Source organism: Miscanthus floridulus, chromosome 1 (genome assembly GCF_019320115.1).
Source record: "Miscanthus floridulus cultivar M001 chromosome 1, ASM1932011v1, whole genome shotgun sequence".
Taxonomy (NCBI): Eukaryota; Viridiplantae; Streptophyta; class Magnoliopsida; order Poales; family Poaceae; genus Miscanthus; species Miscanthus floridulus.
Window position 1 is genome coordinate 134,957,579 of NC_089580.1, and position 72,089 is coordinate 135,029,667.

The 72,089-nt window shown below is 43.8% G+C and overlaps 1 protein-coding gene and 3 pseudogenes across 1 annotated transcript; 3 read left to right on the plus strand and 1 right to left on the minus strand.

Moving 5' to 3' along the window:
• Positions 1 to 15,272: 15,272 nt before the first annotated feature.
• On the minus strand, positions 15,273 to 21,591 carry LOC136494316 (uncharacterized; annotated as a pseudogene).
• LOC136494306 (putative receptor protein kinase ZmPK1) lies at positions 16,191 to 20,094 on the plus strand (annotated as a pseudogene).
• A 1,640-nt stretch (positions 21,592 to 23,231) lies between the features above and the next one.
• Positions 23,232 to 26,919, plus strand: LOC136494327 (pentatricopeptide repeat-containing protein At4g31850, chloroplastic-like). Its single transcript, XM_066490494.1, has one exon. The coding sequence runs from the start codon at positions 23,405 to 23,407 to the stop codon at positions 26,690 to 26,692; it is 3,288 nt and encodes a 1,095-aa protein (XP_066346591.1). The 5' UTR covers positions 23,232 to 23,404; the 3' UTR covers positions 26,693 to 26,919.
• Positions 26,920 to 27,543: 624 nt separating this feature from the next.
• Positions 27,544 to 28,626, plus strand: LOC136463737 (pentatricopeptide repeat-containing protein At4g31850, chloroplastic-like; annotated as a pseudogene).
• Positions 28,627 to 72,089: the final 43,463 nt, after the last annotated feature.

Below are 72,089 nucleotides of genomic sequence, written 5' to 3' on the forward strand. Positions count from 1 at the left end.
CCTAAGGGGCAGTATGTTCCTGCAATGTTATTTTTTGCTCAAGTGAAGCTCCATCGCTGATATATTGTTGCTTTTTCATACACTCTCTGTTTTATGCTTCTAGTTTAGTTGCCTTTGTGCCACACGCATGAAACAACTAGTGGTGGTATGAACACATGACGATAGGGAACTAATACATTGCTACAAAATTATGAATTATTCAGACCTTCCGTGACCCTCCCCCACTCTCGTAGCACATAATCCTACAAAACAAATGTCCTACCCACACGACGTACAAAATAAACATGCGTAGTATGTCTTAGCATCCGAATTCTTAAAACCCGTGCGGATCCAAATGTTGCCTTAAAATCCTTATAGATCCAAACACCATCTAAATTGTTTGAATAGACTTGACGTCTCGACAACTTAGGATGGGAGTGTCCTATGGACAATGTCTAAATTATTTGAATAGTTAGACTTGATGTCTTAGGATGGGAGTGCGACAAGACTTGATGTGATGCAATAGACCAGAGTGGAGCCTGTTGCATCACATCAAGTCTTGTCACACTCTGATTCAAGTCATAAATCTAGCTATTCAAACAATATATATAGTGTTCATAGGGCACCCCCATTCCAAGTCATCAAGACATCAAGTCTAGCCATTCAAACAAAATTTTTTGAGAAAGACACTCAAGAGAGTATCTCATATAGTCATATTTGATATATATATTAAGAAAAATAATAGCTTGTACAAAACATCATGACACAAAATAACCTCTAAAAAATAGGAGTACATTGAAGATCAAAATGGTCATCTTTTTTCCTTTGATTGTATATTGCGAGTCGAAGATTAAAGAACGCACTGAAAAGATAGCAAACGAAAGGGACACTTGCAAACACCCTCGCCATACAAGGCTTTGAAGACCGCAAAATCCACTCGCCATCGACAACATGATCTAGAACCCACTGAAAGAACATCGGTTGGAGGAACCCTCCAAAACACACAGGCTTACAATCATTTGCCATCAGGTCAGAATATTAGAGATGCCAGATTTTGCAATAGAATAGCCTAAAAGAAGAGGTTGAAATTGATGTAAAGAAAACCATCTGACTACTTTCCTTGATAAACATATGAACTGCCACCAAGATCTGAAGAGAACCAACAGATCTGACAGACCAAACTCTCACTAGTCCTTCACCAACACCAAATCAAACGTCGATGAGGTAGGGAAAGGCCGGAGAGACCTTATTCTAGTGCGTCATCGTCCACACCACCTCGTCGATGATGCCAAAAACCAAACCTAAAAGAGCAAGGATCAACGAAAACTAAAACCTACTGAAGGATCCATAGGGATTTTAAGAATCTAGATAGAAGAAATCTCAAGACCCTATAATCCTATCCAAACACCCTAAGGGTCCATTTGGACGTAGATATTGAGGGGTTGGAATTGAATTGGGTTCAATACCAAAGCAGCCATGGTATTGAAATGGCCACAATTCGAATATCATTGTTTGGATGACCATTGAATTATTTTTTGGAATCCTAGCAAGTAGCTCAAATCCAATATCTGTTTGGATGCAAAACCATAGAATTGAAACTCTCTCACACCCTGCAGTTAGGACAACACCCGTTGTCGGCGTTCATGGTGGGTGGAGCATGACCTCGTTGGGAGATCGACCATGGGGGAGACCGACGGCGGCATCCATGGCGTGCGCGCCAATAGTAGGGGGAGTGAGGCTGCCATGGGGGAGCTTGACCCGGGCATGGAGAGCAAGAGGAAGGGGTCACGAGCAGGAACCTCCGGCTGTGCCATGGGGGAGGCCCCAAGGAACCTCCATGGTCGAGCGGGCGTATTGCTCCCAACACCGGTGCCGGATCTAGGGCCCGCATTACCGGTAGGGGCACATGGCGAGCAAGAGGGAGGGGTCACACGTGAGGCTGCCATGGGGGAGCGAGCGAGAAGGGAGCAAGTGAGGCCACCATGGGGGAGTGAGCTCGCGAGAGAGGGAGCTCGACCCGGCTCTTTTTTCAGGGCACAGAGGAAGGTTGTGTCATGTGGGGAAGAAAGGGGAGCGCCGATTCAAATGAATACGGAGGGGGTGGGCTCGGTATTGTGGGTGAGGCTGCGTAGGTGGACCGAATGACTCATGGTATTGGAGCCTATTTCCACGGGCGAATACCAAAGCCATCCAAACAATAGAATTAGGGGCTACTAATGAAAAATATGGGAATAATTGATTGTATTCCATCTCAAGTGAACGTCATACATATATAGACCGGGGTGACATCCATGCCAACCACACGGGCGTACATCAAGGAGACTACTATAATTACACATACTATAATTACAATAGTCTAACACTCCCCCGCAGTCTAATCAGGAGCATCGCTAACGGTAAGGCTGGACCGAAACTCCTGGAACAATGAGGTGGGAAGACCCTTGGTGAAGACGTCGGCATACTACGATGTCGTAGGAAAATGAAGTACTCGAACATGACCGAGGGCGACCTTCTCTCGAACAAAATGGAGATCGATCTCAACATGCTTCGTCCGCTGATGCTGCACTGGATTGCTGGAGAGATATACGGCACTGATGTTGTCACAATATACTAGGGTGGCATGGCGAGGTGGGTGGCGAAGCTCAAGGAGTAACTGACGTAACCAAGTAGCCTCGGCAACACTGTTTGCCACAGCACGGTATTCGGCCTCGACGCTGGACCGGGATACCGTGTGCTGGCGCTTGGAAGATCATGACACCAGGTTGTCTCCGAGGAACACTGCATAGCCAGAGGTCGATCGGCGAGTATCGGGACATCCATCCCAGTCGGCATCCGTGTAGACAACAAGCTTCGTAGGGGAAGACCTACGCATGGTCAGTCCAAGTGACATAGTGCCCTGTAGGTACCGCAAGATGCGCTTGAGAGCTGCAAGGTGTGGCTCTCGAGGATCATGCATATAGAGACAAATCTGCTGAACAGCGAAGGCAATGTCTGGACGAGTGAAAGTCAGATACTATAGAGCACCTGCCAGGCTACGGTACTGAGTAGCGTCACCAACAGGAGGTCCATCTGCAGATAATTTGGAGTGGAGATCAACAGGCGTGCTGCATGGTTTGCACGCACTCATCCCGGCGCGCTCCAAAATATCCTGAGTGTACTGCCGTTGGGAGAGAAACAGACCATCTGCAGAGCGTGTCACAGAAATACCCAAAAAATGATTTAGCTAACCCATGTCCATCATAGCAAACTCACGCTGAAGAGCCCCAATAATATGGTGAAGGAACTCAGCAGACGAGGCAGTGAGGACGATATCATCAACATAAAGCAACAAATAGGCAGTGTCTGACCCTCGGCGATAAATAAATAGTGAACTATCCGACTTGGTTTCAACAAATCCAATGGAAGAGAGATATGAAGCGAACCTGTGATGCCAAGCATGAGGAGCCTGCTTCAGTCCATACAGAGACTTGTTGAGACGACAAACCATGTCCGGACGGGAGGAATCCACAAAACCAGAGGGCTGAACGCAGTACACTGTCTCGGTGAGAGTCCCATGTAAGAATGCATTCTTCACATCTAACTGATGGATGGGCCAATTCTGAGAGAGAGCTAGAGAGAGAATAACTTGAACTGTCGCTGGCTTGACAACTGGACTGAAAGTCTCATCATAATCCAGACCAGGGCGTTGGGTGAAACCTCGAAGGACCCAGCGTGCCTTGTAGCGATCAAGAGACCCATCTGCGTGCAGTTTGTGCCAAAAAATCCACTTGCCAGTAACAAGATTGACACCGGGAGGGCGTGGTACCAGGCTCCAGGTATCATTGGCGATCAGCGCATTAAACTCAGCTTGCGTAGCGGAGCGCCAATTAGGATCGGATAGGGCATCACGAACGGAACGGGGCAGAGGCGACATGGGCACAGCGTGGAGGTTGAGCCAATCCACGGGCTGTGCTATGCCGGCCTTGCCACGGGTGCACATGGAGTGCATGTTGTCGACGGGGGTGATGGAGATCGGCCTGGTGGCGAGCGTCCGTCCAGTGGCCACGGCGCTACTGGCAGCAGCCTGTGTACGAGACACAGGGGCAGCAGCGCCGGCCTAGGACGTGGTTGGCGAGGTGGCGCTGCCACCAGCAGCACCGGTGGTCGTCGCGGGAGAGCTGGGTGTCCCTGGCCTAGCGCTGGGTGCACTGGCGGAGGAGGGGCAGGGCGCCCCTTGTCCAGCACGCGGCGCTGGAGACCGCGGCCCGGCGCTCAACGGCGCAGGAGGTGGCGTGGGCGGCTCAGGTGCCCCACGAGCGTTGGTAGGAGTACCTACATGCACAATCCTTGCTCCAGGAATAGGAGCGGTGAGGTCACTGTCATCAAGAAGAAAGTCCAAGGCTGAGGACGCCATTGGTGAGGTAGACATGTCGGCGAAAGGAAAGAAAGATTCATCAAAAACGACATGTCTGGAGGTGATGATGCGATTCGACCCGAGCTCGATACACCGATAGCCTTTGTGTTCTGAGGAGTAGCCAAGAAAGACACATAGGGATGAGCGGGGCGCAAGTTTGTGGGGTGCTGTGGAAGACATGTTGGGGTAACAGGCACAACCAAAAACCTTGAGATGCTCATAGGATGGCTGGGTCGAATGCAAGTGGTAGTAGGGAGTGGAGGAGGCGAGGGTTTTGGTGGGGAGCCGGTTGACGAGGTATGTGGCGGTGTGAAGTGCCTCAACCCAGTAGACCGGAGGGAGACTCGCCTGAAACAAGAGAGAGCACAAAATGTTATTAAGAGTGCGAATGGAACGTTCGGCTTTGCCATTTTGCTGGGATGTGTAGGGGCACGACATGCGAAGGGTGACACCGTGGGAGAGAAAAAACGTGCGGGCTGGGGAATTGTCGAACTCCTGGCCATTGTCGCACTGGACGCTCTTGATGGTGAAGTCAAATTGCGTGCGAGCATAGGCAAAAAAATTGGCAAGGGTAGAAAAAGTGTCGGATTTTAGGTGAAGCGGAAAAGTCCAAATGTAGTGTGAGCAATCATCTAAAATAACAAGATAATATTTGTAGCCTGACACACTAACAATAGGAGATGTCCAGAGATCACAGTGTATTAAATCAAAATTATTTGTAGCTCGAGAACTGGATAAACCGAAAGGAAGACGAGTGTGATGTCCGAGCTGACAAGCATGACACAAATGATGAAGATCATCTTTATTACACGAGATGACACTGGAGCTAATAAGTTTGGACAAAGCTTCACGCCCAAGATGACCAAGACGACGATGCCAAATCGAAGTGGGGGCAGCGAGGAGTGCAGAGGTGCTGGTAGCTGGTGGAAAGAATAGGTAGAGGTCGCCAGAGCTATTGCACCTGGCGATCACGTTCCTGGTTTGCAAATCCTTCACAGAAAGACCAAACGGATCAAACTCAATGGAACAGCTATTGTCGGTGGTAAAGTGACGAATGGAAATTAGGTTCTTAATAATATGAGGGGAGACCAAAACATTATTAAGAACTAAATTCCGATGCGGAAAAGAAAAAGTATGTGATCCGATGGCAGTGACAGGAAGTAAGGCACCATTACCCACAATGATAGATGAAGGTGTAGATGAATTTGGAAGGGAAATGGTGGAAATTTTACCAGCATCTGCAGTCATGTGCGAGCCGGCACCAGAGTCGGCGTACCACTCTGATGGTGCCGATGGAGTGAGCGTCATGGTGTTGAAGTTCTGCACTAGGGAATCTTGGTTCCATGCGCCTCCATGTGCGGGGTTCCAGGGTGCCGGCTGTGACACCTGGTAGGCCAGCGAGGGCCCCTGGAACGCTGGCGCTGCTCCCCCATAGGCGTACGGTGAAGGCGGAGTGGTGTAGCCGGAGCCATAGGCGCCACCGCTCGGGACGCCGCTGAAGGAGACGCCGTAGCCGTACTGAGGGACGGCGGTGAACGCTGGTGGCGCTGGTGGAGGACGCCCGTAGGGCCACATCTGGAGGGTGCCGGCCCAGGGGTGTGCAAATGACGGGTGCACACCCGGGGATGCGTGGCTAAAGCCGGGAGGGGCGCCAGCAGCAGGGTGCTGCTGCTGCTGCTGACTGCCACGTCCGCCGCGGCCGCGACGTCGGCCGGAACGCTGGCCACCAGTGGGTGCTCCCTGCTGTCCACTAGAGGGTGCACCATGGGGGCGCGCAGGAGGAGTGGGCGCCCCATAGCGCGGCGCGACAGGGCCACCGGTGTTTGCCGCCGGGCGTGGTGCGATGACAAGTGCGGCGGGAGGTGAGGGCGGCCTCGCATCGATCTCCATCTCCTCTAGGAGGAGGTGCGTTCGAGCCTCTGTGAAGGTCGGGAATGGGTGATGCATCTTGAGAATGGACACCATGTGGCGGAACTTGCCGCTCAAGCCACGGAGGAGGGTGAGCACCATTTGACGATCACCAATGGGGTCGCCGAACTCTGCAAGTGACGCAGCCATGGACTCAAGACGACGACAATAATCTGTGATCGGCAAGGAGTCTTGGCGGAAGTTGCGGAATTGCGTCTCGAGGAGGAGGGCGCGGGATTCCCTCTGACCGAGGAACTCATCCTCGAGGTAGCACCAAGCTTCGCATGCAGGTCGCTGCCGCATCATGAGCGACTGTTGTAGATCGCCGGAGACTGTGCCGTATATCCATGTCAACACGACACAGTCGGCCTGCACCCACGCCGGGCGCGTGGGGAATGCCTCATCCTCAAGGACGTGGCGAGTCAGCGCGTACTTGCCGAGGACGGTGAGGAACATGCCACGCCACTTGGTGTAGGTGTTGGTGGCCTGATCGAGAATGACAGGGATGAGGGCCTTGACGTTGACGACGGCAGTGGCCTGCGCCCAGATAGCTTCGTGGGCGGCCTCGTACTCGTCCAGTGCGACGGAACGGGGGCGCTCTTCCTCGGCGCGACGTGCTTTCTCAGCTCGGGCCTCTTCGGCGGCTTTGGCCGCAGCAGCCGCGGCCGCAGCATCATCGTCGTCCGCCATGAGGGGCAGGACCGGCGGCCGCACCCGGTGGCGCGATCAACAGCACACCCGGCGATGTGTGCAGCTCCAAGCACGTACAGGATGTACAGTACACGTTGACGACGACGGCGGCCGGCGGGAGACGTACAGCACGTAGTGAAGGCAGGATCGGATCGGCGGCCACACCCGGTGACGAGGGGAAACTACGGGGCGGGCGATCAGATCGGCAGCGCGGGCGATGAGACCGGCGACACACCCGGCGACATGTAGTCAGCGACGTGGGTGGCGATCGGATCGGCGGCGGCGCTGGTTTGGGTTGCGGAAGAGTAGCGGATCGGAACCGCGATTGATACCATAAAAAATATGGGAATAATTGATTGTATTCCATCTCAAGTGAACGTCATACATATATAGACCGGGGTGACATCCATGCCAACCACACGGGCGTACATCAAGGAGACTACTATAATTACACATACTATAATTACAATAGTCTAACAACTAATGCCAATTCCAAATTCTAGGCTTGAATACCAACATCCAAACGGGCTGTAAGATTCTATGTCATAAATCAAACTTGGACAAGACTGGCCTGACAACGAGGTACCTTGTTTGTAGCAGCAATGATTGGAACAACAGTAAACATGATACAATTCAACACAACAGACAATAGTGGAATGAAAGTAAAGGAAAAAGATAAACTAACAGCTCTAATCAGATTACGACTCCACATTGAAATTAATAGGTTCCGAAAACTCGCATGAATCTCTATATCTCAGTCCCCGTAGGTTCACAGGTGCAAAAGAAGAGAAGAGAAGACAGCACTGGATCTTCGTCTCATCCTCTGATCCATACAAACAGCATCACTCTTGGTGGAATCCAGCCTGTACAGAAGTAGACAACTCAACACGTAGTGTTTATTGTTGAACTTGTAGCTGTCCGGATTTGACCAGGAACAGCAGCTAAGCCCTGGAAATTTCTCCTTTCAAAATCTACCTCCTGTTCGAACTTCAAAGTAGTACAGTTTTAATTAACAACTGATAGACAACTTAAGCAGCAATATGATGCTCAAGAGACCAAATAATGCATAAATCAGATATTAGCAGAAAGGCAGTGCATCATTGACTCCACCTAACCATGTTAAACATATGAGGAGTAAATGGATCTGCAGTGATCCTGAATAGATTAGTGTCCTTGGTCACATAAGGACACAACCATAGAGTAGAACGAAGAGTCCTTGGTCAAATATGTTAAACAGACGTGTCCTTCATGCCTAATGACCCAAATTTTTTACTATTTGGCCCTTTTTTTGAAAGTTTCTCACAAATAGACCCCTGGCGGAAAGAATTCCGGAAATAGACCTTGGCTCGGCGCCTTGGCGCCGAGCTCGGCGCCACGGTCACTAGCGCCGAGCTCCTGGGCACGGGGAAATGGCCGGCCGGGGGCTCGGCGCCAGCGTGACTAGCGCCGAGCTCGGAAATATCTACCGGCCCGCGCCTCTTCCTCTTCCTTTCTCGCCCAAGCCTCCCCTGCTCGCGCCGTCGCCGTCGCCCTTGCCCGCTCCACCGCCGCGCCCGCGCCCGCGCCAAGTTTATATTTACCTCCACAAAAGCCACGAGAACGCCTGGCCCCTACCCTCTTGACTCGTGAAGCCGAAACGCTGCTTCGTTGGACAGCCTTGACAATTGTGTCGCCTGGGTATAGAAACGTGGTTAGATAGTTTTAGTACACATAATTAATACCAAAAGGATAACAAATTATACCATTCAAGTATCTTACCACGTATCTTTGAAGCGGGGCTCTCTGTAGCTATGTGTCCTCCCTAGTGGTAACGTCGTACACATCTTCGATGACATCTTCCTTTAAGTCCTCGTCAATCGCCTCCTCAGTGTACGGGGGCTTGATATGTGTCCTCGTAGACCTGTGAAGCCACCGCAGGTACTCGTCGAAGGTGTGCTGGTCGTGTGGAGGACCCGCATGGACCGGATGTCGTACCCTGCTTTGCCACAAATGGATGTGCGCGCTGTGTGTCACGCGCCAATCCTTAGTCTTGTACCTCTTCCTGCGGTCATACCTACAACAAAACGATGTTAGTTGTACCACACACACCTCTGAATTGTAGCTTTGTTATTAATCGATAACACACTCGTGCAATTCTTGGTTGGTGGAGTAAAGCGGTGGTGGGCAGCCTGTCATTCTTCTAAACTGTCTGTAGACCCTGATGGGCAAGTGAATCTCGACCACATGGAAGAAAATAAGAGGGACGTCGCAGCGATACTCTTCTGACTCATCCCTAGTGACAGGACTGAGATAGTACTGTAGCTCCGGAGCATCCCAAGGACACCAATGCACCTGAAATTTCGTAATTGAGTTAAGTTGTGATATAGTGTACATCGAATAAGACACAGGTATGATAGTAAAGAGAGCATAAGCTGGTGCTATGTCAGGATGTCGAGACCGTCCATGTACTCCCTGTACTTGCGCCTCGCATTCCCTCTAACTAACTCTGCTTCCGTCCAGATATATAGAGCTGTAGGGAGTGTATCCTGCCCGTTCCATCGTTGCATTGGACACGATAATGAATTAGCCATTAATAATCTCATCATATGTAACTGCCTCGAAGAATATAGTGAACCAAAGTACTTACCGGTAAACCATTATTAAGGGGCCTCCCAACGGGCCATCGTTCCCAACACCAAACCTGGAGTAGGTAGGAGCAACCCCCAAGGTTCTCATATCCTGAGGTGCAACGGCAGGCAACACATAGTCATCGATACGTCCATGCCAGGACTGCGCTGCCCCAGCTATATGCCGCTATGTTCTCCCACGACTGGTGTAGTATGTCAATGAAGATCCAGTTGATGGTGTTGCCTGAGGCGTCTGGGAAGAGGAAAGCACCAAGAAAGTGCTAGAGCCACACTCAAGTGAACCTGTCGATCTGAGCCTCCTCAGCCTGTGGGTCCAAGTAATCAAAGTGCTCCGTGATCCAGGACGACAAAACACCGAAAGTTTTCCTAAAATTGACCAAAGAAAATGAGACACGATGGCTGCAGGAAAGCAATGCAAGTATTAAATAGGCTTGAATTACTCACTTATTTTTCTTGGAAGCCAGGTCGTCCGATGGAAGAAAGCCAGTAAACTGAGCCACCAGCTCCCTCCAGTGATCGTTATCAACTATCCCTATCATTGGAAGTTCCCCCAACCGAAGGCCTAAAATAGCCTTCACATCCTGCATGGTCAATGTCATCTCACCATAAGGTAGGTGGAACGTGTGGGTCTCAGGCCTCCACCTGTTATAAGAATAGAACGACTGTTAGTTGTCTCAAATTTGTTACAAAAAAGTTTACGTACAAAGAATTCACTCACACCTGCCTATAGCTACGGTAAGTAGTGCTGTGTCAAGGGGCGGAAGACCGTGGTTGACAACACGGACAAGCTCGAGGAAGCCGGCACGCCGTATGTATGGCGCATAACGCTGGTCCCACTAGTACGCCCTGGTGTGCGTGCAGGGCCTCAAAGTAGGCAAGGCCACATCTGCATCGTTGTCACTCAAGATGTGTACTCGGTGCTGGTCGTCATACTCCACCTCAAGAATGGGGTACAACAGGTGCTGCGTGGGAGGGGCCATCCTGTTACAAATTGATAAACAAAGTGTTAGAGTATTCAAATTAACAAAACTCAAATTAACATTATATAGCATTGCAAAATTTGAACTACTTGTTATGCAATATGAAAGCACATGTATATATTTAAAGTAAAATTAATAGACATATCACGCACTAGTAACATAAACAACTTCACTAGGAATATAAGCATTTGACGAAACTTCATGAGGTCATCAAAATCGACGTATCACGTACTAGTAAGTACCGACATTTGTAAACTAATATCTATACCCAAAATCCCTAACTAAATAACTAACTATAAACTAAATAATAAATACCTAATCAATCCCTAAACCCAAAATCCTAACCTCAAACCTAAAAACTACCTACGTAAATCACAAACAAATTCACTAACCTAACTATCCTAAATCACTAACTATCCTAAATCACTAACTATCATAAATCAATAACAATCATAAAACTCTAACTATCCTATATTATTAATTATCCTAAATCACTAATTATCCTAAAACAATAATAATCAAAATAGCATGAAATCGAGAGGGAGATACCTTAGGAGCGGGCGGTCTTGACGCGCCGGCGTTCGTGGCGCAGTCGGCCACGGCCGCGTGCGGGCACTGCGCGGCGGTGGGGCGTGTGCGGCTGGCGGGGGGCGGGCGGGCAGGGGTGCATGTGGGCAGGGGGCTTGCTCGCGATATTTATTTGGCCCAGCCACGCCATGCTCCGTGGCACGGCACTGCCGCGCCAAGATCGATGACGCAGCAGGCCCTGCCCCGTCAGCGGTCAGCGATTCCAGTCACCGCCACGTCAGCCCTCTGCCGCGCCACCATGCATGGCGCGGCGCAGGCATTTGACCGCACCAGGGCAATAGGCACGGCCAAAAGTGTTAGTTTAAAAAAACCGACCGTGTTAAATTTAAAATTAGTTTTCAAAAAGTGTTAAAATTAAAAAAAAACTCTCCCCCGCCGCGTCGCCATCCCACGACGTGCCGCCAGCATCGAGAAGAAGGGGAAGGGCGGCACTCACCTGCGCCTCTGGTTCAGATGTCCAATCGATGCTGAGAGAAGGTGGTGAGACCAAGGTGAAGCAGTGGAAGGTGAGGAGGGAGTGAGGTGCAACATCCTATCTACTTTTGAAACATCCAGATGCAACACTTGCAACATACGTCTCAAGATAGATGAAACACTTAAAATATGCATCTGAAGCACCCAGACAACACCTCAAAACCATTATAAAATATATGCAACATCCAGATAAAACATTACATATATTTGATACATATGCAATATCCAAATAAACACACTTGTAACATATGTCTGAAAAAGCAGATGAAACATTGGGAACAGATGTGTACAACCATTTTAACATATGCAATATCCTGATCTACTTTTGCAACATCCTTATGAAACATTTCATCTAAAACACTTGAAATATAGGCTTGCAACATGCGTTTTTCGCCCTTCTTCCGTACGACGCAGTGCAAGCGTGGGATGGGCACGCGGAGGCAGCGCCATCGCGGCCCCTTCTGGAGGTGAGCGGAGGGGGCGGCAGGGACAGGCCGCCGGCGAGCTTTGGCCGGGATGCAAGTTGTCGCTGTCACAGGCGGGCGAAGAGGAAGGCGGGTACAGGCCAGCAATGGCGTAGGCCGCCGCTTGGCTCTGGTCGGGTGAGGGCTGGGAGGAAGGGGCTGGCCACTTTGTAGGCGGCTGCCTGCGAGCTCTAGCCAGGCGGGCAGGAAGAAGGGGTCGGCAAGGAGCTTTGACTGGGTGGGGGACAGGAAGAAGGGTCGGCGGGGAGCTCTGATCAAGCGGGGGACGAGAAGAAGGAGCCGGCGGAGAGCTCTGACCGGATGGGAGACGGGAAGAAGGGGTCAGCGGCAGGCGCAGCAACCGGCAGCGGGCGGAGGCGTCGCCGGGGATGCGTTGGATGGAGGCGCCGGAGGAGTGGAACGAGCTGGCAGATTTTTTTCTTTTTTCTTTTCTTTTCTGCGGGAGCGCAGAGTCACGGAACGACGTCCTCATCCTATCATTATGGTTTCTCAGGACATCCTGTAACTACTAAGGAACGTCTACGCTCTGGAATCTGGATTGCTGAACTTGAGCTGGTGTGTACGTGTACATATATAGTGCCTTCCCTGCGATGGAATAGTTGGGCGATGATATGTGAAGCCGATTTATCGGCAGTGATCGAGATGCTGTACAAATTTTGGCATGTATATTTTCCATTTTTCTGTCAAACATTAGCTGTCGATGGGGAAGGCGTAGGGATGGCAGAACCTGAATATGACTAAAAGATAAATACCTAAGGGACAGTATGTTCCTGCAATGTTATTTTTTGCTCGAGTGAAGCTCCATCGCTGATATATTGTTGCTTTTTCATACACTATCTGTTTTATGCTTCTTGCCTTTGTGCCATACGCATGAAACAACTAGTCGTGGTATGGACACATGACGACAGGGAACTAATACATTGCTACGAAATTACGAATTATTCGGACCTTCCGTGACCCTCCCCCACTCTCGTAGCACATAATCCTGCAAAACAAATGTCCTACCCACACGACGCACAAAATAAACATGCGTAGTATGTCTTAGCATCCGAATTCTTAAAACCCGTGCGGATCCAAATGTTGCCTTAAAATCCCTATAGATCCAAACACTATCTAAATTGTTTGAATAGACTTGACATCTCGACGACTTAGGATGGGAGTGTCCTATGGACACTGTCTAAATTATTTAAATAGTTAGACTTGATGTCTTAGGATGGGAGCGCGACAAGACTTGATGTGATGCAACAGACCAGAGTGGAGCCTGTTGCATCACATCAAGTCTTGTCACGCTCCGATTCAAGTCATAAGTCTAGCTATTCAAACAATATATATAGTGTTCATAGGGCACTCCCATTCCAATTCATCAAGACATCAAGTCTAGCCATTCAAACAATTTTTTTTGAGAAAGACACTCAAGAGAGTGTCTCATATCTGATATATATTAACAAAAATAATAGCTTGTACAAAACATCATGACACAAAATAACCTCTAAAAAATAGGAGTACATTGAAGATCAAAATGGTCATCTTTTTTCCTTTGATTGTATATTGCCAGTCGAAGATTGAAGAACGCACTGAAAAGATAGCAAACGAAAGGGACACTTGCAAACACCCTCGCCATACAAGGCTTTGAAGACCGCAAAATCCACTCGCCGCCGACAACGTGATCTAGAAACCACTGAAAGAACATCGGTTGGAGGAACCCTCCAAAACACACAAGCTTACAATCCTTCGCCATCAGGTCAGAGTATTAGAGCTGCCAGGTCTTGCAATAGAATAGACCAAAAGAAGAGGTCGAAATTGACGTAAAGAAAACCATCTGACTACTTTCCTTGATAAACATATGAACTGCCACTAAGATATGAAGAGAACCAACAGATCTGACAGACCAAACTCTCACTGGTCCTTCACCAACACCAGATCGAACGTCGACGAGGTAGGAAAAGGCCGGAGAGACCTTATCCCAGTGCGTCATCGTCGGACCACCTCGTCGATGATGCCAGAAACCAAACCTAAAAGAGCAAGGATCAACGAAAACTAAAACCTACTGAAGGATCCGTAGGGATTTTAAGAATCCGGATAGAAGAAATCTCAAGACTATAATCCTATCCAAACACCCTAAGGTCCGTTTGGATGTAGATATTAAGGGGGTTGGAATTAAATTGGGTTTAATACCAAAGCAACCATGGTATTGAAATGGCCACAATTCGAATATCATTGTTTGGATGACCATTGAATTGTTTTTTGGAATCCTAGCAAGTAGCTCAAGTCCAATACCTAGATGTAAAACCATAGAATTGAAACTCTCTCACACCCTGCAGTTAGGACAAGACCCGTCGTCAGCGTTCATGGCGGGCGGAGCGCGACCTCGGTGGGAGATCGACCGCGGGGGAGACCGACGGCGGCATCCATGGCGTGCGCGCCAATAGTAGGGGGAGCGAGGCCACCATGGGGGGGCTCGACCCCGGCGGCTCGCCAACAGCAAGAGGAGCGAGCGAGGCCGCCATGGGGGAGCTCGACCCGGGCATGGAGAGCAAGAGGAAGGGGTCGCGAGCAGAAACCTCAGGCCCCGAGGAACCTCCGTGGTCGAGCGGGCGTATTGCTCCCGGCACCGGTGACGAATCTAGGGCCCGCATCGCCGGCAGGGCGCATGGCAAGCAAGACGGAGGGGTCACGCGCAAGGCTGCCATGGGGGAGCGAGCGAGAAGGGAGCAAGTGAGGCCGCCATGGGGGAGCGAGCTCGCGAGAGAGGGAGCTCGACCCGGCTCTTTTTTCACGGGCGCAGAGGAAGGTCACGTCGCATGGGGAAGAAAGGGGAGCACCGCTTCAGATGAATACGGAGGGGGTGGGCTCGGTATTGTGGGCGAGGCTGCGCAGGTGGACCAAATGCCTCGTGGTATTGGAGCCCATTTCCACATGCCAATACCAAAGCCATCCAAACAATAGAATTATCGGCTACCAATGCCAATTCTAAATTCTAGGCCTGAATACCAACATGGCTCTAAGATTCTATGTCATAAATTAAACTTGGACAAGACTGGCCTGACAATGAGGTACCTTGTTTGAAGCAGCAATGATTGGAACAACAGTAAACATGATACAGATTCAACACAACAGACAATAGTGGAATGAAAGTAAAGGGAAAAAAATAAATTAACAGCTCTAATCAGAGCACATTCAGCAAAAGATCCATTCAACAATGTGAATGCCAGGAACAAAATTTTCAATCCAAGACAATGTTCCCACGAACTCTGTTTAATAAGAAAAAAAAAAGAAGGAAAAAAAACAGTCATCTCTTAATGTCCCCAGATTACGACTCCACATTGAGATTAATAGGTTCCGAAAACTCGCATGAATCTCTATATCAGAGTCCCCGTAGGTTGACAGGTGCAAAAGAAGAGAAGAGAAGACAGCACTGGATCTTCGTCTCATCGTCTGATCCATACAAACAGCATCACTCTCGGTGGCAGGGACGAAGCCAGAAAAAAATTTAGGAGGAGCTAAACAAAAGAATAGAGGTTTTTTTATCTTCTCTTAACCTTAGCCCCTCCTACCTAATACATATATGCATAAAAATTCAAGGAAGGATTTTGGGGGGCTCTACGTGCCCAGGATCGGTAGGGGGGGCTAGAGCCCCCCTAGCCCCACCGCTGCCTCCGTCGCTGCTTGATGGAATCCAGCCTGTACAGAAGTAGACAACTCAACATGTAGTGTTTATTGTTGAACTTGTAGCTGTCCGGATTTGACCAGGAACAGCAGCTAAGCCCTGGAAATTTCTCCTTTCAAAACCTGCCTCCTGTTCGAACTTCAAAGTAGTACAGTTTTAATTAACAACTGATAGACCAATTAAGCAGCAATATGATGTTCAAGAGACCAAATAATGCATAAATCAGATATTAGCAGAAAGGCAGTGCATCATTGACTCCACCTAACCATGTTAAACATATGAGGAGTAACTGGATATGCAATGATCCTGAATAGATTAGTGTCCTTGGTCACATAAGGACACAACCATAGAGTAGAACGAAGAGTCCTTGGTCAAGTATGTTAAACAGACGTGTCCTTCATGCCTAAGGACACATCCATAGAGGAGAATGGAGAAGTGCAACTTGATCTCATAAGACCTCAAGAAGCAGTCCCCTCATCAGGCCAACCATCTGTTCAGACTCAGCCATGGCAACCTTCTTCATGATCCTGCTATTACTATCACTGCTTCCCCTCCACTCGAGTGCCGCGCCTCACGACACTCTACTCCTGGGATCCTCGCTCTCTGTCGAGGAGCACCAGACCGACGTTCTGCAATCGCCAGAAGGCACTTTTGTCTGCGGCTTCCACAGCATCTATGACAGCGCCTTCACCTTCTCGATATGGTACGCCAACTCGGCGAACAAGACGGTCGTCTGGACCGCAAACCGTGGCCGCCCCGTGCATGCCAGGGGGTCGGTGGTCACCCTGCGGAAGGACGGTGCCATGGTTCTCACGGACTACGACGGCACAGTGGTGTGGCAAGCAGAAGGAGACCTGGTGGGCGTGCAGTACGCCAAGCTCCTGGACACTGGAAACCTAGTCATGGCGAACTCCAGCGGCATGGTTGTGTGGCAGAGCTTCGATTCACCAACAGACACCCTCCTGCCGACCCAACACATCACTTCAACAACGACGCTGATTTCCACCACTCATCTGCATGTTTCAGGTCCCTACATGTTCCATTTCACGGATTCATCGATACTGTCCCTCATTTATGATGATGCTGGTGTCCATGAAATATATTGGCCAAACCCTGACAACGGAGAGTATCAGAATGACAGGAATCGGTATAACAGTACAAGGCTTGGGTTTATAGATGATACTGGCAGATTTTTTTCAAGTGATTTCGCCAACCAGCAGCCACTTGTTGCCTCTGATGAAGGTGTTGGGATCAAAAGAAGGCTTACTCTGGACCCCGATGGTAATCTCCGACTCTACAGCTTGAATGATTCAGATGGCAGATGGTCGGTTTCCTGGATTGCAGTGTCTCAGCCTTGCAATATTCATGGCTTGTGTGGTCCGAATGGGATCTGCCACTACTTTCCTACACCTACATGCTCTTGCCCACCAGGTTACGTGCTGAGCCAACCTGGTAATTGGAGCCAAGGCTGTAGACCTGTAGTAGACATTGTCTGTACTGCTAAGAAAGCGCAACCTGTCAAGTTCTTGCGACTTCCAGGCACCGACTTTTGGGGATCCGATCAGCGGCATGTTGAGCATGTATCCTTGCAGGCTTGCAAGAACATATGTAGGACGGACTGCACCTGCAAAGGCTTTCAGTACCAGCAAGGAACAGGGACATGCTATCCAAAGGCTTTCCTTTATAATGGGAAGGCATACACGGCACCTACAATATCGACGCCCATGATGTATCTCAAGCTACCAGCGGGCGTGAATATTTCAGGTATTTCAGTTCCCCAAACCAATGTGCTTATTTCACCAAGAAAGCAACATCCTGACTGTGGCCAGATGAGCGCATCAACGATGGAACTATTTCCGGAGATTCACAAGTCCAGCCAGGGGGAAGCAAAATGGTTTTACTTCTATGGGTTTGCAGGTTCAATTTTTGTTCTTGAAGCCTTCTTCATTGCATCCGCATGGTGCTTTGTTTTGAGATGGGAGGTAGGAGCGTCTGAAATACAAGCAGTTGAGGAAGGCTACAAGGCCTTGACCAGTAATTTCAGAAGATACAGTTATAAAGAGTTGGTTAAAGCAACAAGAAAGTTCAAAGATGAGCTTGGAAAAGGAGGCTCAGGGATTGTCTACAAGGGAGTCTTGGATGACAATCGAGCAGTTGCTGTTAAGATGCTGGAAAACGTAAGGCAATGCGAGGAGGAGTTTCAAGCAGAACTGCGCATAATTGGGAGGATTAATCATATGAATCTAGTAAGGATATGGGGGGTTTGCTCTGAAAGCTCACACAGGATGTTGGTCACCGAGTATATTGAGAATGGATCATTAGCTAATGTCCTATTCAAAGACCACATTCTGCTAGAGTGGAGGCAGAGGTTTAATATTGCGTTAGGCGTGGCAAAGGGTTTGGCTTATCTTCACCATGAATGTCTTGAGTGGGTAATACACTGTGATGTGAAGCCAGAGAACATACTGTTGGATCGGAATCTAGAACCTAAGATTGCTGACTTTGGGTTGGCGAAGCTGCTGAACAGAGGTTCCTCTAACCAGAATGTGTCAAGAGTTCGAGGAACCATAGGTTACATGGCTCCAGAGTGGATCAGCAGCCTCCAGATCACGGCCAAGGTTGACGTGTATAGCTATGGGGTTGTGCTTCTTGAGCTAGTCTTGGGAAGACGAGTTCTCGACATGGCTCTAGCTGCTAATGAGGAGGTGCATAAGGTGCTTAGGAAGTATGTAGCCATGCTAGCTCTTATGTTGGATAAAGAGGAACCCTCTTCAATTGCCGAGGTTGTGGATTGCAGGCTGAGTGGCCAATTCAACTACATGCAGGTAAGAACACTAATCAAATTGGCTGTCTCATGCGTGGATGAAGACAGAAGCAAAAGGCCAACGATGGAATCTATAGTGCAAATGCTCCTTTTAGCTGATGAATCGTGTAGCATGTGCTAGGATGACGTTCTACATAATGGAAATGCCCAATAGGTGGAAACATTAAGCAGAATGAGAGCTATTGAAGTATAGTTTTGTAGCCTTCATTGTGTGGCTGTTTATGTGTATGCTTAAGTACTTTTCTCAAATAATATACGCTTATGTACTGCTATTGACTAAAATTTCTCCAGTCATCTTCTTTGTTTTTTCCTACTATTGATTGCTTTCTGCTAGCACATTTCTTATATAGGTATTGTGCCTGCACTGTTTTTGGTATTTTACTTGAATATGTGCAACCTCTTTTATGAAGCACAAAGCACATCTCTAGGTGAATTGACAAAAAAGAAGGAAAACAGTTGCAGGCATTATAAAAGTAGTTTGAAACTATTCCAGCTATATTCATTTTCATTTTGACACCCAAAAAGAGAAGAAAATTCACAATCCAAGCAAATGAAATAATACAATACAAGTACATAATCTGTTATGAGCGAGTTTGCACTCCTTCAGTAGAAAAAAAATAGCTACAGAGTATAAAATCTGGAGGACCAAAATGAAGGGAAACGAAATATGTGAAAGTTCGGTACCAGAAAAAAAAACATTTTGCTGGAAACAAGATCACTATCTAATTAAAGTAAAACAACAGTAAAGTCATGTTTAAACCTATTTTTCCTCTTAAATATAGACTGGCATATAATTTTCCAAGATTCAAACATGCACAACATGTTAAGATATGCAAGTGGAAAAAACATTGACACAAAATCATCTGTCAGGTAGAACAAGTTTCCTTATATCTTATATGCCTCTTGTACAATGTAGATGTGAATGAACTTAATATAAAACTAGAGAAAACCCCACAACGTTGCCACGCGCAACATGTCAATAGGCCATCCGTAGAGCGGGACAGGTGATTTATGTGATTCGTGCTTTGCAAATATTGTTAGTAGTCCATTAATGTATTTTTTTATGCTTTGAATAAGATTTGACACTCATGTATGATCGGTAGGGAAGATAGGGTCAAGTCCGTTGCTCTCAAAAATGACCGTGCAATTTTTCAAAAACAGCAAAGCAGGATTGTATGGTTTAAGTTATCTTATAGCAATATGAGAATCAAAGATTTGGTATTGTAAATGCAAAGATTCAGTTACTAGACAAGCAATATATACAGCCAAATATAAAGCTTATAGACTAGCTTTGATGCAAAGCGAAATATAGTTTTTAGATTGTGCAAGAGCTTCTACGATCAAGGGTAAGTGGTTGAGCAGGATGCTACCTTGCTCCTCTTCCTTAGATGACATCATAACAGTGAGGAAATACAGACAACAAAAGATGTATCCTAGGTGTCCCATCCTTGCTTAGCTTTTGTGAACCGACTCAGGTAGCTGTTGGAGAGGTCTGCAAAATATACACAGAAAATGAGGAACTGCTTGCATTGAATAATTGCATATAGAGTACTCTTTACCTGCAGAATAGACTGCTGCAATGTCTCTGTAACTCATGTCATCCTTAATAGGGGGAAGCTAAATGATACAGTATAGAACCCTTCTGTTCTGAAAACTTCTTGAAGGTCTACTTTCAGCAAACTTGACTGCTCTGCCCCCTCGGGGACAGCCTGCAATGCGTGAGAGAAATAGATGCATTAGAGGCAACACCTGCATTTGCTCCATTCTGAAGACCAAAAGAGTTAACAGCATCACAGACATTTACTAACTGCTACCTGTTCAGTTATCAGGCTTATACATGCTACTCAGAGAGGACTTTATTTATTTTGTCAAAAGCCCATATGATGAATTTTGTCTATGTAATGACCTTTTTTTCTGAATGTAAATCAGTTACAGTAACTATGCATCAAAACAGTGACCGGCGAAGTGCTTTTAGTATACTGGAAACTCTAAAACTACTTACTATATGCATCACAACAATTTGTAATACAAGTCTATTTAAATAAGCTAACCCTTGCTACATAGATCTCAATAATTTGCAATACAACTCGGTGCGCATGATTAGTGCTGCAAATTAGGGGAATTGATATGATAATATATCCAAGTAATTTGGCAAAATCGGGAAGGTTTATACCATACAAAGTTCGCTATGGTGCATAATTGCCTTTTACCATCATTTCAATATGGAGAACAAGTGGTGCCAGATTGCTCATGTAGCATGACAGGTGGCAAGAATGTGAATTTTGGCTCAAACAAAGCACAAAAGAAGTGTAGACTCACAGGAATGAACCGTTATTAGCAACTGATCAAATTAAGCAAGAGGTTATCAAAGATTGTGTCTGCAGTCCAAAGGAGGAAGTAAAATCGAGGCACACTATATGCTGAGGGAGCTCTAAACTTGTATGAAATAAACATGAGCACTCTTATGACCATTTCATCAAACACATGACATGCATATTCGTTGGGAGGCCATCAGGCCAAAGCACGGGAGGACAAAAACCAAACTGAACCCACTTCCACTATGATGATCACTTCACCTGCTCGAGTGGGAGGAGATGGACGCCCGGCCTCTTCTTTATCCTAGCCGCAGCACAAGCACGGAATCTGCCATCTTCTCCAAGACGTTGTACGGGCGTACGGAGCATGTAGGGAGGCGGAGGCAGTGGAGATAGGGTCGGGAAAAGCCAACGCGCATAGCGCCTCGCCTCCGGCGTTGTCGCCCGCATGCTTCGACGCTTTTCTCGCAGGCACCAAAGAGGCAGAGCAGGCGAACCTGGTGCGGGGCGAAGCGCGAAGCCAAATACCACAGCGTATCTGTTGCCGTAACGGCGATAGCTCACTTTGTTTGGTTAGACTCGTAACGTTATCAGATCGCTTACTTCCATGGTCAACAAGCCACGAAGATGAATGATGAATCCAACCAAAGGCTGCAAGAGCTCATGGAGGAACCCTGACATGATGAATCCAACGCACGTTGCGTCCAGTGAATTTACGTGATTATGACTTTATTTTTTTGTTTTTGTCCACATTTATTTGTTTCCGTATGCTCGCACGTTCTAATTTTTTATCTCAACTTTTCTAATTGTATCCACAAATTAATACGTCTTCCATTACAAATTATAACACGTTTTCCTTTGATACATTGTTTTTATTATATACTTAGATATAGTAAAGGGCGGGGCTAGCATTCGGACGTCTGGATGCAGCTAAGACGCCTGCACCCGTGGCCTATCGGACACCTCCGCGCTCACACAAATCTCGCGCCAGCGATCGCGTCCACGACCCATCTCGCGCCAGCGACTAAGTCCGGCCACAGGCGACCCATTCCCGCGCCTCAAACCCATCCCGGCTGCGCACCCGCGTCAAGACCGCCGCGCTCCATCCCCGCCATGTCGCGCTCCTTCCCCCACCGCACCACGCTCCTCCCCTCATCGCGGCGCCATCCCCCGCCGCGCCCCCGTCCTCTACCGCGCTCTATCTCGGTCGTGCCCCTTCCCCGTGCCCCTTCCCCGTCGTAATGTCTCATCTCCTCTGCAACATCCGTCCGACCGTTGCAACATATGCAGTATACTCTTTAAACATACCTGAATAGTCATTGCAACATCCAGATGAAACACTTGCAACATGCGTCTGAAACAGCTGAAACATTTGGAATATACATTTACAACATACGTCTGAAACAACTGAAACATGTGGAACATACACTTGAAATATACGTGTGTAGCTATTGCAATGTATGCAACACCAGATCATTTTGTGACATCCAGATGAAACACATGAAACATACAGATGAAACACATGAAACATACAGGTGAAATGCGTGAAACATATGGTTGCAAAAGGCTCGTCGACGCAGAGCTCGATGCAGGCGTGGAGTTCGATGCCATGGAGTAACGCGGATGGCAGCGCTAGTCCGGGCGCGAGGCACGAGCCTCGGCAGTGGTCACAGCAAGCGGATGACGTGTGCGGCCGTGGAGGGCGGCGCTAGTCCGGGCGCGAGGCGCGATTCCAAGCACGAGGCTCGGTGGAGACGGCGAATCCGCGTTGGCGGGGCGCACAACGAACGGGGCGGGCGACCGGAGGGGCCTGCGGGGCACGCGTCGCTGGTGTGAGCGAGTGGTGCGAGCGGGAGCAGCGAGGTGAACTAGGCCATGCAGCGTCAAGACGACTGGACACCCTCGCTCGAGCAATATCATATAGGCCCTGTTCGGCTGGCAGAATTTTGGCTGAATATGACTGAAAAACACTGTTATGGTTGAATTGTTGGGAGAGAAAAACACTGTTCCGGCTGAAAAAAAAAGAAGCCGAACAAACCGAATATGGGGTAAGCCGAAGAGCTATGTTTTAGAAAAATAAAACTTTTTATAATTTAGAATAAAGAGAGTGAAACAAAAAAATTCTTTCGTTTTGCATTTCTATCCCTACCTAAAAAAGGACCGAGAGTATATTAAAAAATATTATATACTAGAAAAATATTATTTTCCTTCGTCCGTCTTCCTTTACTATCCCCACCCCAAAGATGATATGATAGTGGAAAAAGATACAGGTGTCGGGATCACTGGTTTAGGAGTCAGGAACCAAGTATCTGCGTTATCCGCATTGAGAAGCCATATCCCTCTCCATTTTCCTCCGCCATCACCGCGGCGGGATCAGCGGTCTAACGACCAAGCCACAAGCACGTAACCGATTCCGGGTTTCCCAGTTGAGCTCATCGCTGCTCTGCTCGCCATTGCTGCCGTGTGGAGCGGCCATGGAGCTCTGCTGCTCAGGCGTCCTAAGCGGCGCCGGCGCCTCGCGACCGGCGCCGTCGAGGACCTCAAGGTCCGGTAACACCGGGGCTCCGTCCACTGGGCTCCTGGTAGCTCCGCCGAAGCGGCGGCGAGGCGGCCGCGCCGGCTGCCGCCAGTCGGCCCCGCCAGCGCCGCCGCCCCGGGTTCACGAACGGCGGGCCGCCGCGGGCGCGGCGGAGAGCGTCGTCCACATGCTCCGGTCGGCGGCCGGCCCCGCCGAGGCCCTGGAGCTCTTCACGGCCGCGGCGCGGCAGCCCACGGCGGTCCACACGACGGAGTCGTGCAACTACATGCTGGAGCTGATGCGCGCCCACGGCCGGGTCGGGGACATGGCGCAGGTGTTCGACCTAATGCAGAAGCAGATCGTCAAGGCCAACGTCGGCACCTTCGCCACCATCTTCAGCGGCGTCGGCGTCCAGGGCGGGCTCCGCAGCGCGCCGTCGGCCCTGCCGGTGATGAGGGAGGCGGGGATGTCCCTCAACGCCTACACGTACAATGGCTTGATCTACTTCCTCGTCAAGTCCGGCTTCGACGCGGAGGCCATGGAGGTTTACAAGGCGATGGTGGAGGACGGCATCTCACCGAGTGTGAGGACGTACTCCGTGCTGATGGTGGCGTTAGGGAAGAATAGGGATGTCGATACGGTTCTCTGGTTGCTGAGCGAGATGGAGGCCCGCGGCGTCAAGCCAAACGTGTATAGCTACACCATCTGCATTCGGGTTCTTGGGCAGGCCGCGAGGTTTGACGAGGCATATCAGATTCTTGGTAAGATGGAGGATTCAGGGTGCAAACCAGATGTCGTCACACATACTGTGGTTATACAGGTTCTCTGTGATGCCGGTCGGCTCAGTGACGCCAAGGATGTGTTTTGGAAGATGAAAGCGAGTGATCAGAAACCTGATCGTGTCACTTACATCACTCTCTTAGACAAGTGTGGTGACAGTGGTGACTCGCAATCAGTTGTCGAAATTTGGAATGCCATGGTAGCTGATGGGTATAACGACAATATTGTTTCTTATACCGCAGTTGTGGATGCATTATGCCAAGTTGGTAGGCTTGATGAAGCTTTGGCTGTGTTTGATGAGATGAAGGAAAAGGGTATATCGCCTGAGCAGTATTCATATAACTCCTTAATATCTGGCTTTCTGAAAGCTGATATGTTTGACCGTGCTCTGGAGCTCTTCAACCATACGAATGCTTGTGGTCCTAGTCCAAATGGCTACACACATGTCCTCTTCATTAATTACTATGGAAAATCTGGTCAATCTTTGAAAGCAATACAAAGATATGAGCACATGAAGAGCAAAGGGATCGTTCCCGATGTTGCTGCTGCTAATGCTGTTTTGTGTAGTCTTGCTAGATCTGGCAGACTTGGAATGGCGAAAAGGGTCTTTTATGAATTAAAAGCGATGGGAGTTTCTCCAGACACTATCACCTACACAATGATGATCAAATGTTGCAGTAAGGCATCAAAGGCTGATGAAGCTATGAAATTTTTTTCTGACATGGTGGAAACTGGATGTGTTCCTGATGTTCTTGCGTTGAATTCATTGATTGATACGCTCTACAAGGGAGGCAAGGGAAATGAAGCATGGCAACTTTTCCATCAATTGAAAGAAATGAAAATTGAGCCCACTAATGGTACGTACAACACACTTTTGTCAGGATTAGGAAGAGAAGGCAAAGTTAAGGAGGTAATGCATCTGCTCGAAGAAATGACCCATAGCATTCATCCACCTAATTTAATTACGTACAACACGGTTCTTGATTGTCTCAGCAAAAATGGGGAGGTGAACTGTGCAATAGATATGCTTTACAGTATGACTGAGAAAGGTTGCACACCTGACCTCTCATCTTATAACACTGTCATGTATGGCCTTATTAAAGAGGAAAGATTTGAAGAAGCATTCAGGATGTTTTGTCAAATGAAAAAGATTCTTGCTCCGGATTATGCAACACTGTGTACTATCCTCCCAAGTTTTGTGAAAAATGGGTTGATGAAGGAAGCTCTGCATACTGTGAAGGAATACATTTTGAAGGCTGATTGTAACATGGACAAGTCTTCATTCCATTCACTGATGGAAGGGATACTGAACAAGGCTGGTTTGGAAAAGTCGATCGAGTTTGCTGAAAACATAGCATCTAGGGGAATTCTGCTGAATGATTTCTTTTTATGCCCATTGATTAGGCACCTCTGCAAGCACAAGAAAGCTCTTGAAGCACATCAACTCTTCAATAAGTTTAAAGGTCTTGGAGTTTCACTAAAAACTGGTTCATATAACTCTCTTATCCGTGGCCTTGTGGATGAAAACCTGATTGATATCGCTGAAGACTTGTTCACTGAAATGAAAAGACTAGGATGTGGCCCAGATGAGTTCACTTACAATTTGATTCTTGATGCCATGGGGAAATCGATGCGGATTGAGGAAATGTTAAAAGTCCAAGCGGAGATGCATCGTAAGGGATATGAATCAACTTATGTTACTTATAACACTATCATTTCAGGTCTCATAAAATCGAAAAGATTGGAACAGGCTATAGACTTGTACTACAATCTGATGAGCGAAGGCTTCTCCCCAACACCATGTACTTATGGTCCTCTTCTCGATGGGTTGTTAAAAGCTGGAAAGATGGTGGATGCTGAAAATCTTTTTAATGAGATGCTAGAGTATGGATGCAAACCTAATTGCACCATCTACAATATTCTACTGAATGGACATCGAATAGCTGGCAACACAGAAAACGTTTGTCAGATTTTTGAAAAGATGGTTGAGCAGGGAATAAACCCAGATATAAAATCCTATACAGTTCTTATTGATACCCTCTGCACAGCTGGAAGATTAAATGATGGTTTGTCTTACTTTAGACGGCTACTAGAATTAGGACTTGAACCTGATCTTATCATCTATAATTTGCTCATTGATGGTCTTGGAAAATCTGAAAGAATAGAGGAAGCAGTCTGTCTCTTCAACGAGATGAAGAAGAAAGGGATTATCCCAAACTTGTACACATACAATTCACTAATTCTCCACTTAGGGAAAGCAGGGAAAGCTGCTGAAGCTGCGCAAATGTATGAAGAACTACTGATAAAAGGATGGAAACCTAATGTTTTCACATATAATGCCCTTATCAGGGGTTACAGTGTTTCTGGCAGCACCGATAATGCATATGCTGCCTATGGTCAGATGATTGTTGGAGGGTGCCAGCCTAATTCTAGCACTTATATGCAACTTCCAAATCAATTGTGACTGAGAAATTAGTTATAGTATGAAGTTATTTCTGTATAGTTTTGTCCATAGTGCGAAAATGATCAACTGTAGATATTAGCCAATACTTTTAACATATCTGAGGATCGATATCTTGTTCTACATTATTGTTCCATTCTTACTAGCAGAAATTTATGTAATATACAGATAATGTTACCATGTGGTCCATTTCACTGTCGTGTTGAAAGCAATCACACCTACCGAATTCACCTGTCTGTCATGAAATAGATTGACTTGCAGTACAGCTACAGGTTTTGCGATAATAGTGGTTTCTGCTGCTATTAACGTGGCATGTTATGTATTTTGTGGATAAGATTACTTATGATTCAATTACTGAATTAGGCTGACAAAATTGCCTTTGCTAGTTCTATTTGTTGACATACAATACTCCGTTCTGACCATGACTGCATACTACATAACTGTGTGATGGCTTTCTGAGACGTTTTTCCCATCGTGCACCATGCTTTTTTATGGTTTATTATACTCATTTAATTGATTGATCCATTTGCTGTTATTAATTCACTCTTTCAGAACAATGGTTGGAAGAAATGGTCTTGCTTATCTTGCATATATCATTCAGCTGAGCCCGTACCTCAGCTGGTCATGTGTTTTTCTGTCACCTTTTAGCCTGCAGGTTTTGTCAAATTGATTATCCCTGTTGATGAGGCCATGATCACTTCAAGCTTATCAAATATCAATATGCAATATGCAGAGTGTTGTTGCACCTAGATCTTGATAGAAATGCTCACTTCAAGCTGTGCGGCTGAATAAGCTATCTTATTGTTCCATCTTAGAAGAGTACTTGCATGTCCGCTGTGAATTTGTTCCAAAACATGAATGTCATTATTTGTATGTTAGATCTTTTCCTTCTGCCTTTTACCACGAATTCATGATTGTTGGCTGCTGCACTTCTGATGTAAATAGTATTCTCACTTAAGATTCTGTAGCTGTTGGAGTTTCACTAAAAACTGGCCCATATAATTCTCTTATCAGTGGCTTTGTGGATGAAAACTTGATTGATATCGCTGAGAGTTTACAACAACAACAACAACAAAGTCTTTAAGTCCCAAACAAGTTGGGGTAGGCTAGAGTTGAAACCCAACAGAAGCAATGGTTCAGGCACGTGAATAGCTGTCTTCCAAGCACTCCTATCTAAGGCTAAGTCTTTGGGTATATTTCATCTCCATTTAAGTGGCTAAGTTTTTACATTGGCTCGCCACGCCTAACACAACCCTCCTCCTTTACCAGGGCTTGGGACCTGCTATGCTGGGACACCAAAGGCGCCCCACCATAGGCGGAGTTATCGCTGAGAGTTTGTTCGCAGAAATGAAAAGACTAGGTTGTGGCCCAGCTCAGTTCACTTACAATCTGATTCTTGATGCCATAGGAAAGTCAATGCGGATTGAGGAAATGCTAAAAGTCTAGGAGGAGATTGCAGAGGATTTGAATCAACTTATGTTATAACTTTTAAGGCAATCATTTATGGTCTCGCAAAACAAAACAAAACAAAAAAGATCAGGCTTTAAACTTGTATTATAATCTGATGAGGGAAGGCTTCTACCCAATACATGTACATATGGTTTTCTTCTTGATTGGCTGTTAAAAACTGGAAAGATATACTCCCTCCGTCTCAGGATAGTAGGTGCAACCGTATTTTTGATGTAGAAAATCTTTTTAATGAGATGATAAAGTATGGATGCAAACCTAATTGCACCATCCACAATATTTTTTTACTTAATGGGCATGGAATAGCTTGTAACACAGAAAACATTTGTCAGCTTTTTCAAAAGATGGTCGACCAGGGAATATGCTCAGATATGAAATCTTATACAGTTTTTATTGACACACTCCGCACAGCTTGAAGATTAAATGATGGATTGTGTTATTTTTTACAACTAAAAGGAATTTGGACTTGAGCCAATCTTATCACCCACCTTTTCCAATTGGTAAGGAGGAAAAACAAAACAGTGCAACAGGAACTCACAAACAACAACTGGATTAGAACCTTGAGAGGAAAGATCACTACCACGATCCAAATTGAAGAATTCGCATCCCTGTGGATCCTAATCCAGAACGTCCATTTACAGCTAGGTGAAGAAGATAAAATTGCTTGGAATGGACTGCGGATGGACAATACAACATCAACTCAGCATACAAAGTATAATTCTTGGGCTCCTACCGATGATACAGAACAAGCGACATTTGGCGAGCGCAGGCAGAAAATAAATGCACAATTTTCACATGGATCCTCATCCAAAACAAAGTCCTCACGTCCGACAACCATGCTCAACGTGGATCGCCCCATCAAGATGCTTGTGCTTCAATGGCCCATTAGAGACCGGTTACCACCTTTACATCGCTTGCCCTTTTGCACAAACAGTATGGAACTAAATTAAGGGGTGTTTGGTTCTTTAGTCGCTCCTAAAATTCATATCACATCGAATGTTTAGATACTAATAAGGAGCATTGAATATAGATTAATTACAAAATCAATTACATAGATGGAGGCTAATTTCCGAGATGAATTTTTTTAAGCCTAATTAATCTATCATTAGCATATGTTTACTGTAGCACCACGCTGTCGAATCATGGACTAATTAGGCTTAAAAGATTCGTCTCGCAAATTAGTCGCAAGTTATGCAATTAGTTTTGTAATTAGTCTATATTTAATACTCTATGCATGTGTCTAAATATTTGATGTGACAGGAATTTTAGGAGTTCCTGCAGCAACCAAACAACCCCTTACTTAATGGGAACACTTTGAGGCGATTGACATGACGCAACGCATAAATTTCACCACACTAGGTGACTGATGGGACAACAATCAACACCTCATCCCTAAAGAACGAAAACATGTTTTCAACGGCCTGGTCATCTATACTTGGGCCGTGTTTAGTTCCGGCCAAAGTTGGCGCCGCCGGATTTCCAGCTGCACTGTAGCATTTCGTTTGTATTTGATAATAATTATCCAAACATTGACTAATTAGGCTCAAAACGTTCGTCTCGCAAAGTACAATCAAACTGTGCAATTAGTTTTTGATTTTGTCTACATTTAGTACTTCATGCATATACCGCAACAGAAGGATCTTCGACTCTACCCCGTCAGTCTTTCTATTGAATGAGTCTCAACGCCACACAGCTCCACAGAGCCACCACATTGTCATAATTAAGGTGAGCCCGTCCCTATCTCCAATGCACTGCATGCATTCAATTGGGCCCGCCCTTATCTCACCATGCATTGAATTGGGCCCGTCCCTAGGTAAACACATACTCTGGCCCTGTTCGTTTGGAGAAATTTGGGGGAATCTGGATGAATCTAGAGAAATTTGTGAGAACGTGAATAGTGATTTTCAGCAATGAACAGTGAATTCCGGCTGGTTTTTGCACCAGCCGAACGGTGCCTCTATGCATTCAATTGAGGCTCATGCGCAAACACATACCATGGATCATGCGCCAAATTGGTGTGAGAAAAAAATGTGGATCATGCACAATTGTAACTAATTTCAAAGAGGAAAAATGTTGATACTTTGTTTACCTACAACTAGATTAGTTCCATTCATGTAAAACTAAACATTGTGGCCTTTTCTATGTAGATATTGCAGGTTTCTACCCAGCTATCACGTATGATAATTACTTTCTCCGTTCCTAAATAAATTAATTCCTAGAATCTGTGCAAGTAATGACATTAATTTGATACCATAAATGTTGGAAACTCGGTCAAAGTTAAAAAGTTTGACTTAAGACAACTCTAAGAATCTATTTATTCAAGGACAGAGGGAGTATAATCAACTGTAAGATGGTTTGTCATTGACTCTCGAAAAAAGTCATACATATGATAGTAATTTCGAGGACATGCATGCACATCAAACAAGCTAAGAAAACACCACCATTCCATTCCAGCCTACATCAACATTTTATAACCACACTGCCCCTAAGCCACAACACCATTAGTTAGATCACTGATACATGCACATCCAACAAGCTAAGAAAAATACACAGCACACTTCAACACATGCACACGATACCACAATAAGGAGCTACCCATCGCGAGGAATGTACATGAGGAAATGAAACACATCATGAGGCAGCATACGCAAATTAAGGAGTCTTTCATTAATCGTCGGATTCAATGTCATCCTCTCCTCCTAGTCCTTGATGAGGAGGGCTCCTGCAGTTGAGGGCAATCTTGAAAACAATGGCCGAGGCGCATGCAGCGTGCGCAGATCTTGGGGGCCTACAAAGATGGGACTTCCCTGGTAAGCTCCACCTTCGGTGCAACATTGATCCTAGTGGCCATACTATTTGCATATGGTGCATCGTGGAGCGTTACACGATTGGGTTAGATGGTCTCCGCGGTTGCCACACTTGTCACAAACATAGTTGCACTCTCTTTTGTTGTGGCCATAGCCTCCGCATAAGTGACATTGGCGATAATTCTCTTGGTGATGACCTACTTTGGCCCCACACTTGCCGCAAATGTTATTGCAGTTTGCCTTGCGGTGGCTGGCTTTTCTGCATACGAAGCATCTGTTGATGCCACTAAGACAAGTAAGACAAGGCCAAGTTATAGAGACTAAGTTATAGCACATATATATTGGGGGAGCCCATATTCATATAGGCTAAGTCCCCCAAGAAGAGGCCCAACTAGTGCCCTCAGAGTGGCATCTAAAACCCACCCCCACTAAGGGGCGCTTGTAAATTTCTGTCGCCTATATATAGTGCCAAGAGCATGAGGGCAAGGGGTCTCTCCCTCCCACTCTCATTTGCAAAACATAGCCGCCAAGCTCTCACCTCTTGTATCCTCTAGACCCCCTAAAACATGTTTGGAGGAACCGCGGTTCTAACAATATCGTAAAGCAAAATAAATAGCAGAAGACTAATAGAAAATAAGTTACTTAGTTATGTCTCCACTATCTTCAACTTATCTCGATAAGGATGGAGTAGACCATAAGAGATCTAATAATGTTATGTTAGGACTTCACATACATTGGGTTAAAACAGTTGTTAATCATCCTTAGCAGTTTCATTTTTGACAGATGCTAAAGTGAAGATAAGAAAAAAAGGTTATTTATACAACAATAGCTTACAAGAGAAGTCCCATCTCTGGAGGCCCCGAGACCTGCGCGCGACGCATGCGAGGACTAGGAGGAGAGGATGGCGTTGAATCAGACGATTCATGAAAGACTCCTTAATTTCTGTCTGCGGTCTTATGATGTGTTTCATTTCCATGTGTTAGTAGTACGTTCCTAGCTATGGGTAGCTCCTTATTGTGGTGTCGTGTGCATGCGTTGGAGTGTGTTGTAGCTTGTTTGATGTGCATGTATCAGTAATCTAACAAATGGTGATATGGCTCAGGGGCGGTGTGGTTATAAAATGTATATGTAGGGTGTTTACCTATTGTCTTGTATGAGTCTAGAATGGAATTGTGGTGTTTTTTTATATACCGAGCTCACTCTATGGCTTTGGGCTTTGCACCTTAATAAGTTTTGTCTTCATACATCGCATCACTTTTGTTTGTGGTCTGACCTCCTGTCGCGGATTCTCTGAAGCTACTTCTTTCTTTTTTGTAAGTTAAACTAATAATCGTTAGATTTTATTTTGTTATCATTAGTATCATATCTGTACATTACAATAGAAATAAAATAATGTCACAATAATTAAAATTTGGACATGTGTTATATTATTACTAAAAATGATTGTTGAGCATGATGTTCGCAACATTCTCTTTGTAGCCAATTATCACTCTTCACACAACATCATCACGGTTCTTAATTGTTCATGCCTTATCTACGTCTTAGTTCTTAATTGTTCATGCTTCACACCGTTTGAAAAGGTATTATAGTTTATGCCCGTAGTGGAAGACTAAATTTTCAATGCCAACACAATAAAAAGAGCACTCATTCAACATGACAAGCATCATGTAAGCTTATATTACATTTAAGAATGACATGCATGTCCTGGAAATTGCTATCATATGTATGACTTTTTCGAGAAAGTCAATGAGAAACCATCTTATAGTTGATTATACTCCCTCTGCCCTTGAATAAATAGATTCTTAGAGTTGTCTGAAGTTAAACTTTTTAAACTTTGAATGAATTTCTAGAAAAACCCATCAACATTTATGACATCAAATTAATATCATTAGACATACCAAAGAATATGTTTTCATAATGTGTTCATTATGTCATAGATGTTGTTACTCTTTCCTATAAAGTTAGTCAAACTTAAGATAGTTTGACTTGCACGGACTGTAGGAATTAATTTATTTTGGAAACATAGAAAGTAATTATCATACATGATAGCTGGGTAGAAACATGAAATATCTACATAGAAAAGGCCATGATGTTTAGTCTTACATGAATGGAACTAATCTAGTTGAAGGTAAACAAAGTCTGAACATTTTTGCTCTTTCAAATTAGTTATGAAAGTGCATCTAGCCGTTTAGTGGGTTTGGATGATTGAATGACAACATGATTAAAGGTCTAACCCATTTGCTAAGTGTGGACAGGTAATAGGTTATCTCACAGGTACTTAATGAAATCCAAAATGATGTGTTGTTGTATAAACAATCTAGTTCAAGCACAAGACAACAATGCAAATGGAATTCACGCAAAGGCTTATTTATTATGGGATTTCCATGTACTATGTGAAAGCAAGCCCGGTAAAAATTAGTTGATGAGACATGAGGGATCACATATGGAATGGTCTCATATTTGAAGCTTCCTAAATTGAAATGAAAAAGATGACAATACAAATGAATGGATGATTCGACACAAGAATTGACTTGGTGATTTGAGATGGTGAAGATAGCAAGGAAAGGCTTCGAGGTACTAAGCAAGGATGAAGGGCAAGCGATGGCTTGGCGGCCAAAGAACCTAGCTAGAGTGAAGAAGAAAGTACTTGCATTTAGTTGAGGTACTAATCAAGCTATGATGGTCATATTGATGTGGAGGATCAAATCTATATTGAACAAAGTGTTGAAAGTGACTTGATGCATTTAGAGTTATTCATATTTAATGAATGGAATCAAGTCACGTGCTCAGGATGGCTATGCTCAAGTGAAAAGGATCAAAGTTGACATGTTGGCACCCTCACTTGATGAAGATTGAAATACATGGCTTCGGTTGAAAGAGATCAACTCAAAAGGTTTAAATTCATTGTACTCTTTAAATTTAAGCTAATAGGAATGTTGTACTATTAAGAGGGATGCATCATGTTGATAGATAACGTTTCATAAGTGCTCAAGCCAACCCATGTGAGTTTTGAGTGTTTGAGAGACAAAAGAGCTAATCTGTTTTTTTTTGTCTGGCAATACCGGACGTGTCCGGTATTGATACCAAACGTGTCTGGTATTTATCCAGCAATGGTAATTGTAACGGAACCGACCAGTTATACGAAATTAAGTAAGAAAATCACCCGCCAGAGCAGACAATTTAGCAAACTTAAGTCCGTATAACCCGGTAGTCCATGAAATCACGAAGGAATTCATACCAACTCACATACCAGCCAAGATCGTAATAAGTTTAGCGGTCACCATCACATATTACATAAAAGTTCGCATCACAGGTACATCGGAGTTTAAACATAGTTATTACAAACCGAGTTCAAATAAAAGTAGTGAAAGCCATTTGCTCAAAACCACACACACTCACACGGAGTTCAAATACAGTGCCAGCTGATGATCATCTCCCACAAAAGCATTAGACGAGATGTAAGGAATGACCATGCCCATGGTCTTAAGTATCACCCATCGTAGGATAAAGGCGGTTGATACAGTAGCCATAATACATCTACCCATCTGCAACAAGTGGGAACAAAACCCTGAGTACGAGAAGGTACTCAGCTAGACTTACCCGACATAACTGAAAATAAAGTGACACCAAGGATTATGAAGGGCTTTATAGTAGGGTGGCTGACTCCTTTACAAAAAGGGTATTTTTAGCATTTCAAGAACCTTTCCAAAAGCATTATTGTCAAGTTAATTATTATTAACATATCGACTACATTTGCACCTATACTAGAGCAAGCATGTGATTAAGCAAATAATGATAACCAATGATCATTAACAACTTCCATAATGTCATATCCATTATAACTGTCCAAGTGTTCCATCAACATTACTACGATGAAGTAACTCAAGCCAAGTGTTCACTATCCAGTGAACGATGGCGATTCGAATCGATTATTAACCAGCTGGTAATTTATTCCTTACACAAACCTCACTCACCCGCTAAAGTGAGGTATCGGTCATCGAGTCAACTATCTAGGAAAAATCTCGAGTTTGCCAGGAACCACATGTACCCGGGGGCCGACCAACTGCCTTTCGGTCTTATCATCGCGCCCCCGTGTCCTACCACACCTGCTCCGGTACAGTGCGCTACGGGCAATCCACTCAGCCCAAATAATCTCCTAGCTTCGTGGTCGAAAGGTACGTTATTCGGCCAGCTAAATGTAAGGCATGCGCTCAACATGACCCGAGGCCCAACAACGGTCGGTCCTTAATCGACACAGACGGAAAGCACTACAGTCCAAAACCCTATAAGTCTCCGTCCGGTCTCAACTTCAGATTAACACTTAGTTATACCATGACTACATAGTTATTCGAGCAGATCCAGATAACCACCTATAGCTCGCAGGTGACAGGAAATCACCCGACTTCTACCGGTCTAAGCCAGCTAAGCATTGACTCGACTGTGGATACTAGGGTAATAAGGAATATAGTAGAACAAAGGTAAACAAGGTATAATGCAGCAACGGTTGCAAACAACTCCTGAACGTAACACATCAATTAAAGTAAAGCATTAATTAATAATCGCAAACCGGGGAGAAAAAAAATGCTTTGGGGCTTGCCTCTCTCGAAGGAGCTCGGGCGGTGATCGGGGCACTCTAGAAGTTCCTCAACGTCCTCCTCGTCTGCTTCGGTCACTTCTTACGGTTGCACCTCGAGCTGCTCCTCGGGTATGACGACCGGGTTCTCAATTTGTGATCATGTATGATGCAGGTGCGTAAGTGCTTATGTAAAAGGTGCATCGGATGAAATGAACACAATGAATATGCTTACATGCAAGGTAGATGAGCATGATTTGCTTTAATGGGGAGAGTATAATACAAATCTCATACAAGGTAGTCACATCATCCAAGAACATGTGCTACAAGCACATGTCATCTACTGCATTCTCTTCTACTACTAATATGCTAAGTTAACACATCTCATTAAATGCTTCGAAGATACACCAAAGCTTCACTAATTTCTTAATTATGCATAAAGCAACATTTGATTAAACCCTAATTAATAATAGGTTTGAATAGCAACATCTATTTTTATAGCTTAGAAAAATCTTAGAGAATTACCATAGCACAGTACTATCCTAAGTAGTCTACCATCAAATTTTTATGGCATTTGGATAAGTGGAATAGCCTACACAAAAATGACAAGCTTGGACCTAAATATGAGCATGAAAATACTTTGTATTATGAAAAGTGTCAAACATCAGATTTAGTATTTTTCCTAGGTTCTAAAAAGTAAATAATCACTGTATAAAAATTATCACATGCATGTTTTATACAAATTTTGCTCTCTAGCAAAAATAACAAAAATCAGCCATTAAAGGCACTTGAACTACATCTCATAATTTTTCTACAGGACATGAATGGCATATATTTTTTCTAGAAAGTACATTACACAAGAAGAGTAACAAACTTAGAATCATATTTTTCTGATACATATAGGATTTACTAAACATTTTACAAGATATCAGCAATATCAAGAATTAAATAAAGCTCTACATTAAAGTATCTCAAAAATGACATACAATATTTTTATCATGTAGATCTGGTGACAAGGAACCTAGCAAAATTTATTTCAACAAATTTGGAGCTATTTTGAGCAAGTTATGACTTTTTGGAAACATTTAACATTTTCTAGAAAATCATTTCCTAAATCCTTTTAAAAATCAGCCGATGAAAACGCTAGGTGCACCCGGTGCTGTGCACCCAGACCCGAGTTAGGGCGTTGATGAGTAGGCCCCCTCAGGTCAATGGCCCCCACCTGTCGGTCAAACCGAAATAGGGGCGGAGCTGACCGGCCGGCTCTCGCCGACGGTGAGCTAGCCGACGGTGCGGTCACCACCAGCAGCTCACCCACAACGAGGCGGATGCGGTGCACCAAGAGAAGGCACGGGAGGAGCTCGGAATGGAGCTCGACGGCGCGCATGGTGGAGCAGTGGTATGGCTCGTCGGCAGTACGCCGACTTCGGCCACGGTAGGGCGCGGGGAGGCGCGCACGAGATTCGCGAGGGCAAGGTGGTGCTCACACGTGTGAAAGGAAGGAGAGAAGTAGAGCGGAGAGGAGGTGTCCACGGGAGCGGAGCTCTTCGGTGAGCTCAGCCGTGCTCCAGCGAGTGATTCCCGAGGAAGGGGAGCTTACCACGGCAAGGCGACACGAGCCCGAGGTGCGCGACGTGGAGGCGGAGCTGCTGGCGAGATGGAGCGGCCTACGGCGAGCAGTGGTGGCCGGGCGAGACGATTCCAGCGAGGCAGCGCGGCGATGGTGGAGGCGACCGTGCACTGCTGCCTTTGCTACTACTGACTGAGCGAGAGAGCAAATGAGATGGAGGAGGGGGAGGCAGACGCAGCGTGGCAGGTGTAGGCGCGATAGGAGGGGCGCGGGGTAGGCCGGCGGTGCCGCGTGGCGTACTCGCCGGCGCATGGCGGCCACGCGGTGTGCGCGCTCTATCGCGGTCAGGCGAGTGCGCGGTGAACGGGCGTAGCGCACGGGAGTAGGAGCGTGGCGCAGAGGTAGGCCGGGCCAGCTTGCAGACTGGGTCGGGAAGCGAGGCGGTGGCCCGTTAAATGATATAAGAAAATTTCCAATTCCATTTTCAATGAATTTTCAAATATCAGTTTTCAAGTACCATCTTGAGCAAGAAAATGACTTCTTTTGAAAATGGCTCAAAAATAAAAGTTGCTTAGAAATTAATCCTCTACAACTTTGCTTTAGGGACGAACTAAAAATTTTGCATAGATTTTGAATTGGGAAGTAAAAGCTAAATAGGGAGGATTTTTGACCATTTTCAATAAAAAATTCAAAAGCATATCTTGTCAAAAGTTTGAATACAAACTTTTCTCCAAAAATTGTGCTAAATAATTCTAGATGATTTACAATTATAGCCAAACATGTTTTATTAGCCTAGCAAGCATAATTAGGGCAAAAACAACTCTAAACAAGTGTATGTAACATTCATGTTTCACGAGCATGTTTCATATGTTTCAACGCATTGTTTTAGTAATTATTTACATGATTGGGCATGTATGATTAGGATGCTTGATGATGCATAATATGCATGATTTGCAGTGCCTAAATGCTTGCATAACACCGGGGTGTTATAGCCTTCCCCCTTATAAAAATCTCATCCCGAGATTTAGGTTACGAACCATTTGTTATAAAAATCTTCATAAGCTTTTTGTAGATATTCTCCCGTTTCCCAAGTTGCATCCCTCTTATCATGATGATTCCACTATATCTTGTATGTTTTCACCACACTATTCCGAGTAGCACATTCTTTAATGTCTAAAACACGGACCGGTTGCTCACGATACATCAAATCTAATTTGAGTTTGATGCCTCGAGGTTCTATTCTTTCCTTCGGAACACGCAAACACTTCTTGAGTTGTGATACATGGAAAACTAGGAAGACAGTACTCATTGTCTCAGGTAACTCTAACTTATAAGCTACTGGACCTCTTCTTTCCAAGATCTTGTATGGTCCTACGAATCTAGCGGTAAGCTTTCTTTGGACTCCAAAATGTTTCTTCTTCATTGGCGTGACCTTCAGATAAACATAGTCACCAACTTCAAACACAAGGGGTCTCTTTCTTCTATCTGCATAACTTTTCTGACGTGATTGGGTCGCCTTCATATTTTGTTGAATAATATGAACTTTCTTCTCGGCCTCTTCTACAAAGTCAATACCATAATACCTTCTTTCTCCTGGCTCGACCCAATTTAGTAGTGTTCTACATTTTCTATCATACAAAGCTTCGAATGGAGCCATCTTGATGCTTTCTTGATAACTGTTATTGTAAGCAAACTCAGCTAAAGGTAACCATGACTCCCATGAACCCCTAGAAGATAACACACAGGCTCTTAACATATCCTCTAGAACAACATTAACTCGTTCAGTCTGACCATCTGTCTAAGGATGATAAGCGGTACTACGAATCAAACTAGTTCCCAAGCCTTTGTGCAAATGTTCCCAAAAGTGAGCCATGAACTGTGGCCCTCTATCAGATACTATAGTCTTTGGTATACCATGCAACCTTACAATTTCTTCAATATACTTCTCGGCATATTGAGGTGGTCGATAATCTGTCTTGATAGGTAAGAAATGAGCAGTCTTGGTAAGACGATCCACAATCACCCAAATCGAATCATGTCCCTTTTGAGTAGTGGGCAAACCCGAGATAAAATCCATACTTATATCATCCCACTTCCAACTAGGTACGGACAAAGGTTGCAACAAACCAGCAGGTTTCATATGAATAGCTTTCACTCTACAACACGTGTCACATCTGGCAACATAGGCTGTAACTTCTTTCTTCATCTTGGTCCACCAATAACGAGGTCTCAGTTCTTGATACATCTTACTACTTCCCAGATGGATAGATAGCTTAGAAAGGTGAGCTTCATCCATGAGTTTATTCTTAAGCTCTCGATCCTTGGGAACCACAAGACGGTCATCAAACCACAACATGCCATGTTCATCCACTCTAAAGTGCTTAGACGGCTCTTCTTTTATTTTCTCTTTGATGTGAAATATTCCCTTGTCTATTTTCTAGCCTTCTATTATCTTACTCTCCAAAGAGCAACTAATCTGAATACTATGTAACACAGCAGGATGCATCAGGTCGAACCCATCTTCAAGTAATGGCTGCACATTCAAGCAATGTGACTTTCTACTCAAAGCATCTGCCACTACATTGGCCTTTCTAGGATGATACTGCACCTTCAAGTTGTAATCTTTGATCAATTCTAACCATCTTCGCTGTCTCATATTCAGCTCTAGTTGGGTAAAGATATACTTAAGACTCTTGTGATCTGTGAAAATATTGCACATATTACCAAGTAGATAATGTCTCCAAATTTTTAGGCCATGCACAACTACAGCAAGTTCAAGATCATGTGTCGGATAGTTGACCTCGTGCTTTCTCAACTGACATGACGCATAAGCAATGACTCTTCCTTCTTGCATAAGAACACAGCCCAATCCAGTTTTCGATGCGTTGCAAAACACATCAAATGGTTTCTCAATGTCCGGTTGTGCTAGAACAGGAGCAGTGGTCAATAGTTTCCGCAAGGTGTGGAAAGCTACTTCACACTCCTCTGTCCACATAAACTTGTGATCTTTCTGTAGCAGACTTGTCATTGGCTTGGCAATCTTCAAGAAATCTAGTATGAAATGGCGATAGTAACCAGCTAATCCTAAGAAACTTCTAACCTAAGAAACTATGGTTGGTGCCTTCCAATCTATAACCTCTTGCACTTTACTTGGATCGATTGAAACTCCATTTTCTGATAGAATGTGACCAAGGAAAAGAACTTTCTTCAACCAAAATTTGCACTTGCTAAACTTAGCATATAGCTTATGATCTCTAAGTCTGGTCAAGACAATTCTCAGATGCTCTTCATGATCCTTCTTGTTCTCGGAGTACACCAGAATGTCATCAATGAACACAACCACAAACTTATCCAATTCTGGCATGAAAATTGTATTCATCAAAAACATAAAGTATGCAGGAGCATTTGTCAAGCCAAAGGACATGACAAGATAGTCATACAACCCATATCTGGTGGAAAATGCGGTTTTTGGTATATCTTGTGGCCTAATCTTGATCTGATGGTAACCGGATCTCAAATCTATCTTGAAGAACACTTTAGCCTTGGCTAACTGGTCAAACAAAACATCAATATGAGGCAAGGGATACTTATTCTTGATGGTTATAGCGTTAACTGGCCTATAATCCATGCACATTCTCAACGTGCCCTCTTTCTTCTTCTTCACAAACAAGGCGGGACATCCCTATTTAGACTTGCTTGGCCGGATAAACCCCTTTTTCAATAACTCTTCTAGTTGCTTCTTCAGCTCAACTAATTCATCCGGAGGCATCCAATAGGGTCTCCTTGAAATCAGAGCTGTTCCGGGGATTAACTCAATTCCAAACTCAATATCCCTATCTGGCGGAAGACCAGGTAACTCATCTAGGAATACATCCAGAAACTCACACACTACCAGAATCTGATGAATAGGAATAACTTCAGTAGCACATGTCACACTTATAAGGTCTGTTCTCCAAGGCAATGGTACTTGGAAAGTACCCTCACCCTAGGGATCCTTAAGGGTAAGTACCTGACTTCCTATATCTATAACTGCTCCCCAATCCTTCATCCAATTCATCCCTATAATGACATCTAGAACTAGTCTAGACATAACTATCAAGTTCACTCAAAACTTTCTGCTACCTAATTCAAGGGTTGCCCCTCGAACCATCTGATTGGTCAAAACATCAGCCCCCACTAAACTTATATTGTAACCATAACCCAATTATGTGCATAGTTGTTCATGTTTCCGTGCAAATGTTTGACTCATAAAAGAATGCAATGATCCAAAATCAAATAGAACAACTATAGGGTGTTGGTTGATAGGAAACTTACCAGCGGTTATGGGCTCTCCCTCAAGAATCTCATCCATAGTCGTACTATGCACCCGAGCAGTATAGGTCTATTACTTCTTCTTGGGCAGATAAGGATAGAACCTTGAGAAGTGACCGGGTTGATCACAATTGTAGCAGGGCCCCCTTACTGTACCAACAGATCCCACAGCTCCCTTAGAACTGCCCTGTACCGCAGTTGCGGCTGCCTTGTTGGACTACACTGCCATCTTGTAAGGCTTCTGTGGTCCCCTAAAATTCTGACCTCTCTGCTATGGTGGCCTGAACCTAGCGCCAGGTGCAGATGGACGATAGGGAGGATGACCTCCTATAGGTGCTCTTGCTTGGGATGGACCACCTTCTAGTGCTCTCTTGCGAGTCTTGGCTGTGGTACTGGCATTGTTGTTCTTTTCCTGCTTCAGACAATCACTAATAAAGTCGTTGAATCTGGTGCGGGTGTTGGTACCCACATGCTTCATCATCTTTGAATTGAGTCCTCTCTTGAAACTAGCGATTCTCTTAGCATCGATGTCAACCATGTCGGGAGCATAACGGCACAAGTTGTTGAAAGCATGCAAATATTGCATCACGGTTTTGGTGCCCTGATTCAATGCTAAGAACTCTCCCAACTTCATCTCGGTCAGCCTGGGTGGAATATAAACTCCATAGAAGGCCTCAGCGAACTCTCTCCACGTAATCTAAGCATTTGGAGGGAAGGTGGTGCGATGGTGCTTCCACCCCATTCCTGCTGGCCCTTGCAACTAATGTGCAGCATACTCAGTTTTCAATACCTCAGTCAGCCTCAAGACACGGAATTTATCTTCCATAGTATTGATCCATTCTTCAGCATCGAGTGGTTCTGTTGCTTCCTTGAATATTGGCGGCCTGGTGTCCATAAAATCCTTGAAGTTGTTGTACTGATTCACCCCATTGCCACCACCCTGATTGTTACCGCATTGAACATTGTTGGCAATGGTACATAGAAAATCCTCCATGTTCTTCTAGGATTGTTCCGTGTTGCGCTGACTCCCGAGCAACTATGCAAAGAACACCTCTGGGGTGACCGGGGGAGGAGGTGGCAAATGCGGTTCATGGGGGGCTCATTGTTATTGATGTTGTTTCCACCACTTCCACCTGTCCCAGCACCATTACCACCTGCCTCAGCGGCCTCATAAGTGGTACGGCGAGTATTTGACATCTGCATATTTTAGCAACAAGTAATGATTGAGTGAAGCTATAATAATTGTGAGTGAATGAAAAATTATGCCATACTGAATTTACTGGAGAGAATAAATTCATACAATAAAACAGAGGCACAATAATCGCATCCCAATTAAAACAACATCACTAATTAAATTACTTCAAATGCAAACATCGCATCCATACAACCGAATTGCCAGCATACCTACACTAGACTTTTATGCGTTCAGATATCGCATTACTAGCCAAGTTCCAATCACATGCCAAGTCTCATAAGTTCAAAACAAGTTACATTAGGTTACATGCCGACAAAAGAAAGGTCATCGCAATAGGACCTAAACACTAGCGCAAGGCAACTAGCCTACTCCTCGGGGCCGTCGTTGGGGTTGGAGACGTCACCATCGCCCCAGGTGAAACTACAGGCTCATCCTCATCGTCATCATCGATGTCCATGCCAGCGGCATCTGGAGGAGCATATGGGCCAACCCCATTGTAGAGCGCGTGAAACTCCTCATGCAGGTTGATGTTGTACTCCTCTAGCTCATCAACCCTCTGTAGCAGAAGGTCCCTCTCATTCTAGGCTTCATTCCTTTCCTAAACCAACTGTCCAATCATGCGGTCTGCATTGTTGTTGGCCTAAGTTAATGTATGCACCCGCTGCATAGCTCTATCACCTCTCTCTACTGCCTGGTCCCACTATAAGCTCATATCAGCCAACTGCTCCTGCAAACTAGCTATAGCATGCGCCTACTTCTTCTTTTGCTTTCTTACCTTGAGCTTATCATGACCACGCAAGCCAGTCAAAGTCTAGTAGGTACACTCAAGACCTTGATACGCTCTAATAGCGGCAAACATAGCACTCATAGCATGGTTGTCGCTAGCCTGTCCCTCAGCTGGACCTGTGACCAAAGCACTTCCCTGAGGCTGAACCCAAATAGCATCACGAGGATCATCCCTAGGAAAGGTGCCAGCTAGAGCTACTGCAAGCTCACTGGGAAATCTTCTCATGATGTCCCTGATGACACGGAAAGCTGCTCCTCTGCACCCTCAATAGGAGTGCAACCCTCAAACTCCAAGTGCCAACCATCCCACTCTGGAGCATCACCAAGAGCAGGAACTATGATCTCTACCACTACAAGTCCATCCTCTGCTAACTAGCTCTCATTCCAAGAGTACACTGGCTCTTGACCCTCTGGGTACCCCACATCATGGAGCACTCTCCAAAGCAAGGTCGGCATGCCAAACTCGCTCAAGAAGGTGTTTGTGGTGCGGTGCTCCCTCAGGGCCAACTGACGTCGCGGTGCTCTTCCTTCGATGGACTTACAGGTAGTCTCCTTCGTGCGGGCCATCTGTAGCAAATTTTTTTATTACCCCATGAGAACATATTTTAGGTGATACAACTTTTATCAAAATGAGATAATCAATTTATAAGGGGAGGAATGCATGACATGAATGAAATGCACAAGTAATATGATGTATGTACGTGCCGTACGTTCTCACAAACTTATGAAATAAATAATTTCTAGCGATGAATTCGGTGGCATACAAACGATCTCTCAAATACGTATCTAATACGTTCTACATGATAACATTGTTATGTACCTACAGAAGATTCATTTCAGCCCAATTCCCAATGAATGCATAAAAGCAGTAAATTTTATCTACACGCTCTACACGAATCCCCAGATACGCGTACAATGGTAGTAACTACCCGAACCATCGTCCTATTGACGGCATCGCCTCAATGGACGGAATACCCACACATGAGATACCTTTGTAAAACATGCGTAGAACATGTAATTACTCCAGCATCATATAAGCATTCACCCTAGATCGGCGGTGTATCCGATCATGCTCTCACAACTCACACTTAGCGAGGCGTAGAGGCAAATGATTCATACACTACCACTCAAACAAGTGGCACTCATACAATAGCACGTCGTATGAGAAATGAAAGAGAAATATGATGCAAGAACCCCAAGTCAGTACTTAATTAAGCCACCTAGAGTCCTTAACTGGGCATAAAGGATATGACCACTGGCACACTTTTTAGTTTGGAACTCACGTTTTTCAAACGCCTTTTTGTTTTAAATACACTTGTGAACAGTAACACACTAAACCATGCTCTAATACCAGCTGTAACGGAACTGACCAATTATACAAAATTAAGTAAGAAAATCACCCGCCAGAGCAGACGATTTAGCAAACTTAAGCCCGTATAACCTGGTAGTCCATGAAATCATGAAGGATTTCATACCAACTCACATACCAGCCAAGATCGTAATAAGTTTAGCGGTCACCATCACATATTACATAAAAGTTTGCATCATAGGTACATCTGAGTTTAAACATAGTTATTACAAACCGAGTTCAAATAAAAGTAGCGGAAGCCATTTGTTCAAAACTACACACACTTAAACGGAGTTCAAATACAGTGCCAGCTGATGATCATCTCCCACAAAAGCATTAGACGAGATGTAAGGAATGACCATGCCCATGGTCCTAAGTATCACCCATCGCAGGATAAAGGCAGTTGATATAGTAGCCATAATACATCTGCCCATCTGCAACAAGTGGGAACAAAACCCTGAGTACGAGAAGGTACTCAGCTAGACTTATCCGACATAACCGAAAATAAAGTGACACCAAGGATTATGAAGGGCTTTATAGTAGGGTGGCTAACTCCTTTGCAAAAAGGGCATTTTTAGCATTTCAAGAACCATTCCAAAAGTATTATTGTCAAGTTAATTATTATTAACCTGTCGACTACATTTGCACCTATACTAGAGCAAGCATGTGATTAAGCAAATAATGATAACCAATGATCATTAACAACTTCCATAATGTCATATCCATTATAACTGTCCAAGTGTTCCATCAACATTACTACGATGAAGTAACTCAAGTCAAGTGTTCACTATCCAATGAACGATGGCGATTCGAATCGATTATTAACCAGCTGGTAATTTATTCCTTACACAAACCTCACTCACCCGCTAAAGTGAGGTATCAGTCACCGAGTCAACTATCTAGGAAAAATCTCGAGTTTGCCAGGAACCACATGTACCCGGGGGCCGACCGACTGCCTTTCGGTCTTATCATCATGCCCCCGTGTCCTACCACACCTGCTCCGGTATAGTGCGCTGCAAGCAATCCACTCAGCCCGAATAATCTCCTAGCTTCGCGGTTGAAAGGTACATTATTCGGCTAGCTAAATGTAAGGCATGCGCTCAACATGACCCAAGGCCCAACAACGGTCAGTCCTTAATCAACACAGACGGAAAGCACTATAGTCCAAAACCCTTTAAGTCTCCATCCGATCTCAACTTTAGATTAACACTTAGTTATACCATGACTACATAGTTATCCGAGCAGATCCAGGTAACCACCTATAGCTCACAGGTGACAGGAAATCGCCCGACTTCTACTGGTATAAGCCAGCTAAGCATTGACTCGACTGTGGATACCAGGGTAACAAGGAATATAGTAGAACAAAGGTAAACAAGGTATAATGCAGCAACGGTTGCAAACAACTCCTGAATGTAATGCATCAATTAAAGTAAAGCATTAATTAATAATCGCAAACCGAGGAGAAAAAAAATGCTCCGGGGCTTGCCTCTTTTGAAGGAGCTCGAGCGGTGATCGGGGCACTCCGGAAGTTCCTCAACGTCCTCCTCATCTGCTTCGGTCACTTCTTGCGGCTACACCTCAAGCTGCTCCTTGGGCTCCTCGGGTATGATGACCGAGTTCTCGGTTTGCGATCCTGTATGATGCAGGTGCATAAGTGCTTATGCAAAAGGTGCATTGGATGAAATGAACACAGTGAATATGCTTGCATGCAAGGTAGATGAGCATGATTCGCTTTAATGGGGAGAGTATAATACAAATCTCATACAAGGTAGTCACATCATCCGAGAACATGTGCTACAAGCACATGTCATCTACTACATTCTCTTCTACTACTAATATGCTAAGTTAACACATCTCATTAAATGCTTCAAAGATACACCAAAGCTTCACTAATTTCTTAATCATGCATAAAGCAACATTTGATTAAACCCTAATTAATAATAGGTTTGAATAGCAACATCTATTTTTATAGCATAGAAAAATCTTAGAGAATTACCATAGCACAATACTACCCTAAGTAGTCTACCATCAAATTTTTATGGCATTTGGATAAGTGAAATAGCCTACACAAAAATGACAAGCTTGGACCTAAATATGAGCATGAAAATACTTTGTATTATGAAAAGTGTCAAACAACAGATTTAGTATTTTTCCTAGGTTCTAAATAGTAAATAATCACTGTACAAAAATTATCACATGCATGTTTTATACAAATTTTGCTCTCTAGCAAAAATAACAAAAATCAGCCATTAAAGGCACTTGAACTACACCTCATAATTTTTCTACAGGACATGCATGGCATATATTTTTCCTAGAAAGTACATTACACAAGAAGAGTAACAAACTTGGAATCATGTTTTTCTGATACATATAGGATTTACTAAACATTTTACAAGATATCAGCAATATCAAGAATTAAATAAAGCTCTACATTAAAGTATCTCAAAAATGACATGCAATATTTTTATCATGTAGATCTGGTGACAAGGAACCTAGCAAAATTTGTTTCAACAAATTTGGAGCTATGTTGAGCAAGTTATGACTTTTTGGAAACATTTAACATTTTCTGGAAAATCATTTCCTAAATCCTTTTAAAAATCAGCCGATGAAAACGCTGGGTGCACCTGGTGCTGTGCACCTAGACCTAAGTCAGGGCGCTGATGAGCGGGCCCCCTCAAGTCAATGGCCCCCACCTATCGGTCAGACCGAAACAGGGGCAGAGCCGACCGACGGGCTCTCGCCGATGGTGAGCTAGCCGGCGGTGCGGTCACCACCAACAGCTCACCCACGACGAGGCGGACATGGTGCACCAAGAGAAGGCACGGGAGGAGCTCGGAATGGAGCTTGATGGCACGCATGGTGGAGCGGTGGCACGGCTCGTCGGCAGTATGCCGACTCCGGCCACGGCAGGGCACGGGAAGGCATGCACAAGATTCGCGAGGGCAAGGCGGTGCTCACGTGCATGAAAGGAAGGAGAAAAGTAGAGCGGAGAGGAGGTGTCCACGGGAGTGGAGCTCTCCGGTGAGCTCAGCCGTGCTTCGGCGAGTGATTCCCGAGGAAGGGGAGCTTACCACGGTGAGGCGACGTGAGCCCGAGGTGCGCGAGGTGGAGGCGGAGCTACTGGTGAGATAGAGCGGCCTATGGCGAGCAGTGGTGGCCGAGCGAGACGATTACGGTGAGGCAGCACGGCGATGGCAGAGGCGAGCGTGCGCTGCTGCCTTTGCTGCTGTTGATCGAGCAAGAGAGCAAATGAGATGGAGGAGGGGGAGGCAGACGCGGCGCGGCGGGTGTAGGCGCGACAGGAGGGGCACGGGGCAGGCCGACGGTGCCGCGCGGTGTACTCGCTAGCGCATGGCGGCCACGCGGCATGCGCACTCTATCATGGTCGGGCGAGTGCGTGGCAAACAGGCGTAGCACGCGGGAGCAGGAGCGCGGCGTGGAGGTAGGCCGGGCCAACTTGCGGACTGGGCCAGGAAGCGAGGCGGCGGCCCGTTAAATGAGATAAGAAATTTTCCAATTCCATTTTCAATGAATTTTCAAATATCAGTTTTGAAGTACCATTTTGAGCAAGAAAATTACTTCTTTTGAAAATGGCCCAAAAATAAAAGTTGCTTAGAAATTAATCCTCTACAACTTTGCTTTAGGGACCAACTAAAAATTTTGCATAGATTTTGAATTGGGAAGTAAAAGCTAAATAGGGAGGATTTTTGACCATTTTCAATAAAAATTTCAAAAGCATATCTTGTCAAAAGTTTGAATACAAACTTTGCTCCAAAAATTATGCTAAATAATTCAAGATGATTTACAATTATAGACAAACATGTTTTATTAGCCTAGCAAGCATAATTAGGGCAAAAATAACTCTAAACAAGTGTATGCAACATTCATGTTTCACGAGCATGTTTCATATGTTTCAACGCATTGTTTTAGTTATTATTTACATGATTGGGCATGTATGATTAGGATGCTTGATCATGCATAATATGCATGATTTACAGTGCCTAAATGCTTAAATAACACTGGGGTGTTATAGTAATATTATTGATCTTGGGTTGGTTCGTCGGGAGTTCCGACGTGAGTCAGGAGTTCCGACGGTCGGGAGTTCCGGCAACGGTCGGGAGTTCCGATGTCTTGCGCTTAACTAACTTGGAGAGTTCACTATGGTGGTCATACCGGATGTGTCTAGTATGGACGGCTAGAGGTCAACAGCTAGTTTTCAAATGCCATGAGGGTCGGGAGTTCCGATGTGAGTCGGGAGTTCCGACGGTCGAAAGTTCTGGCATGAGTCTAGAGTTCTAACACCTCACATACTTTAACTCAATTACCATAGTTTTCAAATGTGCTGAGGGTCAGGAGATCCGATGTGAGTTAGGAGTTCTGACGGTCGGAAGTTCGGCATTCATCGAAAGTTCCGACGCCTCACAACGTCACTGTAACTCTGTTACCATTGGCGCAGTGTAAATCATACCAGTATGGCAACGGCTATAAAACGGCTAGTTTTTCCAAGGTACTATAAATACCCCCAAGCCTCCACCTTTGGAGGTTGCTGATTCTGCTAATACACATATATGTTTTTGAGCCTTGCCAACTCTGCCAAACCCTCTCTTAGTGAGTGTGTGATCCAAATCGCAAAATCCATTTGTGGGTTAAGAGAGAATTTGAAAAAGAGAGAAAGCCACCACTTGTGCATATTGTCTATTTCATGATTTGCATTTGTTGCTCTTGGACTCTTCGGTCCTAGACGGTTAGGCATCGCTAGAGAGCACCCGAGAGATTGTGATGTGCCTCGGAAAGTTTGTAACGGTCGATTCTGCCACCTCGGAATCAACTAGTGGAAGGAGGAAAAGGAGTTGGAAAAGACTCCGGCTAGAGTGACCTTCATGGTAACCTCTAGGGCCGACCTTTGCTGGGTCACCCGTAGCCCCCTCAATGGAGAGTAGGACTCGAACAAGTCCGAACTTTGGTAAAACAAATATCATGTCTCAATTTGCATTTCATTTGATATTTGTGTTGCTCCAGCTCTTGTACAGGTTCTCTGTGTATATTGTCATCTCTAGTAGGTACCTGCAGTTTGGCTTGAAGATAGAAATCGAAAGGAGCAAGTTTGGGGCTGCTCTACAGAAATCACGTATACCGAACACGTCCGGTATTCATACCGGACATGTTCGGTATTTTCTACTTGTGCTAAAAATATTTATTCTCTGTTCTAACTTTATGTTGCAGGGTTATAGCTTCTAGATATATTCTTTATACCTTGTTTACTCTATGGCTAACTTGTGAGGGGTGATATTACTCTTAATTTGGAGTCCCTTTTCTAATTGTTTCCATATTTAAAGGTGTTAATTTTTAGAAACGCCTATTCACCCCCCTCTAGGTGGCATCCTAGGTCTTTTCAATTGGTATCAGAGAGAAGTTCTCACCTAAAGCTTCACCGCTATGAGAAAAGGATGTCGATGCCTATCGAGTTGGAGTCGGTGCTTCTCCAAAATGATGGTTCAAACTTTCTACCTTGGTCAATTCATGTACTTAATGCTTTTAGGGATATTAGTCCTCTTCTTGAGCATATTATGGATGCAAGCATACCTCTTCCTATAGTTGATTGGTGCAACTACAAAAATTTGTCAAAAGAGGAAGAGATATGTGTGCAACTCAATGCTCAAGCTATTAATGTCATTTTGAGTACATTAAGTGTAGTGGTTCAAGATGAGGCAATCTTCAATGGACAACCACCTCCGGAGAGTGCTCATCTCATTTGGACTAGACTTTGATTTATATGGAAAATCCAAATGTGATGATGCACTTGAGATCGAGTCAATGGAAAGTACGTCCATTGTGTCTTCATGTAGTGAAGAAGCCTCACAAGGCCTCAAGAGCATCGAGCCAGAGCAAGAAATGCAAGCAACGCATGACATGTTGTCTACTTGCACATACCTAACATGTCTGGTATGGCCGTGGTAGTAGGACAGTAGGCTATCTGTGATGATGAGGCTCAAGCCCGGTGTCGACCAAGTGATGAGTCAATCTCAGTATCTCATGATACTCATCACTTATGTCTCATGGCCAAGAAAAACAAGAAGAAGAGTAACAAGAAAGATCAAGAAAAGGAGAAAGCATAAGTAGATGATTAAGATGAGAGTGATGTTGAAGTTGAAGACAACTACAACCTTGATCATCTCAACCGCAAAGACAAGTTCATCATCATAAAGATAGTTGAAAAGAATGATGAGCTTGAAGAAGAGATTGAGAAGCAAGAGTAATCACTTTAAAAGCAAGAATTATTTCTCATCTCCAAGATGGAAGAACTAAAGGCTCTAAGTGAAAGGTATGAAAAATTATCAATTGAGAATGCTTTAGTTACTAACTCCTCTTCTAGTGTTTCACAACTAGAGAAGGAAAACTTAGAGTTCAAGGCAAGACTAGATGAACTATCAAGCAAGTATGATGTGCTACAAGCAAACTATGTTCATCTAATGTGCTCTCATGGTGAAGTAGTAGAATCAAGCATCATGCTTGAGGTGGCTCATGAGGTTGTGATCACATCGGTAAAATTTTCTCAACCTCTCACACATTCACTCACTAGTACACCATCTCAATTAAATATTTCTTATACTAATGAGTGTGCTCCTAAAGCAAGCCAATCTTTGATTGAGCTAAATCTCATAGAAAACATAGAGCTCAAAGAAGAGGTGAAAAGATTAAAGAAAGATGTGATTCGGTTGAAGGGTAAGGAGAAAGCACAACCTTCTCAAGATAACCGTGATAACTTGGTGAAGAAGCTTGAGAAGGGTTCAAACCTTGCTTCCTCTAAAACCCAACAAAAGAATCACATTTCAAGTAAGGCCAACACAACCAAGAGCAAGAAACATGGAAAAAGGTTATGCTATGGTTGTGGATTATATGGACATAAGTGGGCCATGTGTCCACATAAGAGTTGGGCCAACAAGTGTGAAGTGACCGAACAAAAGGCCTCAAACAAGTTGGCCAACCAAAAGAAAAGTGATGGACAAAGCGTTTGTCTCATGAGCAAGAAATTAGGGCATCCTATCAAGAAATGCCCAATGTACAAAGAGGCAAGAAGGAAGCCCAAGTTGCAACAAGAATATGCTATGGATGCAATGAGATGGGCCACAAGATTGATAGATGTCCATACAAGCAAAACAAGCATAGAGCAAACAAAGGCCGCATATGCTATGCTTGTAGAAGAAAGGGGCATCTAAGCTATGAATGCCCAAATGGTAACGCTTCGAAGCCAAACACATTTGTTTATAATGATATGCTTAGGAAGACCACAGATGGAGTTAGCACTCGCAAGGTGATGTGTTCACCATAAACTAGTGCTAAAACCATTTGGGTGCCTAAGCACTTGTTGACTAACACAAAAGGACCCAACAAGAGTTGGGTACCAAAGTGTGCTTAGGTTAATGATGTAGGTACTTGGTGATGAGATGAAGGCGTCGGGGTGGTTGACCAAATAAATTGAAAATATTCACTCAATCTATCAACTAATTCTTATCATAATCCCTTATATGGTTGACCCAAAGATAATTCAATGAATATATCATCTATTTCATCCTCACCATTGGTAACAAGTACCTAAACCTTATAGGATAGACACTTTGTTCGTTTTGTGTTCAATAGTTCACAAATAGGCATATTTGTGAAATATTGAAAGTGTCTAATTAGATTCAATTGAAAAGTATCTTATTTTGCCATATGATGCTTTTAATGGCTCTCTAGTAGAGCAATTTATTTGTTGAGATGCAGGGCATAAAATAAATACTATAGCTAAAATGAAGAATCACAAGCAGCAGGTTATTTGTTTCTGTCCTGCACCTATCGGACGTGTCTGGTATTACTATCGGATGTGTCCGGTATGGCCAGGGACAGAAAGAAAGTGTTTCTGTTCTACATATTCCGGGCGTGTCCGGTATTGCAGGAACCAGAACACTAATAGGATTGCAACTGAGTCTTTGATTCATATATTTTCATATATCCTTAATTCACTCAAAAGCTTGTGATTTATCAAATCTTAATGGATTGTGAGCATCTCTTGAACTCAAATTTAAATATGGCAAATAATTTGGTTATGGTTCAAAATAGAAAATTGACTCCCAAATTCTTAATAGAATAAAGTGCTAGATAAAAGTCATTCAAATTACTTAAAGCACTTATTTAGGGGCAGCTCAATTTCTATTTTGCACCTTGTGGACTAACAAATTTATCTAGCATTCTTTGTAGTCCTTTGGATGAAAAATTGATTTTGTATCTAGCATGATTATTTGGCAATTAAGATCAACATAAAGATTATCATGCTATGTATCTTCTTAGTGATATTCTTGTGGGCTCAAGGCAAAGGTATGTTTTTACATACATGCATTGTAAGTGCATCTAAGGCCCTTTATATGTTAGAATGTGCATTTATGTGACATGGGAGAGATGTTTTTCAAAACCCATAACTAGTATGTGTAGGTGGTGTGAATGTGAAAAACTATTTGAATCTTGGTCTTTGTGACCTAGCCTTGTCATGTGATAATTATAGCTCTCTTTGATTGTTTGATTGGCTAATTACACATGACATGGCTTTCTTAAGTCCACAATCTACTATGTCTCACAATCTCTCTCAAGTAATCAAAATCTATATGGCAAATATTTGGAAAAGACAAGTTATACTCGTGGCATTTGGATAAGAAAAGTATTTACACCTTATTTGGATCAAGGACATACATGTTTTTGGATTAAAAAATGATAGAGAAGGGGATTAGAATTAAGTGAATGAAATTTGGAACAAGAATAGCCAACCCGCAAATACCGGACATATCTGGTATGAGCGGGGTTATAAAATGCCCGGTACCCCTTCGACCTTGGTCCTCTATCTCTCTTTTCTCTCCTCCAAGCCGAAGCCGCCACCGCTGTTCCACCGCATTAGGCAATCGAGTGATTCCACCGAGAAAAAGAAGAGAGGGAGATTGGATCGGAGGAGATTTGCATCAAGATCGAAGGCTCCGGGACTTGGATTTCCAATCGTATCTTCATTCACTTTGTCAAGGTACCCTAATCCCAGACCTCATCCGATCTAAGTGGTTAGGGCATGATTTTGAAATCCCTTTGGTAGAGATGCTACATTACATGTCTAGAAGCAATGTCTAGAATTTGGATTGGATTGGTTGAAGATTGAGCGAAGGACCCTAGTTAGGGTTGCTATCCGCTTATACTGGACGTGTCCATGTCCGGTATGGGACAGCAGAGCAGGTTTTGCTCCCTTGTTTCAATCTTCTCAGTGGTTGATTCATAGGACTAAGTTTAATTGTCTATTGTGTTTTGTGAACCTTGTGACCTAGTTTGGTTGAGGTGATTGCAAAGTATAGGATAATTATTCTTATTTCTATATTTCAACAAAAATAAGCTATCGTTTGGGCATGTATCTAAAATTCCTTGCATATCTTTGGATATAGGATAGCAGCCATAAGCGGAAGATAGGAGCCTAGGTCTAAGCATAGGTAGGATCCAACTCTAGAGAAATACAAGAAGGCAAGACAGGATTTGCATCCCAAATTTAGTCAGTAGGAGCAGGGCAGCAGCAGAAGACCCTCTAGATCCACTAGGGGTGCTCCACAATACAGAGAGGGCGGTGATAGTGATAGCAGCCCCTCTTCTAGTGATGAAATTGAGGATTATAGATTTGAGCATAGGAAAAGGAAGAGCACTAATAGAGACTCAGATAGAGAGTCAGATGATGGTGATAGCTCTAAGGAGATAGAAGAGGAGCAGCAGGCACCTCCAGTGCACCACCCAAGTCAGGGCATGGACTATGGCCTTCTTGAAGTACATGCTCCCATTTTACCCAACTATGTTATCAAAGTCAACTATAAAGGAAAGGGTATGACTATAAGAGCAAGAGATCAGAGGAGGATTGATCCCAGAGGTTTGCCTAGAATTCAGTATGATCATCGCTTTCACACTATGTTCCATCTAGATTATTACACTAGTGTGATACTTGCTAGGAATCCTGTGGCAGCCAAGTCTCAGTGGATAGATTGGAAACATGTCAGAGAGCTACGGAAGTCCTCCATTGACTATGTTATTGCCACTTGTCAGCGCACAGGTGTATACACGCTCATGGAGTTTGTGCATGATTGGAACTCTGAAGTCATTGCATAGTTTTATGCCATTCTATTTGTGGAAGAGGAGTCGAGGGCCAGTGGTATAGTATTGACTACGACGCCTGTGATAGAACCGCCCAATTTATACAAGATCAAGTACGGCTGTCCCCGCTAACACGTTGACACGCGCATACTTTCACTTATATAAACCCGGTAGTCCGCCGAGTGTCACGTAGGACCTCGGTAAATCAACATCACAACCAAGATCGCATGATTAAGCAAATACACATCACATACACAGAGTTGTAGCGGAAATAATATTACAATAAGTTCACAATTAATAGTACAAGTTTGGGGTTTCAAAATCGATTGGTGAAAACGAGATAGCTTTCAAATGATTACATTAATATAAGTTCCAAATACATTGCTAGCATAAGTGACATCCTCAGACAAAAGCATGTAGATGAGAAGTGAATATAGAGTCACCGAGCCCACCGGTGGTTAGCCACCATCCTCAGCAGGTCAAAACCCTACCTACAACATGGTGGGATAAACCCTGAGTACTCGAATGTACTCAGCTAGACTTACCCGTCATAACCAGAAATAAAATTGACTCCAAGGAGTATGCAAGGCTTTATAAGTGGAGGTAGCTTGACAACATTTTGCATAAAAAGCGATTAACTCAAATATACAATTATAATTCTGTTATCAAGTTAATTAGAACTATCCATCTCTAGATTAGCAACTATCCTGTGCCAAACATGTGGTATATCTTTTTGGAGCATACAATAGTAACCATAGCAGGTATAGTAATTCCATGTTTATCTGAACCCTCACATTCCATAATCCAATTACTACGATGTTGGGACTAGCCAAGTTTCTCACTATCCGGGAGAGACGGCGATTCAAATCGATTTCAACCAGCTGGGAATTTATTCCTAACACAAACCCAGGCAGACCAGATCAAAGGTCACCTTAGGTCACCTTTGGTACAACTCAGGTACACATTTCGTGGGTCCGTACCGCGCCGCACAATCTGGAACACCAGATGCCAGGATGCTCAGGCCACGCCTGCCCTTGGGCTCAGTCTGATCGTTCCCTGGAAGGAGCACACAACAGAACGGTTCCCGGCCTGAGTTGAATTACTCGGCTTCGCGGTCGGAACGAGTTATCCGGCCAGCTAAGTGAGAGGCATACGTTCAATCTTGTCAGAAGCGCCAACAACGGTACGGTCCTTAATCGACACAGACGGGGATAAATCCACACCCAAGACCTCCATGTCTTGTTTCTTCTCTATCGACTTCCCGTCCGGTCTCGATTTACTTTTACTTCATGGTTCTGTTCCACGATAGCAGATATAGCCAACCGTGCTCCGGTATCCACCTACATCTCGCAGGTGACAGGACATCACCCGACTTCTACCGGTCTAAGCATGGCTAAGCATATATTCGATCCTGGACCTATACCGGTTAAAGGGTTAATATCTGGACAAGGAATTTACATGCATCAAGTGGTTTCATTCAACTCTTATAACCTAATGCATCAATCATAAGTACGTAAGTAAACATTTGTAAATTACTGGGAGACTTATAATGCTCCGGGGCTTGCCTGGGATCCAACACAAGTCAGTTCAGTTAGCTTGCACTGACTTGGTGACATCTCTGGTCCTAGCACTTGCTTAGTCCTTCCATCTTTGGGTTTGACTCCACATCACATCCTTCACGTGGTTTATCTAGCGTACCTAAATGAGATGCAAGATGCATGTGTGTGAATACATGGAAGTGCAATAGACAATGCAGCGCATGCAGTAAGTAAGACAAGCACAAGGTTACGTTAACATGCATAAGCACTTCGCATTGCTTACTATAAATATCGCACAATTTATCATGCCACGATAGCAAAGAAGATGACAACACCAAGCATGACACAAGTTTCCCAAGATCTCAGGTACTCTAATTCAACCATCATCAAAGGTATGAGCCACACTTAGCAATATACAAGCAAACAACTATAATTGGAATCTATCAATTTCTAGACATGCAAACAACAGCTACAAGATTTAGCTATAACTGGAGTTACACAAATCCAAATGACTTGCAAGAAGACATTCTGGAAAGCTTATGAAATTATATACAATTCATATTTAATCATCTTAGTATGATTCTCAAGTTAACTAAGTCAAATATACCCATTTACAGAAACTGGTCTAAACAAGACAGAGAGTAATCAATTCTGTAACCCAACTTTAAACAGGCATAACTCACAAACTACTTGGCCAAATACCACCAAATTTTAACAGAATATAGATACATGAATTATCTACAACTTTGTTATATTCACCAAAAACTCATTCAAATCCTAACTAGATCAAACACTAGCATCTTTCAGATCTGCTCAGACTAAAATCAAAACCTGACAGAAGACTTAAAAGTCATGTAACTCCTACACTATCTGGCCTATGACCTTACAATTTGAACACAAGCAAGATCATGAAATTTGCTACAACTTTTGTATTCACTACAACCATAGCAAACATCATTTACACCACGAAAATAATTGCACAAGCAAAACTGCAAATCCAGCCCAACAGCAGTGGTATAGAAAACTGATAGCATCTTCAGAGAAGCATAACTGGAGTTCTAGACCTCCAACAAACATGAACCATAACTTTTTGAAAAGCTTAGGAAGTTACCTACAACTTTATTATTCTCATATTAAGATGATTCTACAGTTAGAAGGGTCAATTAATCCAATAATTGCAGCTCTGTCAAAAACATAGACAGAAACTGACATGCCACTTTAAACAACTATAAATGGAGTTATGTATGTCCAATAAATATGGTTCTAGACTTTTTAGAAAGCTTAGCAAATTTTAAACAACTTTGTTGTAAACACCTAAAGCTAATTCTACAACTAAGAAGGCCCCACAGTAAGAACAAGGAAACCCTGTCTGGGTTTGGGCAGAAACAGCCATAGAGATTTAAGCAAGTATAACTCAAGATCTACTTAGCCAAAAATCATGATATTTAACTTTTTGGAAAGCTTAAGAAAAGTACTAAAACTCATGTATTGTCATCAAATCATGATTCATAACTTAACTGAGCCAATTAATTCAAACATGCAGAACTGTTTAGAATAGGAGCAAATCAAAACAGGGCATTTGTTATTTTTATAACTCTTAAACTATAAATCCTAAACTCATGAAATTTTTACCAGACAACAACAATCACCTTAGTAGCACTCCACAAAAATTTCACATTTATTTGAGCACATCAACTGCAGTTATAAAAAAAACAAGTAAGACTAGCATTCAAACCCTGACTGCACAAATCCATTTTTACAGCTAAAACTTTAAACTAAAACCTGACATATTATAGATCTAGTGCATAGAGAATTTCACAAGGATTCCAAAAAGTCCTCATTTACTATTTTACGAATTTTCTACGATTTACTATGAATTTCCAAAGTTTCACCCGATTTACAACAAATAGGTCCCTCGAGGCACTATTCACTTGAGTCAATGACATTGCATTTAGGCCCTTCCCATTAGTCGAATTTCAAGATGAGGTCCCTGACGGGATTTGGAGGAGAGGATGCACTGGACTTCGTCGAATCCGGCCGGAGGAGGCTCGTCGGCGACGATGGGGCGGCGGCGGAACACCAGGGGCCTCGCGCGCACCCATGGGACAACTCGTCTTGGCACGAGGCGGCTCGTGGTGGCCCGGCCACGTGCACGGTGGCCGTGGCGGACGACAGTATGGCGACAGCGGCTTTCCCAGCAACGCACAAGGCCGGGGATAGGTGGTACGGGTTCAGGCGAACACGCGGAGGTGGTGGTGGTGCTGGCTAGGAGCGGGGGAAGCACGGAGGCAGGGAACAGCGGCGGCGGCAAGCTTCATTGCTCGGCCATGGCGGCGGCGCACCATTCTGCGTGCACGGTGACTACGAGAGCGAGCAGAAGAGCGAGAGGTGGCGAGCGCGAGTGAGGAGCAGAGGGCGTCAGGCGCTCGGTTTACATGCACAGAGGTGGGGCGAGGTGGCAAGCGAGGCGGCACACAGGCACCACGCGGCGGCAAGCCTCTGTTCATGTCGGCCACGTTCAAAAATTCCAGGCTAGTTCAAAAATGTCTGAACACACGACTGAACCTCCATATTCTCGCCTCTCTATCTCCTAACCCGTTTAGTTTTGGCATGAAAGGTAATAACAAATGTTGTAGAGCTACAGGTAATCTCCAAAATTTCCAACATCAACATCGTCTAAAACTCCACCGTTTTCAAACTATGAGGCACCAAAGTACACTACACGAAAACTGAAAAACGTTCAAAGACTTAGAAATATTTCAAGTTTTCAAACAGCAATACAATGATCTTTGTGATCCAAATTCAAGCATGTTAGGAGCTTAATTGGCCTATGACCCAAAAATAAAAGTTGTTACTCTACTCAAATACTACAATTTTTCTTAAGTGAACACACCCATGCAAAGTCTCTATGACATAGTTCAAACTAGGTCAAACATACTACATTTAAATGATGATGTACACTGAAACTATGACTTAGCGACCAAATTAGACCTAGCCATGTATACCAAAGTTGTTCATAATGACACTCTAAACATGTTTAATGTATTCCTAAGGTCACACAAGCACTTTATACATTGGGTACATATTTTACTTTCTAGGTCAACCTGCATATCATCACTTAGGAGCTTAATTATGCAAAGTGATCTACATGAACAATGTCCCATTAGCCATCCTAAGCCTAGCTAAGGTGTTTTAGTGACTAACATGACCCACTTGCACTCATTCATACATGATCATAAGTATACACAAAGAAAACATGAAATAACAAAGCATGTTTCGTATGTTTCAAACATATGTTTCCAATATAAAAGCATATATATGAATGCCTGATGCTCATGCTCATGCAATGCAAGTCAAATTATGCAAGCCTAACACCTAGGGCGTTATAGCCCTCCCCCCTTAAAGGAATCGCGTCCTAAGATTCAGTGCAAAAGACTTTTAAGGGAAGAGAGACATGCTACCAGTTTCCAATATCAGCGATAGCTTTAGGCTACATAGCTTCAAGCATAAGAGAGGCTAATTTGGTCAAGACACTTTCTGATACTTGTCCTTCGTAGTAAGTTTGGTCTGAAGAATTTTCTTCGTTGGCGTCCATAAAGCATTGTTACATTGGGAGGAATCCAAGATAGCACGGTCCTGCGTACTTCATCCTCGATGTACAAAGAGTGATACAAGCGTAGACTAAATACTTGTAACATCTACTTCCCTAGTGGATATAGCACAGACCATATAGACTTTGCACTAGATCATAACCGCCTGAAGGATACTCGTTGCAATGGTTCCATGTATGCAGTTCTCTTTTTCTGATGACCACACCGTATTATCTGAGTCCGTTGAGTGAGTGGTGAATGTGATAGCTGACTCTGTTGGCCCAATGTTCTCGATGATCATTCTTTAGGGAGCCTTTGGATCCAAGTTGCAATAGTGATCTAGGTTGAATCTGATGCAACCTCTTGGGTAAAAACACATATAAGGTACCAAAGGCATGTCAGCATTGGAGAACCATTGATGTATAAGGATGTTAGAGAGGCTTGGAGGACAACACAAGTTGCAAGTAATCACAAAACTAGGGACTAGTTCACTACCAAGCAGGTTGAGTACAATTTGACTTTATAGTGTAGTGGCGCAGTAAGTTGATTTGACTAACACTATAGCAAAACTAGCTTTGTTGAACTACATTGGACATTGAAGCCTCCTTTTCCAATCCAACGAGAATGACATAAGTTGCTCACTAGATGATCGACGTCATTACAGGGACCGTCAAGTAGAGTCACTTGTCTACCGTCTTGCAGTCTGTTATGGCTTATGTTAGTGACCTGTTCTTCAAAGGTTATCCTTTGGATGACTCCAGAAGGAAGTCCTATGGTATCTAGTTCGACGTACAGATCTTTTGACAAGATAAGGAGAGATAATCAAGGAGGAGCTCACGTGAAAATAACACATCGATGCAGTCCTGCAATGGATCATGGCTAGAAACTTCGATACCAGCGCATGCCGAGCAGCACAACCTTGTGGCTGCAGTCCACAGGATGCCCTTGGTTTCATCGCGGCACCATAGATTGCTAATTGTGGCACCATTACTAAACATACAACCCACACACATTCTCACGTAGCACAAATTTGGTTGCATAAGAGCAAGCACAATGAGAAGGAGGGATAGCAACAAAGATAGTCACAAGGTTAGGAGTCAACAAGGAAGCGATCTGAAGATCAAAACACAGCGCAAGAGAACATATCCTAATTGCCGAAGGCAACTAAGTAGGATACTCTTGCAGAATTTCCATATACGCCTTGTGTCCACCAAGTGATTACCAGATAATGATTAACCTGAGATTTGGTCTTGTCGAGTAGCAACATGAGATCAAGACTGATAAATATTCAGAGACTTGAAAGGGTTGTAGACAAAACAAATGAGATTCAAGGGACAGAGCCATTGCACTGACTAGGGATTCAACTGATAAAGCAATGACAGGATCTACGAGGAAAAGTTTCCAAAGCCAGGGTAGATAGCGATTAGCGTTGCACCAGATCATCTGTAGGAGAAGGAGCAATGAAGTCCGACAAGGATTTTGGAGCAAGGTCCTTCCACACAAGAGTGGGACAACCACGACACATGCAAGCAAAGAAGGGAGATAAGCTTGGGCCTAAGGTCAGGCAAAGACATGGATAAAGGTCTCCGTAGCACAACGTTCAATGGCTAGCAACCACATGTACAGGCTCAGGCTCCTAAGAGAGAACTTAATTGAAAATGACAACCATGAGATTACCGAAACTTGGATGTTGTTCCAGGATAGCGCTCTTCAACACTCATATGCTTTCCGAGGACAAAAGGAGTGACAGCTACGGCACTACCTAGATTACGAGCATCCGCACCTACATCATGGTCTTAAGCAAGCATTTCAAAATACTCAATCTAATTAGCTTAAGCGACTATTACTATGCACAAAGCTCGCACCTAACAAGTAGTCACCTACAACAACATTGCTACACATATCATGCAAAACATGGTGGTAAAGTATTGTTATCATTTATTTCCTTTGAAAGCAAACATATAAGGCGAAGCTAATCACACACTATCTTCAAGCATAGCTATTCAAGCGGCATGGAACAAGACATTTTGTCTAGCTTCACACAAGGAAGATAGTAGCATCACATTGGTCACAAGTTACTTAGTATTAGAACAAGGTGAGGGAAGCATATTTATGCACAAGCACAATCATGATGCATGCTCGTCCTATTTGTCCTCACAAAATTGCCAGCCTAAGGCGGCAATCACGTTCTATGTCGGTGGCATAACACGTACTCTCTCAACATATAGCTAGTCGTCAGCTACATTCAATCTACGCATTCGTAGTTAGCATACCTATAGGAAAATTCATTGCAGCCCATTCCCACAAGAGATAAATAAGCACACAATGAAAGCAGTAAACTAAGATACTTTCCATATATACATCCCCAGATATATATACTTTGGTATCCATAGCTACCCGGCAGATATACCCACAATTAAGTACCTTCATATATACATGTGTGTAACATGTAAATATTCCAGCAACCATAGCTAACTCTTCCCTAGACCGACAGTGGGACGGTCATGCTCTCACAACTCACACTTACCTGGGCATAGAGGCAATTGATCCATACATTACCATTCAAGTGAACGACATCCATACAATAGCACGCCGTATGGACGACGAAAGTAAAAATTGCAAGAAGTAAACCCCCACAATTAGTACTTAGATAGCCACCTAATAGTCCTTAACTGGGCATAAAGGAGGATGTCGCTAGCATAGTTTTGCAAATAAGTTTTGACAAATTTGTCTGTAGCTAAAGTTTTAGTTAAAATAGACTTTTTAAAACCAAAACTTGGATTTTACAACTATGTATATGACAGTATTATGCTTAATCTCGCTCTGATACCAGCTGTGACAGAACCGCCCAATTTATACAAGATCAAGTACGGCTGTCCCCGCTAACACGTTGACACGCGCATACTTTTACTTATATAAACCCGGTAGTCCGCCGAGTATCACGCAGGACCTCGGTAAATCAACATCACAACCAAGATCGCGTGATTAAGCAAATACACATCACATACACAGAGTTGTAGCGGAAATAATATTACAATAAGTTCACAATTAATAGTACAAGTTTGGGGTTTCAAAATCGATTGGTGAAAACGAGATAGCTTTCAAATGATTACATTAATATAAGTTCCAAATACATTGCTAGCATAAGTGACATCCTCAGACAAAAGCATGTAGATGAGAAGTGAATATAGAGTCACCGAGCCCACCGGTGGTTAGCCACCATCCTCAGCAGGTCAAAACCCTACCTGCAACATGGTGGGATAAACCCTGAGTACTCGAATGTACTCAGCTAGACTTACCCGTCATAACCAGAAATAAAATTGACTCCAAGGAGTATGCAAGGCTTTATAAGTGGAGGTAGCTTGACAACATTTTGCATAAAAAGCGATTAACTCAAATATACAATTATAATTCTGTTATCAAGTTAATTAGAACTATCCATCTCTAGATTAGCAACTATCCTGTGCCAAACATGTGGTATATCTTTTTGGAGCATACAATAGTAACCATAGCAGGTATAGTAATTCCATGTTTATCCGAACCCTCACATTCCATAATCCAATTACTACGATGTTGGGACTAGCCAAGTTTCTCACTATCCGGGAGAGACGGCGATTCGAATTGATTTCAACCAGCTGGGAATTTATTCCTAACACAAACCCAGGCAGACCAGATCAACGGTCACCTTTGGTACAACTCAGGTACACATTTCGCGGGTCTGTACCGCGCTGCACAATCTGGAACACCAGATGCCAGGATGCTCAGGCCACGCCTGCCCTTGGGCTCAGTCTGATCGTTCCTCGGAAGGAGCGCACAACAGAACGGTTCCCAGCCTGAGTTGAATTACTCGGCTTCGCGGTCAGAACGAGTTATCCGGCCAGCTAAGTGAGAGGCATGCGTTCAATCTTGTCAGAAGCGCCAACAACGGTACGGTCCTTAATCGACACAGACGGGGATAAATCCACACCCAAGACCTCCATGTCTTGTTGCTTCTCTATCGACTTCCTGTCCGGTCTCGATTTACTTTTACTTCATGGTTCTGTTCCACGATAGCAGATATAGCCAACCGTGCTCCGGTATCCACCTACATCTCGTAGGTGATAGGACATCACCCGACTTCTACCGGTCTAAGCATGGCTAAGCATATATTCGATCCTGGACCTATACCGGTTAAAGGGTTAATATCTGGACAAGGAATTTACATGCATCAAGTGGTTTCATTCAACTCTTATAACCTAATGCATCAATCATAAGTACGTAAGTAAACATTTGTAAATTACTGGGAGACTTATAATGCTCCGGGGCTTGCCTGGGATCCAACATAAGTCAGTTCAGTTAGCTTGCACTGACTTGGTGACATCTCTGGTCCTAGCACTTGCTTAGTCCTTCCATCTTCGGGTTTGACTCCACATCACATCCTTCACATGGTTTATCTAGCGTACCTAAATGAGATGCAAGATGCATGTGTGTGAATACATGGAAGTGCAATAGACAATGCAGCGCATGCAGTAAGTAAGACAAGCACAAGGTTACGTTAACATGCACAAGCACTTCGCATTGCTTACTATAAATATCGCACAATTTATCATGCCACGATAGCAAAGAAGATGACAACACCAAGCATGACACAAGTTTCCCAAGATCTCAGGTACTCTAATTCAACCATCATCAAAGGTATGAGCCACACTTAGCAATATACAAGCAAACAACTATAATTGGAATCTATCAATTTCTGGACATGCAAACAACAGCTACAAGATTTAGCTATAACTGTAGTTACACAAATCCAAATGACTTGCAAGAAGACATTCTAGAAAGCTTATGAAATTATATACAATTCATATTTAATCATCTTAGTATGATTCTCAAGTTAACTAAGCCAAATATATCCATTTACAGAAACTGGTCTAAACAAGACAGAGAGTAATCAATTCTGTAACCCAACTTTAAACAGGCATAACTCACAAACTACTTGGCCAAATACCACCAAATTTTAACAGAATATAGATACATGAATTATCTACAACTTTGTTATATTCACCAAAAACTCATTCAAATCCTAACTAGATCAAACACTAGCATCTTTCAGATCTGCTCAGACTAAAATCAAAACCTGACAGAAGACTTAAAAGTCATGTAACTCCTACACTATCTGGCCTATGACCTTACAATTTGAACACAAACAAGATCATGAAATTTGCTACAACTTTTGTATTCACTACAACCATAGCAAACATCATTTACACCACGAAAATAATTGCACAAGCAAAACTACAAATCCAGCCCAACAGCAGTGGTATAGAAAACTGATAGCATCTTCAGAGAAGCATAACTGGAGTTCTAGACCTCCAACAAACATGAACCATAACTTTTTGAAAAGCTTAGGAAGTTACCTACAACTTTATTATTCTCATATTAAGATGATTCTACAGTTAGAAGGGTCAATTAATCCAATAATTGCAGCTCTGTCAAAAACATAGACAGAAACTGACATGCCACTTTAAACAACTATAAATGGAGTTATGTATGTCCAATAAATATGGTTCTAGACTTTTTAGAAAGCTTAGCAAATTTTAAACAACTTTGTTGTAAACACCTAAAGCTAATTCTACTACTAAGAAGGCCCCACAGTAAGAACAAGGAAACCCTGTCTGGGTTTGGGCAGAAACAGCCACAGAGATTTAAGCAAGTATAACTCAAGATCTACTTAGCCAAAAATCATGATATTTAACTTTTTGGAAAGCTTAAGAAAAGTACTAAAACTCATGTATTGTCATCAAATCATGATTCATAACTTAACTGAGCCAATTAATTCAAACATGCAGAACTGTTTAGAATAGGAGCAAATCAAAACAGGGCATTTGTTATTTTTATAACTCTTAAACTATAAATCCTAAACTCATGAAATTTTTACCAGACAACAACAATCACCTTAGTAGCACTCCACAAAAAGTTCATAGTTATTTGAGCACATCAACTGCAGTTATAAAAAAAACAAGTAAGACTAGCATTCAAACCCTGACTGCACAAATCCATTTTTACAGCTAAAACTTTAAACTAAAACCTGACATATTATAGATCTAGTGCATAGAGAATTTCACAAGGATTCCAAAAAGTCCTCATTTACTATTTTACGAATTTTCTACGATTTACTATGAATTTCCAAAGTTTCACCCGATTTACAACAAATAGGTCCCTCGAGGCACTATTCACTTGAGTCAATGACATTGCATTTAGGCCCTTCCCTTTAGTCGAATTTTAAGACGAGGTCCCTGACGGGATTTGGAGGAGAGGATGCACTGGACTTCGTCGAATCCGGCCGGAGGAGGCTCATCGGCGACGATGGGGCGGCGGCGGAGCACCAGGGGCCTCGCGCGCACCCATGGGACAACTCGTCTTGGCACGAGGCGGCTCGTGGTGGCCCGGCCACGTGCACGGTGGCCGCGGCGGACGACAGTACGGCGGCAGCGGCTTTCCCAGCAGCGCGCAAGGCCGGGGATAGGTGGTACGGGTTCAGGCGGACACGCGGAGGTGGTGGTGGTGCTGGCTAGGAGCGGGGGAAGCACGGAGGCAGGGAACAGCGGTGGCGGCAAGCTTCATTGCTCAGCCATGGCGGCGGCGCACCATTCTGCGTGCACGGTGACTACGAGAGCGAGCAGAAGAGCGAGAGGTGGCGAGCGCGAGTGAGGAGCAGAGGGCGCCAGGCGCTCGGTTTACATGCACAGAGGTGGGGCGAGGTGGCAAGCGAGGCGGCACACAGGCACCACGCGGCGGCAAGCCTCTGTTCATGTCGGCCACGTTCAAAAATTCCAGGCTAGTTCAAAAATGTCTGAACACACGACTGAACCTCCATATTCTCGCCTCTCTATCTCCTAACCCGTTTAGTTTTGGCATGAGAGGTAATAACAAATGTTGTAGAGCTACAGGTAATCTCCAAAATTTCCAACATCAACATCGTCTAAAACTCCTCCGTTTTCAAACTATGAGGCACCAAAGTACACTACACGAAAACTGAAAAACGTTCAAAGACTTAGAAATATTTCAAGTTTTCAAACAGCAATACAATGATCTTTGTGATCCAAATTCAAGCATGTTAGGAGCTTAATTGGCCTATGACCCAAAAATAAAAGTTGTTACTCTACTCAAATACTACAATTTTTCTTAAGTGAACACACCCATGCAAAGTCTCTATGACATAGTTCAAACTAGGTCAAACATACTACATTTAAATGATGATGTACACTGAAACTATGACTTAGCGACCAAATTAGACCTAGCCATGTATACCAAAGTTGTTCATAATGACACTCTAAACATGTTTAATGTATTCCTAAGGTCACACAAGCACTTTATACATTGGGTACATATTTTACTTTCTAGGTCAACCTGCATATCATCACTTAGGAGCTTAATTATGCAAAGTGATCTACATGAACAATGTCCCATTAGCCATCCTAAGCCTAGCTAAGGTGTTTTAGTGACTAACATGACCCACTTGCACTCATTCATACATGATCATAAGTATACACAAAGAAAACATGAAATAACAAAGCATGTTTCATATGTTTCAAACATATGTTTCCAATATAAAAGCATATATATGAATGCCTGATGCTCATGCTCATGCAATGCAAGTCAAATTATGCAAGCCTAACACCTAGGGCGTTATAACGCCTTTGCAGCTTTTCTTGGCTTCTTAGAGGAGGACCTTCAGAGAGACAGGATTCACATAGAGCAGGTGTTACCTCCTGAGCAGCTCACCTACATGTACCCACCAGGAGGTGAGAGAGGAGCAGTGGGGAAGGTTCTAGGTCTTCACCCTACCTACAGATACCTGTACAGGATATTCAGGAAAATCATTGACTGCAAGGGAGGAGACAAGGGCAATATTATAGATTATTCTAGGAACCTGCTCCATAGGATGGCACCTGATGCATAGCCATTTAGTGTTTTTGACTTTATTTGGTCAGAGATCAGGAGTGTGGGAGAGAGGCCCCTCAAGGGTTGTGGATTTGCACCTTACATCATGTTTATGATTGAGAAGGTCATAGTACACAGATTTGAGTATGACAAGAAGCATAAAGTTCTAAAGATAGTAGATGACTTGACAGAGATTGGGGTACCTCCAGTAGGACCAGGAGGAGGAGCAGCAGCACCAGAGGCAGATGCACCTGTAGGTGGTGCAGCAGTAGGACGAGTTTCCCCTCTACCACATGCTCCTTCACGTTTTTCACATCACCACAGTCCTCCTCCTATTCGCAAGATGTTCAGTGCTATCTTTGGGATGTGTAAGGACATACGAACCTATCAGCAGAAGGATAGAGAGACTAGGAGGAAGGACACTCAGACTCTAAAGTAGATTGCTGCTAGACTTGAGCTTGATCCTCCTAGATCTCCACTATCAGATGAGGCAGCTAGTGAGCCTAAGACTGAGGAGCAGCAGCAGGGCAGGTACGATACAGAGTTTGCTAAGTTCCTTCAGTGATAGGAGCAGCAGCAGGCACCAGAGCACCCTGACACTTTACCACTATAGGCTCATGTATCTACTCACTCTTAGCCACGTCTCAGTGCAGCAAATGAGTATGCTTCAAACTGGTGGCGTGACCTCACAAGTAGTTTGACTACTACGAGTCTGGTGGCTATGACCCATCTGGTGTGGGTGGTTCTTGTCCAGCTAGTGCTACACGCTCAGACGATGAGGATATTGGTACAGATGAATGATGATGAGTGATCACAGCTTTCAGGACAGCTTGTAGCCCCTTTGTGGTGATAGATAACAAAGGAGGAGAGACTGATTAAAGCTTCAGGATATTTGTTTCATTTGCTTATCTTTGTACCTGAAGATATGTACTGCAGGCTATAGTTTTTGAGCTTCATTGATGTATCTTGAGTTTGAGATAGATTGTATCATGTGAGAGATGAGACTTACTTACTTATGCTTTATCTATGTATCTCTTGAGACATGATTTTTATTTACATATTAGTGGCTTGTGGACTTGAGAAAATATGTAATGAGTGCTATTTGTGACATACATGTGTTATATTTATTTTCATAAGGACTATGCATGCTAGAATGAAAATATTTGATGTGATGCCTTTATATTTATTCTTGTGTGATATATCTTATCATATGCATCACGGTTTTACTTTGTCACATACACTTGCACCCCACGGATGCAATGATTTAGGGGGAGTCTCCTATATATTTTAGTATGTGCAATTGACATTTGAGGTCATTTTGTGAATTCTAATCATAAGCACATATTAAGGGGGAGCCTCTCATAAATCATTGAACCCAAAAGCTTAAATATTTATATTCTTTTGTAAGCTTTAATCAAGTTGTCATCAATCACCAAAAAGGGGGAGATTGAAAGTGCATCTAGCCCTTTAGTGGGTTTTGGATGATTGAATGATAATGTGATTAAAGGTCTAACCCATTTGCTAAGTGTGGACCGGTAATAGGTTATCTCACAGGTACTTAATGAAAGCCAAAATGATGTGTTGTTGTATAAACAATCTAGTTCAAACATAAGACAACAATGCAAATGGAATTCATGCAAAGACTTATTTATTGTGGGATTTCCATGTACTATATGAAAGCAAGCCCAGTAAAAATTAGTTGATGAGACATGAGGGATCGCATATGGAATGGTCTCATATTTGAAGCTTCCTAAATTAAAATGAAAAAGATGACAATACAAATGAATGGATGATTCAACACAAGAATTGACTTGATGGTTTGAGATGGTGAAGATAGCAAGGAAAAGCTTCGAGGTACTAAGCAAGGGTGAAGGGTAAGCGATGGCTTGGCGGCCGAAGAACCTAGCTAGGGTGAAAAAGAAAGTACTTGCATTTAGTTGAGGTACTAATCAAGCTATGATGGTCATATTGATGTGGAGGATCAAATCTATATTAAACAAAGTGTTGAAAGTGACTTGATGCATTTGGAGTTATTCATATTTAATGAATGGAATCAAGTCACGTGCTCAGGATGGCTATCCTCAAGTGAAAAGGATCAAAGTTGACATGTTGGCACCCTCACTTGATGAAGATTGGAATACACGGCTTTGGTTGAAAGAGATCAACTCAAAAGGTTTAAATTCATTGTACTCTTTAAATTTAAGTTAATAGAAATGTCGTACTATTAATTGTTCATAACTCTGATAACATGATTATATTTCGTTGTTATAACAATAAATATTATACTCTGATGTTGCATGAAAAGTGATGTAAGAAATGGTTAAAATGTTGTAAGCTTTATTCTCTTTATGATCCTGCTGGAAAAATATGGATTTTTGGGTTCTCCCTTGGGGTGTGCTCGACGGAACTACGTAATTTGATGTCCTTCCTTGAGTACTTAGTGTCTAATAGAAGACAAGTACTCTTAGAAGACATTATATTAGACGGTTCTGCCACAATGCCCACCTTAATTATGACAATGTGGTGGCGCTGTGGAGCTGTGTGGCGTTGAGGCTCATTCAGAGCATGCCCAACCCTGGCATATGTTCTAGTTAACCCTTAGAAAAAGATGCAGTCCACCGAGACCATCACTAGATGAGGCTAAAGGGGTGTTTGAATCCAGCTACTAAAATTTAGGAGATATATCGGGAGGATATTGCATGGGGAGTTCGGATACTAATAAAAAATAAATTACATAATCCGTCATGGGGTGTTCGGATACTAATAAAAAAATAAATTACATAATCCGTCAGTACTTCAGGAGACGAATTTTTTAAGCCTAATTAATCCGTCATTAGCATATGTTTACTGTAGCAAACCATTATCAAATCATGTACTAATTAGGCTCAAAAGATTCATCTCGTAAATTAGTCACAAACTATGTAATTAGTTTCGTAATTAATCTATATTTAATACTCCATATATGTGTCTAAATATCCGATGAAACAGCGACTAAAATTTAGAAGAGGCAACCAAACACCTGCCTCTTCCTCTTTTTACCACAGTACACATCCGTCACTTTTTCATGTCCTTTCAATCAGATGGTCCCCTACCATAAAGTGTTGTGTTGAGCTTTAGGGCGTGTTTAGTTCTGGCCGGATTCGGCATTTGCACAGTGTTTGATGTGACGGTAAACACTGTAGCAATTTTGTTTGTATTTATGAATTATTGTCCAAACATTGACTAATTAGGCTCAAAAGATTCGTCTCGCAAAGTTCAACCAAACTGTACAATTAGTTTTTTTGATTTCATCTACATTTAATACTCCATACATGTACCACAAGTTTGATGTAACGGTAAATCTTCTTTTTGCATAGTGCCAAAATTGGGAGTTTGCCTTAGGCCTTGTTTAGATGCCATTCAAATTCTAAGTTTTTTCACACTCTCTCCATCACATCAATTTTTAGCCGCTTGCATGGAGTATTAAATGTAGGTAAAAAAATAATTAATTACACAGTTTAGTTGGAAATCACGAGATGAATCTTTTGAGCCTAGTTGGTCCACGATTGGACAATATTTGCCAAATAAGACAAAAATAGTACTATTCAACGGGTTAAAAAAATTTGCAAAGTGAACCAGGCCTTACTTCCCTACCAACGCATGCTCGATTGAGTGCTTCTGCACCGTGTCAGATGAAGCTCTAGGTGCCTATCTGAAAGCTACTCTATACCCCTGCAGAGCCACCATCCTGAATGACATGGAAGTTCGGTGCTGATGTGGAGCTTGGGGCATATGGACAGGGTGGTGTGTTGGGGCTGCTCTCAGTGGAAAACCTGACAAAGTATGTATGTAAGACTACCACACACTGCAGGAATCCAAGAAAAAGCGGGAGAGAAGACTTATGGAAAGCAGACACTCGACAGCCTAATAGTGCGAGCTACAACCCGGTCCAACAGCGTTGGCACGAGGCTACCTAAACCCAAAATAAACGCTCTCCAATAGAGTAAGCAAAGAAAGCACCTATTGTGCGTACGAGTAGAGAGGCAACCCAAAGAAGCGTCCCCTCTCCGTCGCAACCCAAATCTCTGGCGCCGTCGACATGGTGGGCCCATAGGAGGCGCGGGGCTAGGGCGTGGCAGGAGAAGAGGCGCAGAGCCGGTAGAAGCCATCTGG

Excerpts from the sequence above, each read along its gene's own strand:
- LOC136494327 (XM_066490494.1), top strand. The coding sequence starts at position 23,405 with ATGGAGCTCTGCTGCTCAGGCGTCCTAAGCGGCGCCGGCGCCTCGCGA.